Consider the following 72089-nt stretch of genomic DNA (forward strand, 5'->3'; position numbering starts at 1 on the left):
CAATCTGTCATCCATATCCAAATGCTGTTCCCAGGGTCCAACCTTGCTTCTCACTTCCTTGTACCTGTTGTCCCCCACACGCTATGATGCTCCTTCCCCTCTGACACAGTGTTTGTCTCTTCACAGTCCACCCTCTCATTTTCTACTATTCGGTCTCCCATCCTTCTCTCAGGCATTCTTATGTGTATTTATTTTTGTGTTTTGAAACTCCAATTGTGTTGATTTGCTGTTGTGCTCAAATTACAGTTCCCCAAAATAGGAGTCCTCTGACAGAGGCAAATTGTAGTATGCCACAAACAAATGATACAGCTTTTCAAGAGCCAAACATGATCTGGCTTCAGATAAGCATTGAAGGCTGAGAGCTACTACGTAAATCTTCTCCTGTCTTCCTTGGATAGAAACTCATATCCTCAGAAAGTCTCTACCTACACACTCCTTATATACAACCCAACTCCTTTTTCTTATTTTTATTTTAACTTCCCCCAAAGGATAGGAAATACACACACAAGATGTAATAGTAATAGTGAGCAGTATAACGATTTGAAGTGTAATTCAGAGCTGGGTAAACAGAAGTAGTTAAAATTTTTCAACTTTTTTAGACACTTTTTCAGACACTTTTTCTGGGGGAGGATAAAATCTTGGGATCTGGAGCATTATCCATACTCTGTTCACCTTTCTATAACAATTCAAACAAGCATTTTGATTTTGGTGTATTTAGTAGAAAGAAGTTCTCAGTCTCCACTATTGTTAAAGGTTAGAATTGTCTTTGTTTGCCTAAGATCACTAGTCATGTGACAACCACAATTTTTGAGGGCAGGAATTATTTCAGCACAGGTCAAACCCAGAACAATTACTTATCATTTTTAAACAATTTGAAGTTGTTATAATATGGATTAGATCACTAACCAACTTTCACATGGTATTCTAATGTTGTAGAGTGGTTACAATCAGCATGGTAAGCTTCCCCCTAATTGCTCATTTCGGGCTGCTGTAAATGGTGAATTGTTTAACTCTTAATGGAGTTACAGTATCTTATATATAAACATATAAGGTTCCTCAGTTGTGTCAGTTATGTGTTTAAGCATAAGGCTGAGGTGAGAAATGGGTAAGATTCTTCCCCATAACCCTTTCTGCTAGTATTGGCACTTGTTCTGGTGTCCTTGCCAATTAACTGTGTTAACACTGGGAAATAAAATGAGCCAAGGACTTTACAAAGTGGCACAGATTGCATTCATATGGCTAAACTCTCTTTTCCAAATGCCCTATCCCCAAAAAGAAAAGTCTCATCCATGATAACTGCTGGGAAAAAATCCCTGTCCCTTTCTATTTTGCAAACTGTGCTTGGGCACTGGCTGGAAAAGCACTAATTGGCACAGGCTAAAACCATGCTGGTGTGGTAGCAATTTTTAGTTTACATCACTGAAGCATAAACACAGGGATTTTCGCCAGTAGATCCATGGGTACAGAAACATTCATTTGGAAAAACAGGCATTAAAGAGATTTTGCTGGAAAAATTAGCATCTCATCTGTCAATCAGATCTCAGTCAGGGGCACTGCCCTCGCTTGGTATCAGTGGGGCTTCACAGTTTTTAAAACGTTTAGCAGTTTCAGGTAATGTTAACCAGACCTGGGTGAGCCACTCATCCCTCTTCTTCCCACTCTTAACAGAGATTGTCATCCTGAGAGTTATACATTTAAATACCCTTTATCTGACACAGAGGGTGTTTTCCTTTCTTCCTGTTTAATTTGAGCATCCTTGAAAGGTAATTTGAAAAGCTGCTTGAATACCTTCAGTGTTGTGGAGAGTTCATATTTTCCAGTTTTCCTAAGCAGCTGAACTCCAGCAAGTCCCATAGTTTTGGTCACTTATCCATTTTTCTTAGCCTGCTTTTACATTTCCAGATCCTTTCATATTACTATGATTTGACAATATGCAATTATTTTATTTGTTTTGCATGCATATACCTGCAGGCAGCAGCTTTGCATCTAATAAATGATTCTGTCAAAGAAAGACTTGGACAAAACAGACTTTTCTGGTGATATTCATTGCCTGTAAAAAAGAATTACTCAACAAACAGACATTTATTCCAGATCTAACTGCCTATTCATACAGTTCAACAGACTGTCAGATTAACTGTAATGGTGCCTTCTGGTGACTTTGAATAATACAACAGTCTGTGCCCTCTCAGATTTTTTTGCCTGTTTCTGTTTAAGTGGCAGGATCGAATGTCAATGTTCAGGTTTTGGAAGTAAGAGGCTGCAGGGGTGGCCTCTGTGAGAAGAAGTTGAGGTTTCTCCCTACCCAAATCTATTTTAATTGGCAATAAATTAAATTAATTTTCCCCAAGTAGAGTCTGTTTTGCCTGTGACGGTAAGTGGTAAGTAGTCTCCCTGCCTTTATCTTGACCCATGAGCTTTCTTATTCTATCTCCCCCCACCCCGTCCCACTGAGGAGAGGGAGTGAGTGAGCGGTTGGGTGGGCTTCTGGCTGTTTGCCAAGGCTAATTCACCACAGTGGAGTTAAGACATAGCACTTGGAAGGAGAATGGATGCCTTTCCTTGATACAGAGATGTAAATTTAGTTCAATTCAGTTTAAATTTAAGCTCCTCCAGGTAAGCTTTAAGACTCCTTGAAACTCAAATCCCCTGACTATTCAAGTGGAAAAGCAAGCAAAGTACCTTGTTTAAAGATACATATAGCTGTACACTATGTACACACTTGAATAATACATATGCATTTTATATATGATGCTTTTTAAGCTCAAGAGAACTTACCTTCATATAACTTTTAGACAGAAAAGACAATTTTGACTCTGTCATTAAACGATTTAAAAGCAAAAATTAGCAGTCTCTACAGACAAAGAAAAGGCTATACAACCCTCTACCGAATAACAGGAAAGAATAAAGCAGCCAAGTGAACAAATCCAACCAACCCAACTGTTCCCTAGATTGTTCCACTGTGAACAACTTGCCCTCAGGCAATTACATTGCATATAATTTGGCAAGTGGCATTTCTTCTTTAACTGAAAGCCAGAGAAAGCAAGTGCAAAGTCCTGTACACCACACAATCTCTGAGAGTAAGTGGTTAATAGAACAAGGAAATCTTATCTTCTGTACATAATCAAAATGAGAATATGTTATTAGCTTGACAGGATACAAGTTTCAGAAGAACACAAATGATTTAGGAGCTGAAGCTCCTATAGGCTTTAAATGAGATTTAATTTCTAAGTAAAGCTGTGTCTTGTTTATCAGCCGAAACATGTCTTATCAACCTGTACATTCAGATTAGCTGAAACAATTTGTGAATTCAAGACAATTTCAGCTAATTGTCTGAACTGGAGGAAAAAAAAAAAGAATAGTTCTTCACTGACATTTCCCAATGGAAAAACAATAATCTTTTTCAACTTAGAATACTGTATAATTACTAATGTAACTCATACTTAAAATAAGAAAATTCCCAAACATTTTTAGGGTAGTTCTAATAATTTTCCTACTGTGCATGTTTGGGCTTGTGCGCTTGCGTTCTTTTTCTAATTGAGGAGTGCGGGAAAACCTGTATTTGATTGCAAAAGTTTTTTCCAGATGTTTTATTTCCTTTTCACTTTTCATACTATTTATATAAAAAAGTGAAAGATATATACTGTATAGTATATAAACATTTATTTTCTATATATTTATACATATGAATATGTGCATGTACATGAATATCCATAATATAGGATATTAATATGTGTATCTGTGTGCATATAAAATAGTTAACAAATTCTGATGTTTTTACTTTTTTTAACAGCCCAGTGGCTCTGCCTGCCTCCTTCCCAATGCACCCCAATTTCTACAGTCCTTCAGAGAGATAGTTTGGAAACATATTTTAAAAACTATTTTGGCTAATGGCTTATTATTACTTTGGGTGGGAAGAAGAAGAAAGTCTAATCAGTCAGTTCTGCTGTGTTCCAAGTAGTTCAATAAGACACGTGATTTGGGCTTTCCTGCGCGCAGGCAGCACATGTTTCAACTCTACATATTTCACACGTCTTTGAGGAAAAAAGAAAAAAACATCATCAGCGAACAACTGTTGGTGCATTGCTAAAATCCATTCTGCATTTAATTTCTGGAAAATAAAACTGGAGAGAAATGTAGAATTAAGGAAAGAAAACAAAAAATTTTGTACAAAAGATTGATTTGACAAGGTGGAAGAGAGGCAATTATAATTAAATAACACAATATGAGATCATTCCCTAATGATTTCTTGCAAGAAAGAACCTAAAGTTCTACTAACTTGTTGACTAAGAGGGTTGGGTATTTTTTTTAATATGTTAGACATTGTTTGATACATTTCTTTTAAAATGGCATAAGCTGTAAAATGTGCAGAATATGGGAAACTCAGTTGTCCTACACCTTTAATACAAAAGAAGAGTCACACAAACTACATTTCCCACTGTGCATTTCTCCATCTTTCATGCCTGGTCAGGCATAACCTTTTTCTTTCTATCCTCTCAATACCAGCACTTTTGTCCCTACATCCATCCCTAAGCTATTTACATGAAATAACCCTTCTTTGCTGACTCCAGCGCTCACACACATACACATCAGAGAGCAGCCTAAAGCACAGGAATGCTCAGTCTTAAATTTTAGAGAAGTAGCATTGTTTGGTAGTAATGAGTTTAAGGTAACAGTTTTTTGTTACTAAATATTAAAGAAAAGTATGTTTTCCCAAACGTTTGTCTGTCTGCCTGCCCATCATTTCTTTAACTTCTCTCCAAAATCTATGCATCTTTAATGTCTTGAATATATCCACTTGTCAATTTTCCTGGACAACATCCTCATCTGTGCCCTGGTTTCGGCTGGGATAGAGTTAATTTTCTTCCTAGTAGCTGGTATAGGGCTGTGTTTTGGATTTAGGATGAGAATAATGTTGATAACACACTGATGTTTTGGTTGTTGCTGAGTAGTGCTTACACTAGTCAAGGACTTTTCAGCTTCTCATGCTCTACGGACTGAGAAGGTTGGAAATGCACAAGAAGCTGGGAGAGGGCACAGCCAGGACAGCTGACCCAGACTGGCCAAAGGGCTATTCCATAACATATGACGTCATGCTCAGTATATATAGGGGAAAGCTGGCCGGGGAGCCACTGCTCAGAGACTGGCTGGGCATCGGTCGGCAGGTGATGAGCAATTGCATTGTGCATCACTTATTTTATTATTATTATTATTATTATTATTATTATTATTATCTTCCTTTTCTGTCCTATTAAACTGTCTTTATCTCAACCCACAAACCTTAATTCCCCCCCCCAGTTCTCTCCCCCATCCCACTAGGGACAATCTGTCACAGCACTGCTTTACCACCAAAATCAGCAGAGCTGCATCTTGACTGAAGCATGGTCTTTTCCTTTCTCTCCTCCTTCTGTGAGTCATTAAATTATGGGACAAATCTTGTTCTGGTTTATATCCTATACAGAGGCTCAGAAGACCTCAGCTTTGTGGTGGCCACTCAATGCACAGTGACACTGAGAATTGTCCCCCTCCTACAGGGAGAAGAACCCCACTACTGATGTGGATGCCATCACATAGATGGGCCCTTTAGACTGTATGATTTTTTCTTCTGAGTGATGTTGCAAGGGTCACTTCAGCTTCTCTCTTCATTCCCCCATAGGAGTGGAAAACAGTGCGCTCAGACTAAGAATAGTTTCATTTATATTTCCTTTGAAAAAGCAGAACAACAATAAAAACAAAGAACTTTGGTTTCAGCAGGAACAGTACACATTTTGAGTCAGACTAATATTTTTTCTTAGCTCTGACTGCAAGTCAGTGCCAGTCTGAGTCATGATTCCTTACCTGTTTCCATGTTGTTTATTGGTGGACGTAATCCTATGCTGCTCCTTGCTTTCTCTGCACTCCTACCCAAATTAATAATAAGTTTCTGCTTTTCCTTTCTACCTGCTTGCCTACAAAGCAAAGTAATATAGAATAACAGCTTCTCAAAGCCTGACCTCTGAGCCAGTGTTAAGGGAGATTAAGAAGGATGATTAGTAAAACCAGCATAGGTGGCAGCATGTCTTAATGTGTAGGAGAGAGAAGAAATACCCATGTCTAAGCCTTATCCCTGGGTTTTGGCTAGTTTTAACACCCACTTCAAACCCTTGCCTAGACTCTCAGGATAATTCTTGTGTGATGAAAATTCTTATATGATGAGTGGTTCTGTATAATGCAGACTCATAATGGTTGGAAGCTAGACTGTCCTTGAAAGACAGAGCAGATTTTTATAAAGTACTTCTTAGCATTTGTAGAAAAACACACCATTTATTATCTTGGTTCTAATGTTTTTTTAACCTGTGGTCCATGAATCCTTGAGGTCTACTTCTAAGAGCTGCTCAAAAGAGAGCAAGAACAGCCCACTTTTTGTCAAGAAGCTATTCACTGTTAAGGGGTCTGTGCCTCCCTAAGAATATTTTGAGGATCAACAAACCCTCACAAAAAGTTGATAGCCACTTCTTTAATGTATTAGTTTCTAGCCAATATAGATGAATCATATCTGTATTCAATGATTTGAAACTTTCTGGTTCCATGACATTTTCAAAAAAATATGGCTTTTTTTTCAGGTTATTCACTGGTGAGAGGCAATGAAATCCTGTGAATCATAGGAAATTTAACTATGATGCAAGTGCTTCATTTGAGAGGTTCTCTTTGGTTTCAGTAAGTGCAGAATTAAACCCTTGTCTCTTAAAAATATTTGCAACTCTTATTTTGCAGTATTTGGCAAGATTCACTTAAAAGTTCATATTCGGCATTTACCAGTACAACTTTCTACTTGAATTCCCTGACTTTGAGACTTGAATACCAATATATAATTCAAATTTTAGCATTCACAAGACAGAGCATGCATGAAAACAGAGAAGTCCTTAGGAATAATTTTCTGATTCTGATTACATTAAGAAAACAGCTGACCAGCCATACTCCTGTGCAGCATCTGTTCCACACATAGATGTATAAACCTAGCAGGACTTACTTATAAAATGACAGACAGCTTCCAAAGGGTTGTTTAGAAACCAAAATCTGAATTTATACGTTCCAAGGAATCAATCAGTGAAGCATTGCTTTGGTTCCAAAGGAGACTCTGAATAAGGGCTAAGCTATGAAATTATTCCTGCCACCAGATGCTGTTTGTCTGCTTCTGTGCTCTAATTGCTATCAATAATTAAACACAGGTCTCTGATTCATATGGACAGAGGCAGAGATTCTTAAATTAAACATTTTAAAGTCATTATAGTACATGTTCAGCTAAACACTGCACTCAGGCTGATTATGATTAAATATACTGTTACTAAATTACATATTGATTCCATAAATATCAATGGATACCCAGAACAAATAAGAAGATTCCTGGTAAATAGAAGGAACATTTTAATTTCAGATGACTAACAGAAAACGGCTTATATTTATTTATATATGTTACATTATGTTGCACATTGTGCAAAGAGATGGCATTTCCCAGTTGACTTGCAGAAAACAGAAAATAATTTCTATCTGTTTGGAAAACAACAGGCACTGACAATGTGATATACTCAAGTTTGTGTGACAGCCACTTGAAAAGTCAAGTTTGAATGCAAGTGAATCTTGCACTTGTTAATCAGTCTGACAGGCATGACCTTTTCCAAAACTATGTCCCCAAGGTGATTCTCACTTTCTTTAATAGAATACAGTCTGCAGTATGTCTGGAGAAAAAAAATTTACACTCTTTGAAACTGCCCATGTTTACCCTTTGGCAGGCTGTACAATTTGATGACATACTTTTCTTATGATGATTGCTATTAGTCATACTACTGTCCTGCACAGAGGTTTGGCAGACTTTCAAACAGAGGTGTAATGATGAGCCATCTCTGGTGATTCACTCTTTCCACTATAGCCAGAGAGGTCAGTGCAGCATGCAAAGTACAGATTCTCTGGAGTCTGATGCCACTGTTCAGACATTCTTCATTTGCTCATCCCAGACCGTTGGGACTGTTGTCCTCTGTTTCCAGAATCCCATGAGTTGCTTTCTGTGACTTCTGCTCAATATGAGAAAAGTTCAAACCACTCAGATACCCCTTGGCTAGGGTGGATTGGAGATACAAGTTACTATCCAAGGCAAATTCTCATTCGCAATCTGCAGCTAAAAGTGCGTCCTATTCAAAGTTGTATTAACTCCCTTTGTTTCCTTTGATAAGTTGCCACTGAACAACTCTGGGAAGATACAAATCAGGGGAACAGAGAATCCGTTGGAAAAAGGTTACTGAAAGGCAATGAGTTCAGTTAGACTTTGAAAGGCCCCATTCTTTTTGCAAAAAAGTTCCTGATTTTATAGAGGCTTCGCCATTGTACACTGTGGGATGGAGATCAGTAGGTGACTCTCATTCTGAGACACTGGCAAAAAATCTTTATAAAAATGATATCATTTAAAGTTCTCTTCCTTAACTTACACTCCCAATCATTTAGGCTCTCTTCCATAGATTTTGTTATCAGAAGGGAAAAATTAGTTCAGAACCTAAGACGACCAATGCAAATCAGCAGTTGTTTCTACAGTTAACTACATTCTGAAAGGAGCTGTTATTGTTAAGGATATGAGATAATTTAACTTTATTGCTTAACATGATATGGGTACTTAAACATAATTGTCTAATGTAATTTGTCATTTTAGATGCACTAGGGTTTTATGTACATGCCTCCAGTTGCACTCCAAAAGGGTATAGGTATCTCCTAGGTCCTGTGTCATACTGACAAGCCCAACTGAACGTCTCAAATTTCTAGGATATTGCAAATGGCATTTATGTTTAAGCAAGCTGACTCATCAGCACGTCACTTTTAGTTTATCTGTTGCTAGTAGAGTCCCATAAGCGTTAATGTTCATCAAATATTTGGAACAATAATGTGCCCAAAGTGTAGCATGTGTAATGACATAGTTAATAAAACTAGAAATCTTCAATTAGCTGTTGTGCATTTTTGTATGACAAAAGTGTTAGACACTTATTAAGAGGAGGAACAAGCAAAATATGATTAAATATGGCTAAAATCCTAACACAGTCACAAGAACCCTTCTGAATGGCTTTAAAGTTGCAAACTTAAAGCACTATATATTGTCTTAAAACTAAGATATATTAAATGCTGGAATGTTTCCTAATAACAAACCCAGTGTAGTACTCTATTACTTTGCAGTAGTTTTGCCATACAAAAAAAAATTGCCAAAAAAATTGCCAGATTTTCTGACAAGCTGATATTATTGGTCAGAACAGCTTAGTTACCTGCTATAAAGTTCAAATGACATTACTCATTTTAAGACCTTATTTACAGCTGCTCACAACTTTACAAGCCCATAACTCTGTGGACTGAAAAACTTTGTGTACATATAGTGCTTTGTGCATGAACTGTACACGTAATCAAATCATACTAAAATTTTGTTGAAACATTCTGGCCAAAACAGCTCAAATATACCCCCTATATTAGGCAAGTTAGAGAAACAGATATTGTTTTGTTTGCAGAAACCTCATAGTTAAAACCATAAAAATGTAAGCATTTTCTTTTCACAGCTGTGTGTTCTAATACAGACAGTGCATTTGGCAGGAATATGGCCTTAGCATCTTAATTCAGTCCCTCCCTGGGAATTACATAATGATGGGATTATGTACCATGGGTTCCTTATCTGTTGCAGAAAACTGATGCCTCCAGCTGCGCTCCTAGGGATCAGGCTCATAGAATAATGCAGACTGCTGTTTGTAGGACTCCATCTTATTTATTGAAAAAGTTGAAAGGTGAATAGCAACCAAAATTGGAGACTGAAAAGAGAAAAAATATAATCTGAGAACTTAATGAAGTCCTGTTTGCAGTGGATTGATGATTAATGACCTTTTAAACAGAATTAACTGAAGGTTGCAAAGTAAGCTCATCCCTTTGTAGACCTCTAAAAAATCACAGAAGGAAGAGATACCATGAAGGCTTCAATTGACAGATTTCAAGCATATTGGACATACTCTTAGTTGTCAAAAATCCACTTACAAGACAAATCCTGCTTGAGGTGTAAATCCTCTGATGTGTAACAAGGCACAAAATCTGTTCCCTTCCTCCTCCTGTGTTTAGGACATCCATAGCAGTAGTAGACAGGTGAATTTTGTAATTTCTGAAAGAAGATGAGTTTACCATCCAGCTTTTTTCCTCAATGAGATCTTCCATCTGTCCTATTACCTCTGTCTGGCCACTCATTCTAGAACTATGTTCTTATGAGTTAAAAGGTATGACCTGCTACTAAAAACTTCTTGCCAAGGTGAGGCCGGACTTTCATCTCCCCCACAAGACCTTCCTCCTTTCTGCCCCACACTTCCTACCTGCCAAAGACCATCTACTTCCTCCCCCCACCCTTCCCTACAATTTTCCATGTTCCTATTTCTTTTTGGCCTGCCTATTAGGTGAGACGTGCCACAGGTAGTGCTGTGAATGTGGTGACTGGTCACCTGCCTCTCAGCAGCTGAATTGGCCAGGCAGAACGTGTTAATTTTTAGCAGGCACATGTAACCTTTAGGCTGTAATTTTGTACAGCTCAGTTGTGAGTACTTTAATATCTTTAAGATTTCTACTCCTCTGTCTTGTTTGGCTGATATTAGCCAAAGGGATCAAAAGTTATTGTGAGAAAGAAGGCTGACAAAAAGACTCAGTCACAGAGATAGAAGTGATGCCATCACATCAGGTTTGTCCCCTTAGGAAATCAGACTAAAATGTGGGATGCTTTCAGTATTAAGAAATTTGATTGCTGCCCTGGAGAATTTCCTCACTGAATCTGCCATAGCTTTCTTACATGATGTTGGGCACATCACTTCAATCATCTAAGTATGACTTCAAATATGAAATGCGGTGGAGCTGAGCTATGGCAACTAGAGCTGCAGTAACTAGGGGTTGTGCTTTAAGAACACATAAACTACTATATAATGCTAACAACTCTGAAAACATGGGTCCTGTGGGACTGGTTCAGGACACTGAATGAGGGCAGACTCATGGCCTGAATTTTTCTGGCAAGCATTTAAGAAAACATTTGGGTTCTTGAAGTGACATTTGGGTGAAATTTAGAAGCTGAAGTTTAGGAAGACAGTTATGAAAAACTATGCTTGCTTTTTACTACTTGCTACCTGAGTGAAACTGGGGTCATTACTAAGATATTAAGAATTTGGGGATTCTGATCACATTTTTTTCTTTTCAATTTCCAGTGATTTCTCAAGGCAAAATACACAATCAGTCCTTGAAGAAAACCTAGAACAAGGGCTGTCCAGCATAGTTTGGTGATGGGACTGGAACTGGTGGCAGTAGTGTCAAGGTCAGTCACAACGGTAGCAGCAGGAGGTCGTGGCTATCTGCTGGTCTAAACCTCATAATTATATCCTCCCAGTTCTTACCACAGCCTACAGCCAATCAAATTATAAACACAGTCACAGTCCTCTGTCTTCCTCATGCTCCTGTCATACTTTCACTCCCATGAGCTACATAGAGTTCGTTCTGTCCTGTTACTGTTGATCAGCTGACTAGGGGTAACAGTCCCTGGGCACATGCTTGCGCTGAAATTATTCTAAGAATAATTCTTTTTACAAGTTTCCTGTAGATGCTCATACAGTACATGCTGTTGTCTCATCTCTCTTTGAAAGCAGAATGTACATTAGACAATCGTAGGTCTTGAGAATCTTACTATATTCATGCTGTCTTTTTTCATTTATTTAATCTTTCTTGATTGCCATTGGAAAGAGGAGAGAAGATAGCTAAGGGAAAGGCAGCAATTATCAGCAGCAAGAAATACATGTTTTGTGCCACCTTGTTTTCCAGAAAGATAGAGATGATCCAGTTTCTATTGGATTTCCTTAAGGAAACCATGCCAAGCTAAAGTCGTGTACATAAAAGAGGCAAACAAATGAGTCTGGATGGCCAAGGTAGATCTGTACTGATGCGTAATCCTCAATACATGTGTAATATGCTTACTACAGCTTTTGATGACTATGTTATGTATCATCATATTTTGTGCCTGTAATCAAAATGTCTGTTGTGCTTTCTCAAATAAGTCATTCTACTGAAATATTACTCTTTTCTTTAAGAGTAGGTTTGTGGGACACCTTGCAACATCCATCAGATAATGCTAGAAACTCTTGTTAGGCAAAACATGCTTACCTTTTTAGGGCATGGACATATACTACAGCTTAAAAACAAATGATTCAGATATTTAAACTCAGATTTGGATTCTGGTTTCAGAAAGGCATGATTAACACCTAAATATGTGATAATCTGAAACCTTGCCCCTTTTTGGTAGTGACTGATTTTTTTACCATTACATCTGTGATGAACCCAATGAAATCTTGAGTATCATAGCATGGAGCATCTTAATGTGTAAGTCCTTTCGCTAAGTCCCTCTATGCCTCTCCTTTGCACCTGAATATCCAAAGAAGTCTGTCTTAGAGGAGTATTGAGAAAATAATTAATGTTAGAGAAGTAGCAGGGTAATAATGAGCACCTGAGCAAAATTTCCAAGAAAATTAATCATTTTATTTCCAGAACAAGGTTTGATTAGCACCTGGTAAGACAGACCTGGGGCTAAATATGGAACAATGAGCATTAAATGAGCACTGCCCATTCTGAATGAGCCAAAGGTCCTGTGGATTGATGTAATTTTATATAGTATTGTAAGGTGAATAAACATGCACAAGACAAGTAAATTCAGGTATACAGATAACCTGGACTCTAATATGTCTGAATATTGAGTGCTGAAGTGTGCAAGATTTGCTAAGAGTCTTTTGTGTAGCTATTATTTGAATTCCAAGATGGGTATTAAGAGTTTTCCTCATTAGCTTCCATGAACATCTCATTCTAAGAATCCAGTTGAAAAATGATTCAGGGAACCTGGGTAAACTAATGGATATTTCCAATTCTTACTAACTAATGAGAAAATTCAAAAGTATTATTTGGACTGGTGTCTTTAACACTGCAAAGTTTAAGAGAACTCAAATCTCCCTATTCAGGAGGTTAATAAGTGTCAGAGATGTAATGTAGATGGCACACTCAAGTATTGGGCATCATTTGAAAACATAATAGTGGAGGATATTTTCTGTCTGCTGCTCATGAAAATGGAAAACAAAAAAATGAGTAAACTTATTTTCTGCTATTTCTTATTGAATTAAATAAAATTTATTGTTCCCCTTTTCTAACAATATGTCTCTGCATCAGAGACTATTACCTTCTTACTTCAAAATCTTGTGAGAGAACACAGAAAAACTTTGTTTATCCTTTTCAGCAATTCAAATATTGTCTTGACTTCAACATAAAAGGTCTAGATGGTTATTTTCTTTTTTACTTTTTTTTTCTTTTTTTTTTTTTTTATATTACAGCAGTTGGCTCCTTTAAGCTTATCTGCATGAAGCAAAAGCTGTATCAATCATTCTTCATGTACTGAAGAATCTCTAACAAACTAACTTCCTGAGAAGTGATGCATACCATATTAAACAGAAATTCAGTTGAGCAGAACTGTAGTTGTAGTTTCTCCTTTTGGCTTGTCAGCCACTGTTTCCATCACTACATTATTAATTTTTTCGTCCTGGCTGTCCTACAGAGCAGAGCAACCTCTTTTCCTCCCTTCTTTCACTCTCTTTCCCTCCTTGTGCTCTGCTTTTGAATTAGGTTGCAATAAAATTTGTCCAAATTCAGGCTTCATTTTTTATCCAAACCACATTTCAGAAAATTTTACAGATGTAATGAAGAGTAAATCTTCATTTCCACCTATTGCTGGTTAGTATGTGAATCATTTGGATGCATCAATGTACAGTAGGTTCATTAACACATTATAGTGGGAAGAAATAGTCATAGAAATAAGGGGGGAAAAGTATCCACTTTCTGACAGTACTGAAGAATGGAACTCTTCACCATTTGACAGATTCATATGGAATAAAAAAAAAGGGCTCCAGACTGATCTCTTAAAGGCATCTACTTTACTCTTCATAGTACTGATGTAGAAATAATTTAGCTCAGAATTCCTAATACTATATTTAGTTAAATGAAACCACTTCTCATAAATGCTTTTATCTGGATGGAGTGCTTGTTTCTCATCTACAGTTTCCATTTACTTCTCTGGTGGCTCCAGAAGCTCCACCCCACCTTAAAAAAAATTTAGATTTTACTGACGCTGTATTTCAATTTCTTACTTGGTGTGTTTCTCTTCCCCAAAGAGCACATGCTGTGTTGGGGAAACATCACTCAGAATAGAGCACAATATGTAACAGTACGATATCAAATTTTCAATGAATTTTGGGAGTACTTGATCTTTAAAAACTACGCTCCACACATTGTAGTATTAATTTACATGCTTAAATTGAGGCATGTTAGCCTTAAGAACTTCAGTCAGAGCTTTCACATGTGATGAAGACACCCACTAAGCGCAGAATATTTGGGATCAAGTAGTTACCTCTAGATCTGGATTTTTACAGTTTTTTTTTTTCTTAAAATAATCCTCTTCAGAATCTCTCTCCTTTCCTTCCACTCTTATTTACTGTGACTCCAGTTTCCTAAGTCTGATGTGTGTCTCAGTGCATGTGCGTGCATAACAGTAAATGTTGCAGCATTTCTACAATTAAACTCTACAAATGTTAACAGTAATACCTTTGCTTAATTGTACCGTGTAATTCTTGAAGTCCGAAGAGCAGCCTTAAGAAAGAATGTGATATATAACACATTAGTTGCCTTGGTACATCCCTCTATAGTGCAGAGTCTTTAGTCTGAGCTTTAGAGAATTTCTCCACTGTTTGAGCCTCAAAATATTGAACGTCCCACTGGTGTGAAGCACTTGTACTTGTAATATTCAGCTGCCATAGATACTATACTAAAACACTGCTTGGAAGGAAGATGAGAAAGTAGGCCTTCATCCTTAGTGGATTACTCTAAGCACTGCACTCAGGTTGCATATTTGTTTTCTGACTTAGTACATCATTACATCGGAAAAATGTCAATAGGTTCATTTCTTCCTTTAAAGAATGATGCTTAGGATATTCCTGCAAGAAATAAGAGCACAGGAAAGACTTGAATCTGGTTATGAACTTTCTGGTGGAATGCTCTAATCCCTGGTGTCCTAGAAGGAAACAAGACTTTCTAGATACTTTTGTCTGGCACCTGCTCTGTCAGGCATGTCTGGAGAATGGATACAAAACAGGTGAAGAAGGTGAAGAAATGAACTAGGTATTTGATGTCTTCACATACCAGGGCAAGTTTTCTTGAGTATGGCCAGAAAAGAAAACATTTTACAGGAAGTCCTTCCTATTGTTCTAAGGTTTCTTAAGATGTTCCCAATCTATCTTAAACATAAGTTCAGCAGGGATTTTAAGGTTTGAATTTTAGATTAAATCTCATAAAACTGGAGTTAAGTGTGGCTTAAGCACCTAAATCCCTGTTTTGGCATAGTCCTTAGTCCTTATATTTATTAATTAAATAAAAACCATAAAAGGTCTGTCTGTTAATTAAGGCTGAGGTTTCTAAAGAAGTCTGAATGAATTAGGTAAGAAATTCAAATTAATTTGAGCCTTCTAATACCATAATACTGCTCTAAAATCTCAGCCTAATTCCCTAATGGTACCTTTTTTCTTTATTTGAGTTACACTTTAACTGCTAATGCTAAGTAAAAGGCAAAAGAGATTCCTGACATAAATAAGGTTCTTATTCTATTTCCTATTTTCAGCATTGTTAGTATCAAAACCTATACTTGAAGAGGAAATAAAATTGTCTTCCTCAACAGGCAGAGGCTACCAAGATGAGAGAGTATTCTATCTCCTGAGGTATCTATAGCCCTGGCTGAAAGCGTAAGAGTTGTTCTGACTCACCTGGATTGCAGAGCCTGTAAAACATATACAGACACAGTAATTTCACCAGCTCACACACTACCATTCATGAACCTTAGCACATTAAAACCAGTAGAATCTAGCTGTTATCGAGATAAAACTGTCACCTGAAGTGATATATTGCCTGGAAAAATTTGTCTTAAAAATAAAGAAAAAAGGTAAGAAATGTCATAGGAATTATTAATAGCTGCTGCCTCCAAAACCAACGTCTGCTTCTTGATACCTTATTACATAAATGTACGTGTAACCCCCAGAAAGCTGATCTGCAGACACTTTGGAAAGACCGTGTATGCATGCCAGTACATACAGACTGAAATCACCCTGGAGCCTTTGCTGCAAAAATTTAATTGCAACAGTGAGGGCTTTTCTTTTTCCCTTTCTTCATCCACCATGTGAAACTGCAGGGAGGTCTTACAATGAAAAAAATGGAAAACAAAATACATGTCATTCATTGTGTACTTAGCAAAACATTGTGCAAGCCACCCCAAATTCTGAACGGACAGCGATATTTCTCATTCTTGGAAGAACCTTGTCATCAGTCAAGCAACCAATGATACTTCCTTAATATAAACATCACCATGAAACTACTGAAATTATATCCTTCACCCAATCTTACAATCTCATCAAAACACTGATCTACACAGTGTGACTATAGAGAAGAAAAATACTTGGGTTTAATATTTTTTTTTTTTAATGAGTAAATGCAACAGTAACTTTAGACACCTCACCTAACCTTAGGAATGGAGGTCAGCCCTAAAACTAGCGTACCAAACTTCGTGTCTGTATGTGCAACAGGTATTCTAAATTCCCACTACAGAAAACAAACGTCTGGTCAATACAGCCAGTGGAGTCAAGAGAAAGGTTCTGCTCAGCCTAAAGCTGATCCCTGGGGCATGACTCAATTTCATGTTTAAAACATTAATTTAGATTTCTACACATCTGTAGGTGAGCTAGGGAATTTATTCAGTTGCTTAAATGACATTGTATAATGACATTTGAGGCAGCTTATGTAGACCAACTACTCTAGCAGGCACCTCTACCTCACCTTCAGCTGCGCGCTCCAGGTTTGTACAGATCTCCTGTTCATCCTGTCTTGTATCCACTAGTTCTGTATGGAAGTTTAGGGCTTTTCAGTGACCCTAGACATATGTTGAGAGGCAATTCAACCAAGCCCCAGAGCAAGAGGAATTAATCTCTAGATTTGTAGGCCTGAAATTAGATGCCTAGATGTGGTGTGTGAGCTAGAGGATGATTCAGTTACCTGAAATCTATATATCTTGTGCCTTTTCAGGAACTCTGTAGTATCCGATGTATCCACATGGGACTGGTAAATACGGTCCAGAAAACATACACTATTCTGCAGCAGAAACTGGAGGTCATGCTAAAGTATTTCACATAGCATGGGACATTAAAATGCATGCAGCTGAATTCAGTCTCAACCCAGGGAGGAACAATAAGTCTGTAAGGCCAAATAGGCAGCAAGCTGAGTCTTCAGGTACAAGTCCAGGCTTGTGGGTTTGTGTGGCTCCCAAAGACATGCTTTAAGGCAGCTGAAAAGTGTCAAAGGCTGAGAGATGAGACAGGGAAGGATGCTAGCCCTTTTCCACTGTCTAATTGCAGAGCTACATGAAGTGGAAATTAAGCAGAGTGTACTACCTAAATTCCTTTGTAGATCCCTTTGACTTTCAGAAGCGTTGAATGCTCTGCACTTCCCAAAATCAGGGACTTATACCTGTGTTCTCATTGAGGTTTTATTTTGTAAGCATGGCTGGAGGGCTTGATTTTCATAGGTGCTGAATAGTATTAATTAATGTCTGTAGTTTGGCACCTGGCAACTGCAGAACTCAAAATTAGATGCTATTTTTGAAAATGTGAAACTCTGTCTTTAAGCTCCAGGGAAACATTTCACAGAGATGGAAAGGAGCTGTTTCACCAGCTTCACCTCATACATGTAAATCAGAGTTTTATTTTTAAATGTTGTTTGACTTTTGGGGCAGGGGGGATCTTGTTTAGAATAACTTTGTTTTTTCTTTTTTAAAGGGAGAAGATTAGGTTTTCTTCACACATGGGCTTTAGTATCTGAAGAACAATGACAGTTCATTTGCAGGTGGACGACCACCTTTTCCAGTCCCATATGCTTACTTGTGGACTGTCTGCTTTGGGAAGTGTATGGACTCTGTCGCTTAGCAACCACCCTCCCTCTTCTCGGAGTGGCAGAAGGATGCTCTGCGCATGCATGTGTACCGGTAATCTGTTTTTCAGACCACAGAAGGCCTTGTTGTGATAGTCAGCCAGATCATATACAGAGGTATTTTGCAGATGATCAGTCCATTTCAACTCAGCGCAGGCAAAATTTGAACCAACTCCTTTTAACCTTCTGTCTCTGAGCTGGAAGTATTTGAGATCATTGTATCTTGTTTGCTGGGAAAATTAAGGGAATATTACCTGGTCAGTGAGTTCCTAGTCCAAGTTTTTACTGAAGAGTCTGTTGCAAACTGTGTGAAGTCTTGCTAAAGTATCCAGGATGTTTTCTGAGAACAGAGGGAAATGTGAAGAACATATAGCCACAAAAATAGAGAGTCATTACTGTTGCATGGGACTGAACTGAAAGATAGTCACTTAATTAGTTAAGAAACACACAGGGTTCACATGATGATTTTTTCACTCTGGTCACTTGTCAGAAGTGTAATGAAGCAGCAGTGAGTTGGTTATGCATCTTTGTGTTTGTACTACCTACATGGGTGTACGCTAGTCATCCAGTGCTGATGGGTCTAAGATGTACACTAGATGGTGCTTGCACAACACAGGGAGCAAAAAGTGTGTCTGTCTCAAGATGTGTCAGCAACTCAATGCTCCTCCTCCTCCTCGAGTATTTTCTGTGATGTGCACTCTGCTCTATTAAGTGGAGTCACGTAATTAAATATAGAAGGTTCATGAGTGATGTAAAAAAATGATTATTTGTTATTTCACCGACCAATGCAACAAAGAGATAAGAGCATTCATTTGCATATCTGTATATATGTTTACACATGCTTATGTATATACACAGTCTTGGCAGCTCCAAGTTTCTAAAGACAGAGAGCTGGTATCACAAAACCTTTTCTATATTGCTTTAAACAGCTACACATGCACAGAATTGAGATGAAAGGAAGGGCTCTTTATGATATGTTTGTACAGCACCCAGCACCATACAGGTCTTAACTAGTGTCTAAAATCCAACATGAACTACCAGGAATTTTAGAAAAGGAGAAAAAAAAAATAAAAAGGACACGTATCTTCCCCATTTCATCAGCATTGTCACAGAAAAGAAAAAGAAAAAAAGAAAAACCTGAATGCTGAAGGAAATGATCTCTGTGCACTATATAAAGACATATAAATTGTGTAAAAGCTTTTTATATATCCTTGGGACATCTGAAAAACTAAAAGGGAAAAAACTAAAGGGGAAAAAACCCTGAATCAATCATTGTTATATTTCCACATGCTCCATAAATTTTGTATATATCAACAAAGGATGTCTTGGATTTCATTCAAAAACAAAAATAAAAAGCTTCAAAAATTATTGACAATAATTCAAGTGTCAACATAATATATATGCTCACCATATCCCAGCTCAAATAGGATAAAAACACTACCAAGTTATACCATATATTGATTCTTGGTCCATTGTTTTGAAAGTCCAGACACAGTAACAGCTTACAATAGTTTAACATCCCAGTTAAACATGTTTAACTCTAAATTTGTTTAAGGATCTTGCTTATTTCAGTCATGTCTGGAGACTTGTATACCTGGAATGTGACCTAAAATCAAATGTAATTACTTTCAATGGATGCACATTTTGAGCAAGGCTGGATTTTGGACAGAGAAAAGGAAGTGGATAGCAGGGCTGGGGGGAAGGAGGACTGCCAGAAAGAAGAGAGAAGTTGAGCCAGATTTGCTTGGATTGATGCCAACATGTGAACCCAAACATCCCAAATCAAATTGTGCTGCCAAAACACAAACAAGAGCTAAACAACAGTTTCTGCAGTCTTCTAATACCTAAGTTCATTGTAGTCTAGGTGTTTGTAAGAGGAACAGTGGTGGCAAGCTATTCTCTGTGTTTTATTAAATGGGATGGGATGTAATGAAGATTGGGGTACTGGATATGGCTGTTCCTGGAAGAGTTGTGCAAGTGCATACCAAGGCCAAGTTGCTGAAGGTGTAACAGAAGCAGATAAGCATAAACAATATTAACCAATATATTTTCAACTCTCAGGGTAAGCCAGCTGTGTTTTTCATTCAGCTGTGTTTTGACACTAGCTTGCCATGATTCTGTGGCCTTCCTATTTTAATTTTTCTGAAATCCAAGGAGCTTCACTGGCTTTACTGTGAAGCAAGAACATGCTTTAAAGTGGGCCAAGACATATTAGCTTCCAAGTGGCCCATCATGGAGCAGGGTCATGCCAGACTATGACTGCATCTGGATTTTGTTATTTAGAAGAGCAACAACACCTGTTTCCTATTTATGCAGCAGAATTAGCAGTTGGGCTCCAAACTTGGCTGCTATGATTCCTTCTGAATCCAGGAGGAGTCAGGTGCCAGGTGCTGGCTTTTGCAGCCCTGTTGCACCAGGATTTAGCTTCGGTTATTATACGCTGTATCAGTTCTAATTACAGGCAGCCCTGCTTTCTTGTTCTGTTTCCCTCCATTCCTCCTGCCTGCCAGCCTCCCCCTGCCTCCTGCTCATGTTCAGTCCAGACTGGGAGACAGACATCTAAAGCTGGTAAAATCCAGAAGTATCTAGGTAGATCCAGCTCTTTCCTAGACCTACAGGAAGGTCAAGAGGTTTTCCAAAGTGGGGGCTGAGTGTTTTTGTGGGGGTGGATGGTGGGAAGAATCAGGGAGGAGGGACAGGGAGAAGGCACATGAGGACTTTTCATGATTCAAATCCAGTAAGTGTATCATGTCAGTCATAGGAGAAATGCATGCCTTGCAGTTGGAGCCAAGGTGTCTGGACCATCTCAGTTGGCATCTCCTTCACGTTGTTGTAGCCTGTCCAGCTGATAGATAAATAAGCAAATAAATAAATCTTACCCCAGCAAAATAGACACACCCGTGTATTACATAGGGTGCACTGAATCACAGACATTAGCATTTCACTGTCTGTGTCCGATGGAGGATGGGAGCTCATATCCTGCAGTTAAAATAATTGATGAGTGTGTGTTCAATCCTCAGAAAGAGGATGGGAGAGGGAGGGAGGGTGTGGTAGTTGGGGACGGGGGATGGGAGGTGGGAAAGGTGCTGATTTCAGCCCTGTAGCGTCAGGATTGCGTCAATTTGGGTTTCAACCACGTCTTCAGTCTCGGAGCAGAGATACTCAGAAGAGCCAAAACAGGAAGGGGGTTGCAAATCAGTGTGCAAAGGGGAGGACCGAAGCTTCCCCTCCCCCCTCTCCTCCAGCCCCCTCGCAGCCTCCTCCTCCACCTTCCCCACCGCTCGTAGACCGCTCGGGTTTTGTTTTTTTTGTTGTTGTTTTCTTTAAAAAAAAAAAAAACACGCTGGAAAAGACGGTTGCCCGGGCGCTGTGAGAGCGGAGAGCCGGGGCACAGAAGGGCAGCGCGTTCGGCGCTCCGGGCAGGTCGCTCGGTACCCGGGGAGGCGGCTCCCGCACCCCGGACGCCGTCTCCAGAATCGCGGACAGCGGCTCCAGCACCGCGGACAGCGCACGCCGCCAACATGGCTCCGATCGCGGCCAGCCGGCAGCAGTTCGGTAAGCGCGTCCCGGCCCCAACTCCCTGCCCGCGGGGCTGGGGGCTTCTCCCCTCCCCAGGAGAAGTGCACGCAGGCAGCCTCTGCTGAGCCACCCTGCGCCTCCCAGAACGCAGCTTGTTGGGAGGAACCTAATTTCCCCCAGTTCTCTTTCATCTCAGAAGTTGTGTGAATTTGCTTTCTTTTCCTTCTCTCTCTCCCTCTTCCTTCCTCCCTAACCCGTTCCCCCCGATAAAGCATCAGGAGAGATTAAGAGGTTTATGTAGGTGAGTTTTCAGATGAGAGAGGTTTGGGGTTTTCTCTGTCTTAGTTAAAGTAGCGTGGCTTCAGAGTTAAAGGATGTAAATGCATCCCATGCCACAGAGAAAATCTTTGTTCAAGCCATTCTTGGAATAATTGTCATTCCTTTTTTCTTGTTGTAGAGAAAGACTTGTCAACCATTAGTTAAAGTGAAAGGTAGTCTTGTAAAGGACATTGCTAGGAAGATGAAAATACAGGATCCCAGTGTTTTTAGCTAAACAGCTGCATCTTGATCAATCTGGGTTCATTGAGAATAAGAAATGATAACAATGAACTTTTCAGTTTTGCCATTTCTACACACTGGATGTAGGGTGATTAACTGTGACACCAGAAGTTTCAGACACAGTCATATATGTGCATTTATAAAATAGATACATAAATAGCTTTACTCATAAAAGCAGTAAGTAGAAATGTTTCTGAACTCTGCTTTACAAATATTGACTCTAGCCTAGATTATATTTGCTTTAGCAGTGGTTTGATTCAAGGATCATTCCATTGACTAAAGTGAAGTGACTCCAGATTTATATCATGTAACTGAAATAATAACTTCTCCCAGAATCAATAGGTGATGTTTCCTATTAATACACTGCCTTGAATGTTAATCAATTGATTTACATTATGACAACAGCAAGAAATTCAGGTTGCAAGATAATTAGTTGTAAATATAAAACCATTTTAGTTACCATTTCATCTTCTTTCCTACCTCACCCACTTGATGTTTCTAACCACACTTGTGACATCATGCTTATCTAATTACTTATTTAAGAAAGATAATTAATATTTTAAACACTAAATTGATTCTACCACTGCTTTCAGTAGTTGTAGAATTAAAATATAGCATAATAGCCATTGCTATAAGAAGTCTGTCATCTCATGAAAAAGTATTGTAAATGTGCAAATCATTCTTAAAAGCTATTAAAGTATTCTGATTAGGTTTCAGTTACTTCTTGCTTTCTACCTTTATACCACGTATATTTAAATTTATGCAGCCCAGAGAATTCTTGAAACTCAGAGCCATGTGCTTAACTTAGAGAAAATACTTTTTGGTTATGTATGTAATTTTCAGTCATTTCATTAAGTTCTTACAATGAAATATGTAGACTGATACAGCTTGTAGGTGAAGGGAAAGTGACATGAATATTGTCAGAAGAAATTAATAGCCAGGCCTGATCCTTTCTGTGCTGGAACATTATGTCCTACTTTGCTCTGATAGCATTGTTGTGGATTTTTTTGAATCATCCCACTAAAAAGCAAAGGTATAGTGGCAGCACATCTATCTGCCCAGCTTTTACCTGAATGAAGCTGATTTAGTAATATATAGAGGGGGATAGTTTTGCCTTTCTCATCCAGAATGATCTGCTAATCATTTGCGAGAGAACCAGAACTGTTACACAATTGCTTTTATGCATAAACAATGTCATTCCATTAATATTGTACTGGTCTTCCACTGTTGCAGGGAATAAAGATTAAGCTCTGATTGTTACATTGTGGGAGGTTTAAACACACTTAGTAATGTTACTTATGGGCAAAATTGGATTTCCAATTAGTTGTGCTCATTTACCCCTTCGATGCATGCTTTGAAGGGCTAATGATACTCTATATGTAACTAATGTATCCACATGACAGTTGAGGTTGTAACACTTGCTCAGTTTTTCTCTTTATTTAATTTAAGTATAGGATTCGTATTAAGGCAGAAGAGAATTATGTTTTTCTTATATATTCCTAAAAAGTAGTGACCCGTCCTGTAAACTCCCCATAGCTTTGATTCATAGTGTCTTAAATGCAAAGCTTAGTGGTTATCAATGATACACTTAATAGTTTTTTCAGCTTTAGACTCACATGTGACTACCCAATGTCACATCCATCTGGAAAAAAAACACTTGGTATATAATTATTCCAAATTTTCTTGATAGACTTCCTCCTGCAAAGTATTGAAAATCCCATTGAAACTTTGAGTGTTATAACCTCCAATTAAACTCAGTTCTTTCAAGAGATACCTCCAGGCAATTATGGGATCAGACCATAAAAAATGAGTTAATTGAGTGTTCAAAGTATTCTAGGAAACAGTGTGAAAAGCAGATGATGTATCTATAAGTAATGTATATTTCAGAATCTGTTTTATCTAACCAACAAAGCTCCATGATCTCAAAGCTGAAACCTTCTGAGAGCTGGTATTACTCACAGACATATAAACCCAGAAACTACACACAGAGGGATGAGATAGTCAAACAATTACTAATGGTTATTACTATTAGGATGCGAATAGTATTTTCCTCCCACTCTGTGTATGGAAAAATGCTAACATAACAAGCATGCCTTAGCATGGGACTACACATTCAAGCCTGAAGGTGGCGAGCAATATGTACAATGCAAAACACTTTAAGTCTGTCGATCTTGCTGCTATTACCATCTCGTATCAGTTTGTTTTATTAAATTATTACTTTATTAAATATCACACAGAGTCCAAGGCATTGCTGCTTATGTGCTTGTTGCTATTTATTTGATTTTCAGATGAAATTCCTACAGTGGTTGGGATCTTTAGTGCATTTGGCCTTGTCTTCTCTGTCTCCCTTTTTGCTTGGATCTGCTGCCAACGTAAATCTTCCAAATCCAATAAGACCCCTCCATATAAGTTTGTCCATGTTCTGAAGGGGGTTGATATTTACCCTGAGAATCTCAACAGTAAGAAGAAGTTTGGAGCAGATGATAAAAGTGAAGCAAAGAACAAATCAGCGATGCCAAAGAATTCTCTCCATCTTGACCTGGAGAAGAGAGATCTAAATGGCAACTTCCCCAAAACAACCCCTAAAATCCAGAGCTCTCCAGATCTTGAAAATTTGTCTCCTAAGCACTTTGCAGAAAGGAAGAAAGATTCAATATCCCTTGATAGTTTAAAATCCATCACTTCCCTGTCATCTGAAGATAAACAAGACAAGCTAGGAACTCTCTTTTTCTCCTTCGAGTACAACTTTGAGAAAAAGGCATTTGTAGTGAACATCAAAGAAGCACGTGGGCTGCCAGCAATGGATGAACAGTCAATGACTTCTGATCCCTACATCAAAATGACAATCCTGCCTGAGAAAAAGCACAAGGTGAAAACCAGAGTGCTGAGAAAAACCTTAGATCCAGCTTTCGATGAGACCTTCACGTTTTATGGGATCCCCTATAGCCAAATTCAAGACTTAACACTTCACTTTATGATCTTGAGCTTTGACAAGTTTTCCAGAGATGATGTCATTGGAGAAGTCCTCATTCCCCTCACAGGAATTGAACTGTCAGAAGGAAGGCTGCTAATGGACAGAGAGATCATCAAAAGAAATGTTAGGGTAATATAGTTTTTATTTAAACTTTAGAAGTGTTGTGCTAGTGTTAGCTATGTTTCTTGTGTAACGCTGCTAGCATCTTGGAAAGAAAAGGGAACAAGCTCATCATGCAAGTCATTGAGATGCTTTCATAATGGCAGTAAGAGGAAGCAATTACACAAATGTAATAAAAGAACACTACAATGAGCATGTTGCAAAAAATTGCTAATATGTCCTAAACTCTACTTGCTTATCCAGCTGGTCCAGCAGGTTTGAGTGGACCCATTTACCCATGGGCAGGGCCTGGGATATACGAGCTGCAACCTCTCCTTAGGGAGCTCATTCTGCTCCTGGGCTTCTCTGGTGTCAGTGCTCTGCTGTTCCTTCAGTCGATTGCAGCTTTTGAGCTGTCTAAGCTATTTGGGTAGGCGTGTTTTGACATTTAGAGAAGCAGAGGTGTCTGTTTGAGGTAAGGGCTTCCGGACCAGTCAAGGTTCAGCAGCATATATAGTAGAAAGTACACTTGTATTCAGCAGGTCAAGTGGTCTAAATCCACATTAATTTACTTTACAAGGAAAGAATGCAAAGATTTATATATTATCCCCCTTCTCCTCCCTCCCCTTTTCTGTTTGAAATCATTCTTTCTTAAAGTTTATTGAAGTCAATGTAAATCACTTCAACTACATGGGTTTTATAGCAGATTCTTAAAGTATGCAGGTAGTCTTTAGTTAAGGAATTGGAAGCTGTTTGAGACCGTGTCATTGATGCAGTAGTATGTTCTTGCACTTCAGTTCTGTTACTACCTTCTACTACTCAAGAATTGTGACACAGGCTGCAGCTCTACTAAGGATAGTAAGACACGAGGGAGAAGCCAAAGCCTTACCGAAGTCAATGACAAAACATACTGACTTCACTGGGCTAAAAATATTTCATATCATTTTGTCTCATTTCAGAATGTAAAGATCATTTACAACCATCACAGATGAACCACAGAAATGCACATGCATCACACGTCTCTTAATCTCTACTAAGGAAGTGGAATGTGTATTGACTTTCAATTTGATTGTTTTCAAAGAGCAAGCATGCTGCCAAATCAAATAAATGTCTGCCAGACAACATATCTATAACTAATACTGTTATTTTGCAATTCTATTGCTATATTACAACAACTATAACTGTGTCACTGATATTTTGTTGATAACTTATTGGGTTTTCTGGTATATAAGGTATTATTTTTGCTTGTTTCCCTTGCCTTCCTCCTTTCTGTGAAACAAAATACTCCTGCAAATTCAAATCTAATAATCATAGAGAAAGTCTTTGATCTCATCTTTATTTCTGTATTTCATGTGTATTATACTACTTCAGAAAGTGTCAGGGATGAGATTTCACTAACTGCTTGAATCCTTCCTGTTTAAAAACATTTTACTGAAGATTTTTTTTTATTTACCTTTATTCACATTTTTTTCAGTATATCTTTGTGGAATTTTGTTTTGCTTAAGATATTTTTTGTTCACTGAGATTTTTTTCTCAGGATGTAGGATTTCATTTCTAAATTCTGAAGCTAATGATGTCATGTCAACCTATATTTTCACTTATTATTTATTTTTGTTCAGTCTAATAACCAACCATAAGAAGAGTTATATAACTACAGCAGAGGGAAATTATATTTGCTATGTAAAGCAGCATAGCTCCATAAGTTATATCCTTTTACACCATTTCAGAACATACAGTTATGTGACATTTCATAAATCTTCTTAATTCTGGTTTAAAGCTTGGTTGATATAATTGGTTAAAATAATAGTCTTATTTCTTTTTTTATTTCATTTCCTCAGAAATCATCTGGGCATGGAGAATTGCTGATCTCTCTCTGTTATCAGTCTACAACAAGCACGCTCACTGTGGTTGTTTTAAAAGCCAGGCATCTACCTAAATCTGATGTGTCAGGGTTATCAGGTAATGGTTTTACTAATGAATATGGCCTAGGAATATAAAACAAACAGACAGAAGACAGCTGAAAGTGACTACATCAGTGGATGAGGGAAGAGCTACGGATGTCATCTATCTGGACTTCTGTAAGGCCTTTGACACAGTCCCCCACAACATCCTTCTCTCTAAATTGGAGAGATATGGATTTGATGGATGGACTGTTCGGTGGATGAGGAATTGGTTGTATGGTCACATCCAGACAGTAGTGGTCAACAGCTCAATGTCCAGATGGAGATCAGCGATGAGTGGTGTCCCTCAGGGGTCCGTTCTGGGGCCAGTGCTGTTCAATATCTTCATCAATGACATAGCGGGATCGAGTGCACCCTCAGCAAGTTTGCAGATGACAGCAAGCTGAGTGGTACAGTTGACACGCCTGAGGTACAGGATGCCATCCAGAGGGACCTGGACAGGCTAGAGAAATGGGCCTGTGTGAACCTCATGAGGTTCAATAAGGCCAAGTACAAGGTCCTACACTTGAGTCGGGGCAATCCCCGGTATCAATACAGGCTGGGGGATGAAGGGATTGAGAGCAGCCCTGCCGAGAAGGGCTTGAGAGTACTGGTGGATGAAAAGCTGGACATGAGCCGGCAATGTGCGCTTGCAGCCCAGAAAGCCAACTGTATCCTGGGCTGCATCAAAAGAAGCATGGCCAGCAGGTCGAGGGAGGTGATTCTGCCCCTCCGCTCTGGTCTTGTGAGACCCCACCTAGAGTACTGCATCCAGCTCTGGAGTCCTCAGCACAGGAAGGACATGGACCTGTTGGAGCGGGTCCAGAGGAGGGACACAAAAATGATCAGAGGGATGGAGCACCTCTGCTATGAGGAAAGGCTGAAAGAGCTGGGGTTGTTCAGCCTGGAGAAGAGAAGGCTGCGGGAAGACCTTATTGCGGTCTTTCAGTACTTAAAGGGGGCCTACAAGAAAGATGGGGACAAACCTTTTAGTAGGGTCTGTTGTGATAGGACAAGGGGTAATGGTTTTAAACTAAAAGAGGGTAGATTTAGACTAGATAGAAGGAAGACTTTTTTTACAATAAGTGTGGTGAAACACTGGAACAGATTGCCCAGAGAGGTGGTAGATGCCCCATCCCTGGAAACATTCAAGGTCAGGCTGGATGGGGCTCTGAGCAACCTGATCTAGTTGTAGATGTCCCTGCCCATTGCAGGGAGGGTGGAACTCGATGACCTTTAAAGGTCCCTTCCAACCTAAACTATTCTATGATTCTAAGACCATCTTTTCTAGTATTCTTATTAACCTAGTGAGGAAGGTTTTAAACCAGGTTCATTGGAGGATGGAGACCAAAGTGCACAGAAAAGTAGGAGAATGAAGGATAAGGCAGAAATATGTACAGGGCAAGCAACAGGGGACCTTTCACGTTCCCCTTGAGAATCAGGGTGACACAGGCCTATCTCGTGTGCCTGTCACAAATAAATGCAGCTGGCAAAGCACAAAAAAAAAGTAAACCAAAAAGTATGGAAATGAAAGTTTTTGTGTAGTCACTGAGCTGTGGAAATACAGAGATGATGTGGGATAGCTTACATTATGGAAATGCTACTGAAGTGATGGATATAGGCTCTGTTACGAAAGACAGGCAAGGAACATGAGCCGAGGGGGATGCACTTTGCCAAGAAACAGCTGGGATACAATTGCGCTCTATTGTGGAAGGGATGATAGGCATGTTTGAGAGATTATGAGTTAAGATCCGAGATGAGGTCAACCAAAGGACAACAGACTCTCTGGTCAAGAAGTTGCATGAAGGCTTCTTCCTACAGGTGTCAGAAGTTTCCTGGTTGCAGTCCCTGGTTCTCATGGGTGACTTCAACTACCTCAGCCTCTGCTGAAAGGGTCATATGATGGGGAGACTGGATGACCTGGAGATTTCTGAATTGTCAGGGGCATTGCCAGTAATGCAGGAGTTGGAAGGGCTGGCAAGAGGAGGTGCTCTGCTGGATTTGCTATTCATAAATAAGGACCAAGTGACTGAGGAAGAGAAGAGTTTAAGAACCTGAGGGAAGTGAGGAAGACAAGTACTTGACTAAAGACCCAGGAATTGAGGGAAGTAAACTTTGGCTTGCTAAGCAAATGGGTAGACAGGTTCCTTAGGGAAGCTGCTCTGAAGGACAGCAGGACCCAGAAGATTCCTGATTGTCAGGGGCAACTACTTCAAAGCCCAAGAACTACCTATCTTGATTTGCAGGCAAACAGGCATGACAAGAACCCAGCTCGTTTGAACAGGGAATTCCAGACTGATGTCAAACACAAAAAAGGAAGCATATAGGAAGTGGAAGTAGGGAAAGACAACCAAAGGGGAATACAGAAGTGTCACCCAGACATGTTGGGATGGAATTAAGGAAGATCAAAGCTATGTGGGAGTTGACATGGGAGAATGGTATGGAGGACAAAAATAAAAGGGCTTCTACATGTAAATGACATGGTTGAAGTACTCGGTGACTTTTTTGCCTAAGTCTTTATTAGACCAGGTCTGCTGTTGGGCCTCCCTGGTCTCTCTGTATAGTTGCAAATTTTGGGGGAAAGACATACTACCCGCAGTAGAGGAGAATCAAGTAAGGCATGACTTAGTTAACCTGGATATACAGAAGTCCTTGAGACCAGATAGAATGAGTTGAAGGAGCTGCCTTCAGCCAGATAGAATAGGTTGAAGGAGCTGCATTGTGAGGCTGTTCTGTGTCATTTGAAGAGTTAAGGTAACCCTGGAGACAGAAAAAGGCAAATGTTTCAGCCATATCCCAAAAAGGCAAAGAACGATTCAGGGAACTAGAGGTTGGTCAGTCTCATCTCTGTCCATGGGAACAAGTTTCCAGGCACATGAAGGACAGGAAAGTGACCGAGAAGAGTCAGCATGGATTTGCCAAGGTTAAATTATGCTAGACCAACCTGATTGCCTTTTTATTTTGAAGTGACTAGCTCTGTGGACAAGAGGAAGGCAGAGAAAGTGGCTTCCCTTGTCACTAGCAAGGCTTCTGACAATCTGACACTATCCAGTCAGAGTGAGGAGATAGGGACTGCATTGGTGAATTAGGAGGTGGGTGAAAAACTGGCAGGACTGTTGGGCTTAAAGGGCAGGTGTCACTGATTGAAAGTCTAACTGGCTGTCAGGTGTGAGTAACATTCCTCAGGGCTGCTGGTCAGAGGGAGTTCAACAGACTGGAGGAGGGGGCTGATTGATAGCAAACTTAGGAATTTCAACAGTCAAATGTGAAGTCCTGTGCTGGGGACAGAAATAGCCCCATGCCTTAAGACATGCTAGGGACTGACTGGCTAGATGGTAGCCTCATATCTCCTTGTATCTTGATGCAGGTTTTGACAAGACGTTCTTGTTAAGAGAGGTGAGGAGGAGGGAAGAAGAGATAGCTAATCTTTCTGTAATATAAAAAAAAATAAAACCAAAGCAGAGGATCAATATTTGAGACTATTTTTTTTGAGAAAAAGACAGGCTGAGTTCTCTTACGTTCACTGATGTTTATAAGGCTGCAGAGTATTGGATGGCAGGGGCTTCTGAAATCCTTGACTCTTAGCTACTGCTATTCTAAGCAAAAATACAATGCATTTCCAAATTATTATTTGTCATCCACAAGCATATAGGTGACAAAGTGATTCCTGAAAAAGAGCGGGTCAGAGGAGGGACACAAAAATGATCAGAGGGCTGGAGCGCCTCTGCTATGAGGAAAGGCTGAAAGAGCTGGGGTTGTTCAGCCTGGAGAAGAGAAGGCTGAGGGGAGACCTTATTGCAGCCTTTCAATACTTAAAGGGGGCTTATAAGAAAGATGGGGACAGACTTTTTAGCAGGGCCAGTAGCGATAGGACAAGGGGTAATGGTTTTAAACTAAAAGAGGGTAGATTCAGACTAGATAGAAGGAAGAAATTTTTTACAATGAGAGTGGTGAAACACTGGAACGGGTTGCCCAGAGTGGTGGTAGATGCCCCATCCCTGGAAACATTCAAGGCCAGGCTAGATGGGGCTCTGAGCAACCTGATCTAGTTGTAGATGTCCCTGCCAATTGCAGGGGGGATGGACTAGATGACCTTTAAAGGTCCCTTCCATCCCAAAGCATTCTATGATTCTATGAAATGTAGCATTTCAAAGACTAAGCCCATAAATGCAGAAACGGTATCTCTATTATTTGCAGCCTATTAATTTTATTAATATCTAGGTCAATACTTTATTTTCCAGGGTATGTATTTTACAAATTTGTTCTTCAATCACATGTTAAAAAAACATGACATCTGTTAGCAGTGGAAACCAATGAGTTTTGTGATTGTCTTGAACAGAACCCATCTGCCATAAGTATGGGATGTTGTTTGCAGGTACTAAAAGCTTTTATTTATGACAAAAAAAACCAGTTTATTTATAGAAGATCAGTATTGAGTGAGATCATCATATGGTTTATTTCAGCTTAGCACCAAGAAAAGAAACCAGTTACATCTGAATTTGGCCCACTGAGCACTAACATTTATTTGGCAAGGTGAAAAGGTGAACTATGCCAGTGCTGGAAGCAGGTTGTAACATAACACCCATGCTTTATCATGCGCTGTACTTGGGGTGCACTAAGAAGGAGCAGTTTTTGCACTCCCTTCTCCTGGTCTTGTTGTGCCATTTTGCATTTAGTGGAACCTCCTTTGAAGCCAATACTAGAACTGCACTTAGATGCACATTAATGCTAGATAACATAATAACAGAATAAAATTTAATGTACAATATACTTAGGATAAGAGAACCATACAAAAAGAACAGTACACAACAAAGGACTATACCAACAGTAGCACATCTGCTGATGATTCTGTATAGGACTGATACTCTTTCACAGGATTTTTTTGAAAAGAACTAGTTTTGGGAACCACTGAATCATAATTACTACAGCCAATAATACAGTCTTTCTACTTCTCATTACCTAGAAATTTAATCCATCCTGGTTCCAATACAACAAAGTTATAGATAACTCCCATTTACATAGTGGAGTTCCATTGAAATCCTACTTCTGATCTCAATTTTATTCACATATCATAAGGAGAAAGGATATAAATGGAGCCTAACAGTTTACTCCACTATAAGAGAGCATACATACTTTTTTCATAATCAATCCCAAAGTCACAGCAGACAGTGGAGGTTTCATGAAGACAGCATGACAGCAAACTGATCTCAACAGACCAAGTCTGGCTGAGGTTCACCCAGGTGGGAAAATAACTTGAAAACAAAAGCCCTCCTAGTCTCAGCAGTCACCTGGACCCTATAGCGCATCCAAACTACACATTTGTTTACTATACCTCTTTGGAGTAAAGCTATAAATTTTGTTTGCTCTTTCTGCTTCCCTCAGTACAACCTTGCTAACTATAATAGGAATATAATATTTCTAAGAGATACAGGCAGCCATACTACACCTGGACACGTAGTTCATTTAGACAGTTCTTCATTATTTGCTGTTCATCAGCAAGGCCAGGTTCAACAGATATTTGGGTGTCAGTAACATACTGCACTCACAACAGTCCTTATTTCCTCTGTGACTTTCCCCTCAGCCCGACATAAATCTTGGACAAGGAGGAGGGTGAAATGGTGTTTCTATGGGGTCAGCTAAACAATTGGATAACTCAGTCTCCTTAGGAAGATGGGAACTTTTTTACTCAGAAGCTGTTCCATACCCACAACTTCCTTGGTTTCCTTGATCACTGGTGTTGAGGTCTCCTAATAGACCTAATAAAATAAAGAGGAACATTCTAGCCTTATCTAGTAGCTGGCCAGAAATAACAGTCAGAAAATGTCCTTTAAACAAAAATGAACAACAGCGTGAATCCACTGATGGATATTGATTCTGATATTTTTAATGCTTGTGTGGCATATATTCATTTTAAAGCCAATGAACATTTTAATTACATTAAACCCTATTTTAAAAATGTTTGTTATGTTGATAGAGTATGAAAGTGAAGATATATTCTGTCATACCTTACTCCTGTTAAACTATTGTCAGTTCAAGGAAAAAAAAAACTTTTCATCATCTGACCATTTCAGTCTGATAACTTTGGCATAGCATTTCTAAATACAGTTCAGTTTTAATTTTACTTTTTTTAAAAAAGTATTCAACTATTCTTGATGTTTATTAGCTGACTGTTTACATATAGACTATTTTGTTTGGCTGGGATCAGTAGAAAGGATTTTGTACTGCATCTTTGCACCATGAGAATTTGGAAACAGGCCCACATTTGCACTGAAATAAATGCCAAAGTACTTGAAAGGGATGATTTTTAAAGCGTTCTCTAGAATTCCTCTGAAGGAAGAAATATAGCCATTGTTGAAGACAATAGCAAAGGAATCTTGCAACAGTTGAATAATTATGAGGAATGCAAACACTTAAAGTTGGTTGACAGCTAAAAATATGGACATTTTCCCTTCCCTTCTTCAATAGTAGCACAGCACAGACATAAAGTCAAGTACATATCCTAACAACAAACGTACCCTTACATTTAAAGTTTAGTGTTAAATTTGTTCAATAAAAATTGATGAGAGCAATTTAATCAAGCTAATTGACTTTCGTTGAACCACAACAGAAATTAATCACTTCCATTCATCCATTCTCTCAGCATGAACTTATTCTCTCCTTTCTGAGGCTTTTCTTTGCATGAGTCTTATGACTCACGACTTATTAACTAGATCAAGGAATTTCTAAACAACACTGTTCAATAGCTGATCTGTGCTCTTTCTTTTCATTGCAGACCCTTATGTCAAAGTGAACCTGTACCATGCTAAGAAGAGAATTTCTAAAAAGAAAACCCATGTGAAGAAATGCACACCCAATGCAGTGTTCAATGAACTGTTTGTCTTTGACATTCCTTGTGAGGGCCTTGATGATATCAGCATTGAATTTTTGGTTTTAGATTCAGATAGGGGGGCAAGGAATGAGGTCATTGGCTGGTTAACCTTGGGATCTTCAGCAGAAGGAACAGGTGGAGAGCACTGGAAAGAAATTTGTGAATATCCTAGGAGACAAATTGCCAAATGGCATATGTTGTGTGATGGTTAACAACGTAGAGAGGGGTTGGAACTTGAAAAACTATATATATTTCCATAGGCAAGGAACAGCTCGCTTTCTTTGCTATGTATAATTACAGGCTTGTAACTACAAGACTTTTTTGGGGGGGGGATGGGGGAATAAAAACTGGATTGAATTATCAGAACAGAAGGTAACTACATTTTCACAGTAAATAAAGGAATTTCTATTTAATTAGAATTTAACATAGTTGGATCAGATTCATATTCTTCTGGAGTTTAAACAGCCTGAAACTTCTGAAGCACTATAAACTTCAATAAGAAGAGACTACGTTTTATGAAAAAGTCACTGGAGACCTTATTAGTACTGTTATACAGAAGATGATAACCTCATTAAAATATATCACTAGATCTAAAAAAACACCTATGGTTTATCGGGGGAAGGGGCTGAGTCTGTAAAAGCCATAGGGAATGAGGGTGATGAATTCCTTCTTCCCCTCCATCAAAAACCTTCTTTTATGAAAATTCAATCATTTTTTGCAAGTTTTGGTTATTTATACTTTGATCATCCCAAAGACTGAAGTAATTTTCAGCAATTTGCTTTACATATCACATCATTTGCAACTTGTTGCTTTATGTGTGGAAATACTGTATAATTATTTGCACTGGGATTTTTTAGTAGGTATATATATAACTTGTTTTATTATAGTGACTGAAATAGATACAATCTACAAATCGTTGTGCAAGTTAACATACATTGTTTTGTTAAAAGGGCTCCTTTACAGATGACTGCACATGTTACAGTATAGCTAGAATTTGGGATTAGATATGGCTTGCTTTTTTCCTCTAGCAAAGATTACACTTTAAGCATTTCAAGCCATGAGAAAGCATTTCTATTGAGATGAGGTAACATACAGGACATTACAGTCAATGACCTTTCACCAATTATATTTTAAGCCATTCAGTAATACTTAAAGAAAATTTGTTTCTTCTTTTGTTTCATTAAAGAACAAACAAACTAGTGAGACAGAGAACAAAACCTTATTCTGCTGTTTAACTTCCTGAACTGTGAGTAATGTCATTACAGTCAGCAAGACTACTCCCAGTATTCAAAGTTTAATGCATTTTTAAACTTTTGCAGGATAGGAAACCAAGCTCACATTATAATTTATCCAATATTATGTTAGACAAAGTACTTGAAAAGTGCTTTTCACTTAGATTATATGCATTAATATCCATTACTGATTGTACTGAAAATTGGTGGTGGTAAGGGAAAATAACATCCTGATTTCATGTTAGTGTGACATACGTATGTTTAAACTTAAAGTGTGCCGGGCTGGGGGAGTATCAAGTGTAACATAAACAAGTATATAAATAAAGCATTTAGACCTGTGAAATTTACTCTTGGTCACACCAGATAGATAGATTTTTAGGCTGTCAGAACTATAGCACAACTATAAGCAGATTATTTCCTAAAGTTTGTACACTGATTTCTGATACAGAAGTGTTTGCAAATATTACTCTTACATCATTTTCAGTTACAATATATATAAAGAAAAATATAATGATGTTAGTTATTGACATAAGAAGGATTTAAAAAGTGGAAAACCATTTTCAGTATTTTTGCATATGTCATTTTGTCACGTGTAATCCCACTGAAGTGAATGAGACTATTTGGGAACTAAGGTATTGCTCAATGGGAGTAAAGGTAACAGAATGGGCATGCCAGGTAAAAAAAAAAACATACATTGGATGTCAAATTACTTTCATTAAACAACAGATCCAGGTCTTATTCAAAATTGTTGGAGATTTGTTGTTGACTTTACCTGTTCTCATATGGCCAAATTATGTTTGCAGTAAAGGACACTGAAATATGATATATGCAAGTAGATAAATAGTACTGGAAGAATTCTATTGAGGCTCTTCCAGGTTTTGTGTCGGTATTTTCTCCAGTTTTTGAGAATGTGTTCGATATAACAGTGTTTATAAAGTTCTGTAAAAATACATTTTCAAAATAACATAAACATACTTTTTATGATAATGCTCAATGTAAAAAAACTGCGTATTGTATGTATAAAGGAATCTTTTTTGCTTATTTCTTTAGAAAGCTGATTAACTGCTTAAGGGCTAGAGTTTGCCAGCTACATTCAAGCAGAGCTAACCCAAAGCCATGAAGTCAGAGGAAAGATGCCCACAGGCTTCAGTCGGGTTTGAAGTGCAATCACAGAGCAAAACTCTTCTTGTGAATCAACCCAGCAATATCAATGGGACCATGGATAAGGGGAGACACTGATCTGATGGAGGCTGAGAGAGTTTAAGTCAGTACCACACAACCAGAGTTGTTACGATTTCTAGTAAGGAAAGAACTTTATACTGAAAGTGATTGCATGAAAGAGAGTGGGACAGCTTGTAGTTAAAAAAAATGCGAGTTTTGTATATTGGCCCATAAGTAGTACATTATCTCTAAAAATCAGATGACAGGAGTCATCTGTCTCCAATGGACACAAATTCTGACATTAGGAGAAAAAAATCCATCTCTTTTTGAATTAATGATGGGCTGTGACCATCTTTCATTTTGTATCCAACAAGTCGTCATCTTTTTTTTTTTCAAGTTTCTATAGCAGCTTGAGGGTTAATATTTCTACCAGCTAAATGGCAGTTGTTGGTAGGGGTAGGGGGTAGGAATGGGAAAGGGAAGCAAAGATGCTTTTATTAAATCTAAAAAAAACCCTGTAAATAGAATTCTGTTTTTCATTTAAAGCAATGTTTAGCTTGGAAAGTTGAGTAAAGATGACTTGTAACACATCTGTAAACAAAACAAGGCAGAAGCGAATGTAGACCTGTACCAAGATGAGAAATTCTGCTGTTTTATAAAGTATTCAATTCTCATTGTGACCATCTTGAACTCTGTTAAGGATACTGTACTGTATTAAACATGTAAAAAAATGATGTTTGTCTAAGTAGCTTACAAAAATAATAACTCCTTGAATGGGAGACTATCCATGTCTGGAGATCTGTCATAACTAAATACCTGATTTGTTATGGTGTTGTACCTTAATAGAAGCTATTTGAGAGGAAGCATGGTGTATGAGATTTTGTAAGTTATTTGTGCTGGTTTTGTATGTTGTGCCATGTGTGTAAGACAAGAATAAACTGCTGCTTTTGTTCATCCCATCCCAAAACAATTATCCCACCAATGTATCTTTTCAAGAGATTTCTGCTATTGTTTGTATTCATGGTCTACTCTCTCATGCTTCTATCAAAAAACATTTGCCTTACAAAGTCTTCCTCTTCTCACAGAGGTGGATTAGACTTGTTCTGCCAAATACTACCATATCGCATATCACGTGTTCTTTATTCGTAGCTTGTTGCATACCTACATTTGTCTTGAATTGTACTCTACACTCAGGCTAGAACCTGAGACATGGCCCATGACAGAAAATCTGAGCCCTACATAGGCCCTACAGGTACTGATATACAGACGTAAACAAGAATGAATTCTAGTATATTAGGTGGAAGAAGTAAAATGCAAGTCACATTACTATTGGAATCCTGGTGACATTCCATTTGTTTTCCAGAAGCAAAAATTATCCCTTGGACAATCATACTGTACCACTCTTACTTTCTTTGATGTAAGGAAGTCATGTTGGGCACCAGCTTGTCAGGTGAGTCTGGAAGTTAAGGTAGAGAAAGCATTCCTTCAAATGCTATACACTAATACAAACTTTGCTGCTGTGGTCTCTAAGGTTATTAGAGTATTTTACTAGCATAGAACCTAAAGCTAGGGAAGGAAGAAGGTAGTTGCAGCTGGGATACACACCGCCATTTAATAACTCCCATTGTGAGCCTACAACCAATTACCTGAAAGGGATCCCTGATCCTTGTCACAGAAATTGATGTATAAAAACTATGACAGGATCCACTAGCCAAATGAATGACATGGAACATCTTCCATGGATACAAGCTGGTATATTCTCCATGGCAAATCTGTCCCCAAGAGACAGGTATCAAGTGTGAAAGACTGCTCTTTTCCATCCTATGAAGTCACTTCTTTTTTCTTCCCTGCATTGTACGGTTCTCCTCAAACAATGGTGATTCACACGGGTCACATTTCAGACCTTCTTCAGGACAGAGATCAAGAATGTCTGTAGGTTTTCCAACTATAATGCAGCTGAGCCTCAGGGGAAGTCTCAAGGCTACTGTCCTGATTGCTATTTGTATCTCAAAGTCCTGTGAGGCCTCAAGGAAGCCCTTACAGATATTCTCCTGTTTGCAGGAGATGTGATTCCTGAGGTGTAACGCTAGTCTGTAAGCCCCTTGTATTTATACAACATCACAGATAGCAACATGCTGCACACAGAGTAATAATGCCTAACCACAGATAATCGTGAACAATATTTCTTTTCCTCAAATAAGATTCAAATACGTTCCATGTAAGCTTCTACCTTCTTATCTGTGCTCTCTGCTTCATGAGGTCTCATGAAGCTGCTGAACAACTCATGGCACTCTTACAGCTGCTATGACTGGTACTGGCACTTACTTGCTTTGCTCTGCTGATGACTCCTGAGCAATTACCTTCATTCAAAAAGTTCTACCTCGTTCTCACAGGCTTCTCCATAATATCTTTTACATTTCATCACTAAAAAGCTGTTGCAACATGGCTTTGGGTCTAGAGGCTTTGAGGCAGCTTTGGAGCACTGATTACAGTTGCAGCATGGCAGCACCTTTTAGTTCAGAAGAAAGAATCAAAGTCAATAAGAAGAGAAAAGGGAGGAGTTCATTTCTTTGTCATGCTATTGTCATCTTTTTATTGTTATGCTAGTTTTGCTATTGTGTGTCTGAAGTACTTTGTGTATGACCAGAGAATGTCCTGTGGTTACAGAAGCGAATGCTCTGATTACACCATCAGCAACACAATCAGGTGTTGTCCTGTCAGATAAGTTGACTTCTGCTTGGGTCCTTCAGCCTCAGTAGCAGGACTTAGGAGACACCATCTAGGCCCCAATGCCCCCAGAGCTCTGCAGTCACTCTTGACATGCCTTGGGTTACCCAGCAGTACTGTTGATGCCCACATGGAAGAGCTGTAATAGTCCGAGGGCTGAACAAGCCTTGGCAACATCCTGAATCCTGGCCTCATGGCAAGCACCAGACCTCCCAAGATGTCATCAGGGCAGGTCAGAAGATTGGGCCTCCATCCCCAAGCGGAGGGGGTCTCCAGTAACTATCACACTCCTTTTCTCCTCTGTGAAGACACAAAGTTTGAACTCAGCTGGCTCTGATAAATCCCTGTTTGTTCTTCTCAGTGACCAGGGCAAGGTACTTGTTCTGAAGTTGCAGGTGGGGCCATCTGCTATTGTGGCTGTTACCAGAAGTCACAAGCTTCCAGCTTTCCCCACTCTGAAAGCCACCCTCCAACAAATGCCAGAGCCCTCCCCAGCTCTGTCTGGATCTAGGCCAAGACCATTGGTGTTGCACCATTTGGTGTTGCAAAACACGCTCCTTGGCATGCCGAGACCATTGCTGCATAACCTCCCAGCAGCCCTACTCAGTCCTGTGGGGAAGGGCCGGGCCTCAGCACACCGTGCTGTGCTATGCTAGCTGCTGCTGTGACTCTCATGTCCCCTTCTGCTGCTGTGTGCTTGACCCTCCCCTGTAAGGTACCAAACTTCCCCAGCAGCAGCCCAAACCTAAAGGAAACTTCCAGCGTTGGCAGCAGAGCCCAGAGCTACTGCTGCATGCTTGGAGAACACCGGCTGTTGGCAGCCACCCACCTATTTGAACGGTACCACTGACAGCCTCACCTCTGTTCGCAGTCCCCGGGCCGCGGGGCACCCTGAGGAGCCCCTCCAGAGGAGCCCCTCCACAGACGCCCCTCCACAGACTCCCCCAAGTGCTCCAGGGCGAGGCTTCCTGCCCCCCTCAGCCCATCCATGTCCCATCTCGGGAGTCTGCAAACCTGACCAGGCGTTGGCGTGCACCACTGCGTGCCCTTGCTGCACCTGAAGCTGCAGCAGCCCCAGCCGTGGAGCTCCCAGGTATTGTAAAGTTTCTGGAACCGTTAACCTGTTTCTCTTTAGGGAGCAGGATGTCACTCACCCTACAGATCCAGTGGGATCTCTCATTATGAATCTTTCTGACAGTAAGATGCTCTTAGGCCATTAAAGAACAGGTTGGGCCTGACTGGAAAATGCTCAGCTTCCTCTTGTCCTGACAAAGGAGGTTTCATTCATTATTGAATCTTATTCTTCCTCTTTGGGCAGTCTCTCAAGGGGTTTTTTTAGGTGACTGAGCTGTAAGAAGACATGTGGGTTTGTATTTTTTTAAGTGGACAATGTGGCATGGAGTTTGGGTTTAAGTAAAACATGCAGGAATTTAAGGTCCCACTGGGTGACAGATAAGTGCTGTATTATCGCAAGCAGCTTCACTAGGGCTGTGGTTGCACATAGGGCTGAGGTAGTAGTCGTGTAGCAATTCTGAGTCATAGCATTCTAGATTATGAGTTAATCGGCAAATATAGATTAGAGTGTTTGCAATATAAGTTAATGTTGCAAAAAGATCCCTGTCTTTCCTCCACATAAGAAATACTGCATTATGAAAGGCTCTAGTTCTAACAAAAAAAGAATACAGAAAAAAAGTAGAAAATCCAAGATGCAGAATGTCAAAATGCACAAAGAAGCATGTTAAGACTATTTTCTTTTGAAATTGCTGGAAAATAAGCGTCATTTTAAAACAAAATCATTGCTGTTACAGTTCTTTTTTCTAACCAGCCAAGGGTGCTGTATGCTGACTGCAAGATTTAATTTAGTCTTGAAGACAATCACAGAGATAACCATGAATTTTCTCTGACAGATGCTGTAAATATTTTGCATGGCTCTGAAAACACAACTGGTTTTATGGAAACAAGTAAGAAGTATTGCACAGTATCACTAGCAATATTGATTACATTTCAGTAACACCCTCCAAATGAGATTGCCTTTAGGATTGTGTGAATAAAAGTTTCTAGTTGGACACTAAGAGATGGACAGGGAAATCTCTGTATGTCTGCATCTGAGGTGCCTACGTACATTGATCTCTAGGGCAAATAAACAGTATTCTAAACTCAATTTTCCTTTCAGTAGCATGGGATAAAGCTTAACAACATCAATAGTAGCTACTAACTTTTGTTATGAATTGTTATTTTCACCATTCTCCAGGGAAATGGGAGACCTAGTTACCTGGGATATCGAGAAGGCTGAGGTACTCAATGACTTTTTTGCCTCAGTCTTCACTGGCAAGTGCTCAAGCCACACCAGCCAAATCACAGAAGGCAAAGGCAGGGACTGGGAGAATGAAGAACCGCCCACTGTAGGAGAAGATCAGGTTTGAGACCATGGGTCGGGGCAATCAGGTTTGAGACCATCTAAGGAACCTGAAGGTGCACAACTCCATGGGACCTGATGAGAGGCATCCGCGGGTCCTGAGGGAACTGACAGATGAAGTTGCTAAGCCACTATCCATCATATTTGAGAAGTCATGGCAGTCCGGTGAAATTTCCGCTCACTGGAAAAGGGGAAACATAACCCCCATTTTTAAAAAGGGAAAAAAGGAAGACCCGGGGAACTACAGGCCAGTCAGCCTCACCTCTGTGCCCAGCAAGATCATGGAGCAGATCCTCCTGGAAACTGTGCTAAGGCACGTGGAAAATAAGGAGGTGATTGGTGACAGCCAGCATGGCTTCACTAAGGGCAAATTGTGCCTGACAAATTTGGTGGCCTTCTACGACAGGGTTACAGCATTGGTGGATAAGGGAAGAGCAACAGATGTCATCTACCTGGACTTGTGCAAAGCATTTGACACTGTCCCGCACGACATCCTTGTCTTTAAATTGGAGAGACATGGATTCGACGGATGGACCACTTGGTGGATAAGGAATTGGCTGGATGGTCGCACTCAGAGAGTTGTGGTCAACGGCTCGATGTCCAAGTGGAGACCAGTGACGAGTGGCGTTCCTCAGGGGGAGGAACCCAGAGGGACCTTGACAAGCTGGAGAGGTGGGCCCATGGGAACCTCATGAAGTTCAACAAGGCCAAGTGCAAGGTCCTGCACATGGGTCGGGGCAATCCCAAGCACAAATACAGGCTAGGCAGAGAATGGATAGAGAGCAGCCCTGAGGAGAAGGACTTGGGGGTGTTGGTTGATGAAAAACTCAACATGGCCTGGCAACGTGCGCTAGCAGCCCAGAAAGCCAACTGTATCCTGGACTGCATCAAAAGAAGTGTGGCCAGCAGGTCGAGGGAGGTGATTCTGCCCCTCTACTCTGCTCTGGTGAGACCCTACCTGGAGTACTGCGTTCAGCTCTGGGGCCCCCAACATAAGAAGGACATGGACCTGTTGGAGCAAGTCCAGAGGAGGTCCACGAAGATGATCAGAGGGCTGGCGCACCTCTCCTATGAAGACGGGCTGAGAGAGTTGCATTTGTTCAGCCTGGAGAAGAGAAGGCTACGAGGAGACCTTATACCAGCCTTCCAGTACCTGAAGGGGGCCTACCAGAAAGCTGGAGAGGGACTTTTTACAGGGGCATGTAGTGATAGGACAAGGGGTAATGGCTTTAAACTGAAAGAGGGTCGATTTAGATGAGATACAAGGAAGAAGTTCTTTACTGTGAGGGTGGTGAGGCACTGGAACAGGTTGCCCAGAGAGGTTGGAGATGCCCCCTCCCTGGAAGTGTTCAAGGTCAGGTTGGATGGGGCTTTGAGCAACCTGGTCTAGTGGAAGGTGTCTCTGCCCATGGCAAGGGGGTTGGAACTAGATGATCTTTAAGGTCCCTTCCAACCCAAACCACTCTATGATTCTATAGTGATTTGAATCACAAGAATAAGAAACAATAAAAGTTTGGTAGAGCTTTTCTGAGAGGTGGTAATTAATACAGCTTTAAACAGTTTTTCACTCTGGCTTGCTGTAGAGCTACTCAGCAAAGAAATGCTTATCAGAATTTTATGCATAGGATTATAATGTGGAAGGCATAAGGCTGTAAGGGTCTTATGGGAACTGTATGGAACTCATAGCATCAGATAACTAAATGCATGCTAATATTATAATTGGACATGGGAGATTATTTTCATGCAGAATGTTTTTGCCTTCGGCTGGGGCTGCACGGCTAGAAGGCGCGTCCCCTGGGTGGTGGATAGGGGATCCCTCTCTGGAGGGTGCACCGGAGAAAATTGAAGAAGGTGCCGCGAACCAACGCAGCCTAAGGGAAGGCCACCCTGACAGAAAAACCACTGGCCCTCCGAGTCATGGGGGTTGGGCAGGAGGCCAACTACCTCCTCCCGGAAAAAAAATAAAAAGTTGCAGAAATGACGAGCATCAACTCGGAGATGGAGAAAATCAGCAATGAAGTGAGGAGGAGGAGATGGAACTGGATCGGTCATGTCTTGAGGAAAAAACCAACAGAAGACTGCGCTGTGGCCCTTGGGTGACTCCAGAGCACGCAGTCGCAGACCGATCGAAGTGGAAGAACGATGTTCGCGCCTTGTGTGCCTCCTGGCACTGAGAGAATTCAGATCAGATCAGAATGTTTTTGACAAATTTTCCTTTTTTAATGAAATAAGTTTTTAATCCTTTTTTTATTTAACAATTGAAAATTAACAGATCCCCCCCCCCCCCTTCTTGTGGCATTTTCTTATGTTTTAGTATTTGCCAGGAAAAAAAACCCCAAACCAACTGATCTCTTTTGGCTTGATAAGCATAAAGCAAAGCAGAAAGCATTAATGCTTATAATAAACTGTAGTTTTCTACCATATGCTTTCAAATCATACAAATTATTCATTGTACAATTAATAGAATAGGTAACCATTATCATTAGATAGAACAGGTAATCATTATCACTTGGTTTTCTATTATTCCACCTTTTTTCCTGCTTCTCCCAAATAGTCTTCAAAAAACCTCTAGTGCACTTCTGGCTCTTTCATCCAAATTAACTCTATTGTAGGAACAGAATTCTATATAAATTCTTTTAAGGTCCTCATTTTGACAATTCAACAGCATTAAATGACTTAAGTGAGCATAGTTACACTATCATGTCAATATATGTGTGATATTGAGACTTAATGCCTCAGGTAGTCATATAACAAACACCAAATGATTCTGGGCTGGATTAAAGTCAAATAAACATTTGAAAAAAGCCATAATTTTTGTTTTGTGAATGTGACATCTGAGGGAGCTGGGGTGCTTTAGTCTGGAGAAGAGGAGGCTGAGGGGAGATCTTATCACTCTCTACAACTACCTGAAAGGAGGCTGTAGCGAGGTGGGGGTTGGTCTCTTCTCTCAGGCAGCAAGCAACAGGATGAGAGGAAATGGCCTTAAGTTGTGCCAGGGGAGATTTAGATTAGATATTAGGAAAAATTTCTTCACTGAGAGAGTGGTTAGGCATTGGAACGGACTGCCCAGGGAAGTGGTACAATCACAGTCCCTGGAAGTATTCAAAAAACGTGTGGATGTGGTGCTTGGGGACATGGTTTAGAGGTGGACCTGGCAGTTAGGTTAATGGTTGGACTCGATGATCTCAGAGGTCCTTTCCAACCTTAATGATTCTATGATTCTATGAATAGTGCTACATTTACTGTTGGAGAGAAGAAGCAGTGATGTTAAGATGCTATGCAGGAAGTCTGTGACAGTACCACAGATTCTGAGTGTCAGATCAGTACTTCAAACATTCTTAAGTACCATAAATGCTGTTCATTTGTGCTGATATTGAAGGTTCACAGGTCTCTCAACTTTAGTTGGACATTTCTGATTTTAAATACTCACAAGGACTGTTAAAGTACAAAACTCTTTCCTTTTAATGTAATTTTATTGTGTTTTACACTTAAGTTATACAATAGTATTGTTATCATAGTTATCCTTAAGGGATGATATAAAATGGAAGAGTTAAAATTATAAAAAAGACACAGTTATCAGGCATGGTAGAAATTTATACAGAGAAGATGATCTTTCTCATAAATGCCTAAAGCAGGCCAAGTCAGAAAAAAAAATAATAGTGGAAGAGCAATGACACAAGATGATTACTCAACATCCATATTGTCACAGAAACTCTACTTTACCTTTGAAAGCAAAGGGAAAATAGGAAAAATAGGAAAATCCTTCAGTATGTTGACTAACAAACTGGGAAACCAGTATAGAAAAATGATTTCTGTGATATTTAATAATTCCCCCTCCACCTTCCTTTTCTCTTTTTTGGATAGATTTGTCACCTCAGACTTAAGAATGTTCAGTTTTTGAACTACTTTCTTTAAATATTGAAGTCTATTTGGGAGAGAGATCTCTTTCCCTTTTAAAAAAAAAGTCACTTGTTTAAAAGCCAATTTTTATTTGAAAAAAAAGACAAAACCTAAAGCAAAAGCTCTACAAGTTTTGAAGGAAAGTTAATCCTCAGTTTGGACTATGTGTTTTTGTACCCAGGCTGTAAGTTGCAATAAATGTCATTGTTTGCTAAGGTGTTACTCCTTTTTAAGGTATGAAAATATACATCTTCCCAAACACTTGTATTGCTTAGGCACAAATCATTTTTAAGATGCAGATAGATCAGTGTTGCATTAACTAGATACATGAAACTGGCTTAATATATAGGGAACATTTTCAGAATTAAGTTTGCAATAGGAAAGGAACCATGCAAAAAAATAGCTGGGTGTCAGTAGACAACAACAACTGCTGCAATAAAACATGAGTTTAATTTCATCTTGCACCTTGGCAAGGGTAGTTCATTAGTGTTTACACAGTTTTATTAAAAAACGATACAAAATAGTTGTGTGCATGCATATAATTTAGAATGGCCAGTAAAAGTGGAGGGCTAAGTAGGAGAGAAATAAACATAAGAACAAAATAAACCAAATCAAATTTGGCTAATTGAAATTTAAGTTTTAGAAAAGTTATATGACAATGAAATAATGTGGAATCATGTCAGGGCTCCAGGCTTAATTCCCAGTGGAAAATCAATGAATCCTCTGGAGAAATTCAAATTCAGATTCAACTCCAAATTGGCAGTATTGTACAGAACTCAAGATAAAACTGATAAAGGGCAGTTTGAAAGCTTCAGTCGTATTCCAGGACTTAAATGTAAGGTATAAGCTTTTTTGTGGTTACTTTTAAAACTTGTGTTCAGGATCTGATTGACATGATACATAGAAGACGTAAGTTGAATAGTTAAATGAACAGAAGATATTTTTAAAAAAAGGCTGTATGAGAATTATTTCAAAAATGCAATTGTCATTGCTTCTTATCAAAATACAGTAAGACCCCTGCTTTCTTAACTTAGTCTTTTTTAAAATAAATGGCAAAACAATCCACCAATATCCTATTTGGTGAAAAATTTTAGCACAAAACACAGTAGAATAAAATTAGGAGATAGTTATTAGAGTTCAGCAAAGATAGACTGAGTTTACCACCACAGAGATTAATCTGTGTTTAAGAGAAAAACCTGACAAATAAAGGGAGTAGCATTTTCAGTGTAAAGAAAGGTAGACATTCTATGATTTGCTATGAGCCACTGAACAGCAGATTAATCTATGTCCATCTATCAGGAAGACTGATGGTGTTCTGCTGCTTGTTAATACCAGGTCCTTTTTCATCCAGAGAGTTGTCTTTGTGATGTGTGTTTTATGGCTCTACAACTTTCCAAGGTTACTGTATTTATGATAGATAATAATTTGCCAATTCTGCTTCTGTTACTTTAAGTAATGGTCATTCTACCTTAAAATTACAAATGAATTAAGATTTTCATTAAGCTCATCTATTTTCCTAGGTAGAAAGATTTTAAGATCATCTGAATGAAATGTCTTGACAGCAATGTTGGTCAAAGTTTATGGTTGCCTTTCTCTGTTTCTGGGGATCAACTTTACATAATCCATGGAAGATCAAGGGCTTTGAAGATTGGAAGACAGCCATCTTCATGAGTTGTGGAACTCTAGCTTTCTGCTCTATAGCTACCCAGTTAGACTTGTTTTCCCCAGAATTCTTTTATCTTTTGATTTATTTCCAGCGATGCTATGCCAGAACCCATCACACAGTTTTCCAACTGCAGTGTAAAATACTGTAAATTAATTCAGCATCCAAGTTATTTTTTTATTTTTAGCCAAATGATGATAATTGTATTTTGGGTTCAATTAGTGCCAGTGGCTTTTGAGCATCTCAGTACGAGTGGTTTTTGAGCCTAGGGCAAAATTATTTTATGGCTCGGACTCTTATTTACAAGATTTAAATGCAGAGGTTGCTTTCTCTCTCCAATTTTAAATATTGCAGTTATTAAAAAAACCTCTTAAAGTACTAATTTCATATAGGATATTAAGAAATTATGTTCTGTAAATGTTCCACTTGCCAAAATAGTATCTTTTTATATAAGTCTTAAGAACAGATTGAAAATACTAGCTGGCTTCTGAACCAGAATATTTTTTTGGAAGGGGAGAGGAGTTTGATTATCTGTGTTCAATCAATATAATGTATTTTTTAATTGTGAAGTATAGCACAAAAATGCTAGGTGCTTGCATCAATATAAAAGTTCATACAGTTACATTTTTCATCAGTGATTCCCTAAAGTAAAATAGAACCCTTTTTCCCCAATTTGTACCAGTAGTATCATTCAGGTTTTGATACCCAATTCATTGTGAATTGATGCTTTAAGTCCTTTTTTTGCAAATCTCAGTGAAACTTGAAAAAAACCCACAAAAGTTTGGAATAAACATATACTTGTTAGAGTTTACATTATTTATAGTGGCTTGATGAAAAATGAATGAATACAAGGAAAATAATAGAAGGCTAAAATCACTGCTTTTGGCACTTATTCTTTTCATAATCTTCCTTTTTTTTGATTTTTTATACTTTTTTTAAGAAACTGAAAACACTCCATGACCTGTTATTTGTCCACCCTGTTATGCTTAGAATATCTTTATACATGAATCGTGTTTGTCAATCTTATCGGTGATACATTCAGCATTTTGTAAGGATTTTGCTTCCATCTCCAGCAGATACCAAAAGCAATCTATATTTCAGCTTTGCCAAACGTGTATTTTAAAGCAAAGCTAAATGATGACCTCAGTAACAAAAATCTAAAAAAATAAAATCAAATCCATAATACCAGTTGCACTGATTATGGGATGAAGTCATATAAGGTTATCATAAAGGTGTTAACTAAAGCTGAATGCATGGCTTTGGGACATATTTTGCTTCTGGTTGGCTAATAATGTTCATGGCTGTGTCATTTATTGTAGAAAAAATTAGTTTCAGCCAGTCTGAAAATGTTTACAGTTTTAAACAAAATTAAACTATTCTTACATAAGTCCATGTGATTTGTAGATTTAGCCACCAAACTAAGAAATAAACTATTCGTGCAGACCTGTTTTTTGATTGCTGAGAGATAGATGTGTTAACCTAAGAAAGTGCTGGAATCCTGTATAGTCTTTTCTAAATTTGTTTTTCAGTTACCAGTAGCTTCGTATTTAATATAAATTTGTCTGTGATTGATTGAACACAGCTTTCCCTTGGTGGCACAGTTTTTAATGTTGTAATGTTTGGGATGGATGTACTATGTTTCCTTTGCAGCATTCACTGCTGTTAGACTAAGTTGCTTCTTTGTTATTCATGTATGGGATTACTCTCCTGTCAGTTTACATCATTATTAGCATCTCTGTGAAGAACATACCTGTGCAATAAGGATCCTTCCCCAGAATATCAGACTCAAATATGGCAATCATTCTTAATTCAAAATATCCCAGATTTCAGAGTTTTTAATGAACTGAACATAGGTGAAATTGGGGCTTTTTTGTCATACCATAGATTATCTAGAGAAACAGATAAAAAAACCCCAAACTATTGTTCATTTCAAACTATAATAATTCTTACACAGTTGAGAGGAAATAGAATGTTTTCTGTCTGCTGTCCAGAACAAACTAAAAGCACTTGGGGTTTCCTAAGTGCAGTTTACAGACGATTCTGGACTGAGGTTCAGCAAATACAGGTGCTTTGTCCGTGCAAAGGTTATCTTGCTAAGCTCAGCTCTTCAGAGCAAAGGAGGTTGTCGACATTTTTAAGAAAATCTATATCAAGCTAAAGTCCATGAGGGAATCATAGCTTTAATTTGAAGCAGCTGGGTAGCCTGAAAAATCTATTTGATTTAACAAAGGACAGAAAAATATGCTAATACTAAGTCATAAAGCTTGACATGAGGTGCCGAAACCCTACAGCAGTTTATAAACCAAGCCTGCAAAACAATCAGACAGCCCTAAGTGTTCAAATCAGTGTATATGGGTCTTAGTCATATGAATACTAACAGTCAATAGGATTTCCATATATCCCAAACCATGCTTTGAAAATGCACTTCTTATCCAGAGCTGTCTGAAGCTGATGGGGAAAAAAATTCCTCTTGATTTCACTGTGCAGTGAATAGGCCACTTATGAAGAGCATATCTTTTCCAGGCAGCATCCCTAAAAAATCCATTATAGGACAGCCACACAGATATTTTAGTAGGGAAAGAAAGATTAGAGAGTTCAAAAGCAAAAGTGACAGGTGCTTTTCCTTGACGTACAAGTCATTCATTTCCTTGACATACGAGTCAATAATGAGTATTTAAGAGTAACAAGTATGGTACATACGGCAACTAAATCATAGAGATTAATTGCTAGGTTATAAGAAACTTTTCTGTTTTCCATTAGACAACAAGAAAGGGAACTAATGATACCCATTAATGAGGGTGCAGAATTCCTTTATGAGAAAGAGAAATTCTGTTCTCTGTTCTGACAATTTATATCCTGCCAATGTTGTTTATTATTGCTGTTATTCTAGGGTAAAAAAAATGAAAAACATTTCTTTTTTTGTTTTTTAACTTGAGTTTTCTGTAAAAAAACCCCACAAACTTACATGGAAATGCTCTGTTCTTGCAGATGTTTAATGGATTTTGATTCTTATTACAGTATGCCAGTTCTTTCACAGTTCATGGGAGAATTCCTTGGGAGAGTTAATAGGAAGGTAGTGGGAAGGATGTATCTGTAAACATTGTTCAGAGAAGCTCACATGGCGAGAGACTTGCCATGCTTCTGTGCTTGTCCTGTGTATATAATGATTGCATCCAACCCCAATTCTGTAGCTTTGTAATTTGTAAGTCAGTGTTCAAAAAAAATCAGCTGCCCCATCACTAAACACCTGAACATGTAATTTAGCACATCTGGCTGATATATTTTTCATTGATCAGTTATTGCCCTGCTAAATGACACTAGGTTTGTTTGACAAATTGAATGTAACATCATCACTATATAGTTTATAGTTTTCTCCCCTAGCTTTTGTAATCCTTGCATATTTATTCCTTCTGACTAAAACAGCTACAGGCTCAACTAAAATAGCAAAAATTAATTTGAAAGTTAGGGACATTCCCAGTGAGTGCCTGTGGTTAACATTGAATGAATTCTCAGATAAGATTAAGAATTAGCTACTATAGATGTATTGGGAAAAGTTGCATTCACAGTCACTGGGAAAACAAAAATGACTGAGAAACTTAAAATAAGACATAGGGACATGTTTTCTTTTATTAACTGTAAATATCTACACATGAGTTACTCTCCTGATCTCCTTTTATAATCTGAAATTAAGTAAGAGGAATCCTGCCTCGTGTTCCTGTTTCTAAAATTGTGTTTCAGAACACTACCATCCATGTGGCAACCAACCATGCAACAACTGAAAACACTAGATACCACCTTAAAACCATCTCTGGGACTGGAAGAGAGCACAGCCCTCTTTCTCTTGATGTGTCTTAACCAACTGCTTTCTCTCTCCACCCATCATGTATATTGCAGAATTGCACATGTATATGACAGAGGGGGCTCCTTCTTCCCAGCTCTTCTGTACTAGTCTATAGTTTGGGGGATCGGATTCAAACTGCAGCTTCCTAGTTCCTACAGGAGTTCTAGATTCTGTTGCAGAGTCTAGTACAAAAATGTAAGTAGCTGCAGTGTCCTCTGTCACTTCTCACCTTTGCTTCATCTGCTTCATCTCTTCTGGAAGGAAAGGCCATGAAACTCTCACCTCCAAATGAAATTAGGCCTCTAAATCTGTGCAATTATTGTTTATAATGGAAGCTGCCGTAAAGAAAATAAGCTTCTTTGTCAGGGACTGAAGGATGTTGCCACAATGGTTTACAAGTGCAAACTCAAGATTCTGCTAGGCTTTTAGTTTGTATTAATTAGGGATACAGATTTACAGGAGAAAATAAAGATCCATTCCCACTAACATTTAGTACCAGTTGCCTCTCTTGGGCAATAACAGCCATTACTTGCTTTATGTACATATTGTTCTGCTTTGTTATGTAACATTTTTCTTCATTTATACATTTTGAATCTAATTCTCTCTACAATTCCCATAGTAAACTCTCAGCTTTCCACCATACAAGGAAAAGTATTTTATTCTTATCTTTTAAGCGGTTGTATTCTTTTTACATTCCACATTTCCTGTAGATGTACTTCTCCAAGGAAATTAGTCAAGTGTATATTAGAAGTAACAATAATAGTGAGTACCCTCTTATAGATCCTGCAAAGCATTTTCTTGTCCATTTCTGTTATTTAGATTTTTAGGTGAATAATCTGAAGATACTAGAATACCTTGTGTAGCACTGAACTGAGTATTTTGTAGCGATCATTTCCCTGTGTGCATTCCTTACCATTTGCAATTCTTTAAACATAATGATACAGCTAAAATGAGATTTGCGCTTTGAAGGATGGGGGGGGGGAATATATATATCTGCAACCTTAATAGAGTTTTATAGGCTATTTGCATCTTAGTTTATGACACAATTGAATGAACATGCATAGAATAAGCATAAAAGGGCATGGTAAGAGCATGCAAGTGGTACTAGGAAGACAAAGATGGGAGTTACCCCTCCTGTAAGCCTTTCTGCGTGTTCTAGTTTAGATTGTGATGATTGTGTTGCACGGACACCCAGGCAAGAATCTGATATACTGAAATACTAATTCACTAGCAGAGTGAATTTGGATCTGAGCAGGAGATGGGAGAACACATCATGTTACTGATTCTGTTATTTGCTCAGAGCCGTAGTAAGAATTTACTGCCTAAGTATCTGCTGAACTGCATGTTGTCTTGTTGTCCTGTTGTTGCTTCACGCTACTAAAAATGATACATAGGGAGAACTGGAAGGCACAAGGGTGAACACTGACCCAGACTTCAGTGGCTACTAATAATTTGGGATGTCATGATTTTTGATATTTTTAGCCTGAGCTGAGACCTGAGTTTCTGAAAAGCTTCCTGTACCAAAACCACAAACTGTTAGATGAGGAATAGCTAGCCACTGAATATTAACCTATTGTTTGTCATTATGCTTAATGAAAGGAAGGAAGGAATGCAACTTTCTGGGAACTACAGAGATTCAAGAATCATTTGATGCCTGTTTCCTTCATGGTGGGAGGGAATGCTTGCTTTCAGCTGGTTAAGGGCTATCCATTTATTCTGCTTGAATGCCAATCACTGAAGGATTTTTGCTACAAGTGTACATTGCATTTTGCACCTTCTATCATCATGTTATTTAATGCATGTTCTCTACACAAGGAAATGATGCTGAATGAGATGTCCAGCTTATCACATCAGTATCATCCATATCCATGTCACCAGTGATAATAAAAATCTAGACTTCCTGACAACTCTATGCTATCTCAGGAAAATGGGGAATGAGGAGAGGGAGCCTAGTACACAGAGCATTTAAGAAGTGCAGTATCATTATGATTATCTGAAATAGTTATAGTGAGTGTAAATGTTCTTTTTGATGCAATGCAGGTGGAAAGGCATGAGTCTGTAGCTAGAGCTATGTAAACCCAGTAGAATATTGTGTCAGGAGTGGTGATTATTTCTACAAAAGTTAAGGAAATATCCTGTGTAAATGGAGTATAATTGCTGGCTGAAGTTTTGGAGGTTTGCTGAAATGAGGATGAATTTACATGCTGCCAAGGTTAGGTGGCAGCTGGCTGAAGTATTATCACATTCTGAAAGCAGACACACTCTCTTTCTGGCTCTGCCAGTTCACTGTAAGATACTGCTACTTCTAATATTACTAACAATACATGAATTCTTCAGAAACCATCAGCTGGAATCCAGGGCTCATCCTTAGCTGACTGACCCAACAACTAGGTTGGAGCTGTGTTCTTACAATACTATCCTATCATCAATCCTATTTGTCTGCATAGTGGTAAAGTTGCAGTAGGGCAAATGGAATCTGTCCTAGCAGCCAATATTCAGTGGTTTAATATGTTCCCCTGCAAGATGTGATTTACGTGATTAAGTTCCTAAATTCTTTAAAGAGAACTGTGGAGCTGGAATGACACTTCTGGGTTTTTTTCTCTTGCATTTTTGATGGTGTAGAGTGCTGGCACCATAAGTGGAAGTGCACTCTTTTCCCTGAATTGCTTATGGACTGAAAGTAAAGAGCTTCTTCTATGGTATAGGAAATGTGATTTTAAAAAGATTCAGAGCTGTAATGGAAAAAAGGCTCTTTGAACAAAATGAGTTGTAGTTATAATGACATTTTTAAAATAAATCACTTTTTCTGGTGTGTTATAGGCCCACTTTAAGCGTACTGATTGGATGGAGAAACTGAAGAGAAATACCTGGAGTGAAACAAAAATGTGGAGTTTTCAGATTGCCTTGTTGTCCAGACCACAGAGTTTCTGGGCATGATAAGCACCATGGGAAACTTCTGAACAAGCCACGGAAGCAACTACTTTTCAGTTGCCCTGGGAATAGGTAGTCTTGGGTACTGATTTTCTGGCATATATGCAACTATGGCATTTAAACAATCTGGATTTTTAGCTATGAAGGATCTAAATCAACCGTCTCTCCCTCCTCCTCTCTGTCTTTTTCTGTTTTTCTGTTTTCCTGTCCTTCTTTCTCTTTTTTTTCCTTTCTCCTTTGCTCCCTTTCTTCCTCTCTCTTACTTTCTTCTGTCTCTATCTATGTCTTTTCCTTAATAAGCCAAACTGCCTATTCTTTCATCTAAAGTTGGAATTGTGGTATTTCTGAAATATTATTTGGAGGGATTGTTGCCATTCACACTGCAGCAAGCTAAGAAACACAGTACTAACTCTAATATTACTTTACCATAGTGTTTCTTCTGCAAGTAGCTCCCAAATTCCTTTGCAAATTCTATTTATTATTGCTACTACTGTTGTGTTGATTACTAGACATAAACATAGACTTGTATGCCCAACCAGAGTGGCAGTGAAACATTATAGGAGTGTTGCTATAGGGCACTCTTTTCAGCCCTTGAAGGATGTTATTTAAAATCAGGGCTTATCATACATTATGTTAGGCCATGTGCTCTGACTGCTCTGTGGATGCTGTTCAGCACTGGTGCATAGCCTCCAGTGTCAGATGTTAAATGAAACTCCAGTTTGAAATCTATATCTGTCACATGCTCATGTTTTTGGGTCCCTGAGCACTTCAGGTAATTCCAGAGACACCTGTTTTCTAGAAATCCTTAAAAACAGTTTCAGACTTTGAAAGTACTATATAGGCTTATGATTTATGGACGTGTCTGACTCTTGTCTTTATTAGGAGTTTTTAATTACTTGAAGTAAACATGCTGTAAATTTGGAACTAACTGTTTGTGGACAGAGATGTATTTTCTTAAGAAGAATATGATTGCAAAGTGTTAATACTTTCCTCTTGTAATAGTCAGTGTCTTGTATTGGTTTGGCTGGTCTTATCCCAGAACAAGATTAAAGGAAAATGAGGGTAAAAGCAGTTTCACGCTAGCTTAAAAGCCATCCAGATTTCTCAGAGCTTTTCTGACTGGCTTCCTGAAGTAGATTTCTCCAGTCTGAGGGTTTTACTAAAATACAGTACTTCTCAAAGACTCCTGACACAATGTCAGGCAGCCATGAATCAAGGAGAGTTAAGAAAAACCTACATGATTTTTCCTCTCCTAGAAACCAAAATACTGTAGGTATTACTACAGGACTCACTACCAATTTCTTCCCATTGGTAAAAGATTTTCCACTGGGTTTATTTACTGAGGTTTGGGCAGCTTTCGATGAGCTATCCAGATCTAAAAGCTGCGTAACAGGTTTAGTCTTAAAGCACACCACAAATGCTGTTACTGAAATAGGCCGTGCGATATTTTCGTGAAGTGGAAAGGGTCTCTCCCTTTGCACTCAACAAGGAATATGGGAAACCTGGTGCTAAAGCTTTAACTGGATGTAAGATGTAAACAAAAATGTTTTTATTTTGCATTTGATAGCATCAGACACCTTGCAGCTCTCTGCCCCTCTTCTTTCAGGAAGAATTTTTTTTTTTTTAAACTTGATGTTTTAAGCCAATATTACATAAAGAATTTTTGCAATTACTGTATTTTTCCTTTTTCTGAAGAATATTAAAATCTTCTTTTTCTGGAGATGGAATTATACCCTTATCAACACTTCATAAAGCACTGGTAAAGCTACCCAAACTGCCATCCCTACACATAGATCCGGTTCTATCCTATTACTTTTTCCAGCTTTGTTGAATATTTACATCTGCTAGTTCTTTGAAATTTATGAAATTGGATAATCCAAAGGTTGTGGTGAGAGGAAAAAAAAAACCACAACCAATTATTAATTATCTCCAGAAAACGCATTATGCTTTCCTGTCCTTCCCCGGTCTCTTTGTTTCTTAGCTCTTAGAAGTAACACTAGACAGAAACATTACTAGTGAGCATGTAGCCCAAAAGAGTGGATCTGTAGAGTGAATCACCTTGTGCTATGGACCAAACATCCTCACTAAACACATTACTGAGGGCAGTCAACTAATTTTCTTCAAAAGCACACTCCTAGTCCAAACTAACATGCTAGTCTGGATTCACCTTTAAAGACTTTCATTATTGGACTCCATTAAGTCTATGATAAAAAACAAAGCAAAACACTAATGCAGTTCAGATGGGATCAGAATCAATAGAGTACCATTTTTATCATGAACTTCACGGTAAGCAAGGTAAGACCAGACTATAAAAATCCCAAATGTTTCTTCCTAGTCTGTCTGCTGTGTTCCAGTATGGTGAATAAGATAGAAACAACTAAACTGGGTGACAAGGACAACAAGAGCAGAAGACAAAGTTGTTATAAAATACAGAGGAACTGATTGCAAGGGAAGAATAAAAGCACAAGACAAACACTTTACAATGCTAAAAAAAGTAAGCTAAAACAGAAAAATCATGTAACTGATCTGTGGTAAATTCAGATCATAGAATCACAGAATCATAGAATTGTTAAGGTTGGAAAAGACCTTTAAGATCATCAAGTCCAACCGTTAACCTAACACTGCCAAGTCCACCACTAAACCATGTCCCTAAGCACTGCGTCCACCCGTCTTTGGTGGATGGAGACTCAACCACTTCCCTGGGCAGCCTGTTCCAGTGCCTGACTACCCTTTCAGTGAAGAAGTTTTTCCTAATATCCAACCTAAACCTCCCCTGGCACAGCTTGAGGCCGTTTCCTCTCATCCTATCCCTTGTTACTAGGGAGAAGAGACCGACCCCCACCTCCCTACAGCCTCCTTTCAGGTAGTTGTAGAGAGTGATAAGGTCTCCCCTCAGCCTCCTCTTCTCCAGACTAAACAACCCCAGCTCCCTCAGCTGCTCCTCATAAGACTTGTGCTCTAGACCCTTCACCAGCCTTGTTGCCCTTCTTTGGACAGTCTTTCTTGCAGTGAGGGGCCCAAAACTGAACACAGTACTCGAGGTGTGGCCTCACCAATGCCGAGTACAGGGGCACTATCACCTCCCTGGTCCTGCTGGCCACACTATTCCTGATACAAGCCAGGATGCCATTGGCCCTCTTGGCCACCTGAGCACACTGCTGGCTCATGTTGAGCCAGCTGTTGACCAACACCCCCAGGTCCTTTTCCACCAGGCAGCTCTCCAGCCACTCCTCCCCAAGCCTGTAGCATTGCATGGGGTTGTTGTGACCCAAGGGCAGGACCCGGCACTTAGCCTTGTTGAATCTCATGCAGTTGGCCTCAGCCCATCGATCCAGCCTGTCCAGATCCCTCTGTAGGGCCTTCCTATCCTCCAGCAGATCAACACTTCCACCCACCTTGGTGTCGTCTGCAAACTTGCTGAGTATGCACTCAATACCCTCAGCCAGATCATCGATAAAGATATTGAACAGGACCGGCCCCAGTACTGAGCCCTGGGGAACACCACTCGTGACTGGCCGCCAACTGGTTTTGACTCCATTCACCACCACTCTCTGGGCCTGGCCATCCAGCCAGTTTTTTACCCAGCAAAGAGTATACTTGTCCAAGCCATGAGCAGCCAGCTTCTCCAGGAGAATGCTGTGGGAGACAGTGCCAAAGGCCTTGCTAAAGTCCAGGTAGACAACATCCACAGCTTTCCCCTCATCCACTAAGCGGGTCACCTTGTCATAGAAGGAGACCAGGTTAGTGAAGCAGGACCTCTCTTTCATAAACCCATGCTGGCTGGGCCCGATCCCCCGATTGTCCCGCACTTGCTGCATAACGGCACTCAGGATGATCTGCTCCATGACCTTTCCCTGGCACCGAGGTCAGGCTGACAGGCCTGTAGTTCCCCGGATCCTCCTTCCGACCCTTCTTGTAGATGGCTGTCACATTAGCTAACTTCCAGTCATCCGGGACCTCCCCGGTTGACCAGGACTGCTGATAAATGATGGAGAGTGGCTTGGCAAGCTCCTCTGCCAGCTCCCTCAGTATCCTCGGGTATCATGTCCATTTTTTTTAATAGTTGCCAATGGAAAATCTGTCAGCTTCATGGCATTTGGTTGTCAAAACTGGATGGTGTAATGTTTATGAAAGCATAATATCTGTATTTGAGTTAGGGATTGGCTCTCATCAAAACCTGTCTCTCATGCGGGTCTCAGCTGTTGTTGGTTCTGCACAATAAATTGCACAGATCTGTGACCTTACTAGCCTACAGAGGGTCATCCTGCCTCTCTGTCTTCAGTCTTCTATCACTTAGGATGACTTATGAAATGAATACTTTTTTAATAAGGAATTTTGTAAGGCCCTCATCCTAGAAACACCTACACCAACAATTAGCATTATATCTCACTGTTAATAAATGAATCATGCTAATGAAGGTATGCAGAATCATATCAGATGGAGGCCTGGCATTTCATTTCCTCAAACATTTCAACTTAGCAAGTAAAATAGTTCTTCCTTGTTCTCCTGCAAAGTCCTCTCTAAGCATTTTGTTGGAATATGAGATCAGGAAATGCTTTTGCCTTGGGTTAATGAAGCCCTGAATGCTGATCTGAAGCACATCACCTTTCAGACTGCTCCAAAATCTGGGATTCTGAAAGTCTAGGGGTGTAGTGATACACTGCACCTGCAAGGAGTCATGATGATGTGAAACTTCAAAGTGAACAAAGTTTGTGCCCCATTTGACAGCAAAATGGGAAAGTAGAGTGGGGGCTCAAGTGGAAGGTTTCCTAGACTTATAAATTACTTTTGTAGTTTGAAAGGAGTTTTTTGGACTGAGCCTTTGAGCCCCTTTACCCTTCTCTTGTGCCAAAGGGAAAAATAACAGAAATCCAGAGCAGCATGATTCTCATAAGGTCTCATTCAAACCTGACCATTGTAGGTACAGACTTACTTTAGTTTGAATAAAAATAAAAATAAACATTCTGAGAAATTATCATAGATGTACGATGCCTTCTCAGAAAACCTCTGTCTAGCTTCAGTAAATACCTTGAGGACCCACAATCATCTTTTTCTGCACTAAGGATATGTACATGCGCACACACGCGCAAGCACACACACACATCTCACATAATACTTCTGTTGAAGAGTACATTGAGACAACATCAGTGCAAAAGTCTCCTGTGATTATGAATGATTTTTGAGGAAGCAATGTGATGCCAGTGATTGTTCTGGAGGATATTAATTCATCAGACAGATCTCCATTGCTATTCATCAATTTGAAGAAAAGTAGGTAGACAGGAGAAGCCCAGACAGTTTGAAGAACTGCACGACTCGGACTCCACTTCCAGTTTTCCCAGTTTACAATTATTCTTACTTCACATAAACCAAATCCAAAGTCCAGGAAAAAGAAAGAAAACCTTGATTTTTTGTTACTGAAATCTAGGTGACTGACTAATCCTGCCCAAAGATTGGGGGAAGTAACAAGCAACAGGCAAATTAGATATCCTTCTACTACATGCTTCAGTGAATTCTGTGCAAACAAATAACAGGGTACTAGATGAAATAAAGATGTAATTTCAGTCATGAACTGGATAAGATTCTGTGGATAGAACATTAGAAAGATTTGTGAAAGAAATTTTATAATGATTATATGTTATCCACATAAAATAAAAGTATATTAAAAAAAGAAAATATTAATAGCTGAAGCTTTGCACATGAATGAAAAAGAACAGCAAGTCATAAGGAAATCTCATATTGCCAGTGGTTTAGGAAAGAAAATGAAAGTCCATCTAAAAAATAAAATGCAGTAAGAAAACATCTATTTGACATTATTGTCTTAGGTACAACAGGATGTGAGGCAATCACCGTCTTGTAAAGTGCATTGGTAAACAAATTGTGATTAATTGGACAGTCTTTGACAGTATCAGTCTTAATTGCCTGCCTTTAATTTGACGTTTCCAAAGATTCAGAACTCTAGAAAATCAAATTTCCTTAAGTTCCAGTGGGCTGTCAATTAAATTTGACTGATTACAGTCACCGTTATCCTATAAAGATAATCCACAATTAATTGCTATACTGTGCAAATTGCAGCAGGACAAGAATAGTTTACAGGCTTAGGGAAATATATGGTAATGTGCACCCACGCTCTCCAGACACCTGAATCTCAATTTTAATATTCCCAATGTCCTTCCAATGTCAGACAGTGATTTTTATGGGACTCATTATAGTGCATTTCGGCTGCAATTGGAAGATTCTTTAGCCTGGTTCATGGCTCATACCTGCCAGATGAATCACTATTACATATACGTGAGAGGAAAAGAAATGCAGGCTGGTAAATTCAGTATTCCAGATTTGCTTTGGGAATGTTTTCTTCAGGATTCTGAGGGCTCAGGGAAAGAACTTCCTCCAGAGGGCTTTCTCAACCCTGTCTGTATGTGAGCTTGGCCATTAAAACTGCCTTTATTTAGAATAAAATTGTGTAACACCTGGTTGTATGAATAGGATTGATAGGAAGATTTAAATGAGATAATCCTGTCATTTTTTCATATAAATGAATGCTGACATTGAGCATGAATAGAAAAACATAGCTGGAAAGGTGAACATTCAGCATTCAGCAGGTGTAAGTGACGTGCTGCAGTAGTAGTGTTAGACAAAGATCCACTGGAGGTAGCTACAGATTCTAGAGGAATGGGTCAGAGAACTCTTCTTTTTTTTTTTAGAAATCATTGAGAAACATGAAAAAGCTGGGAGAGGGAAGATATTGTTAAAAAATAAGACCAAAATTGTGGTGATTCTGTTTTGCAAAATAAAAAGACAAAGTTTGTGTTGAGAAAATTTTAGTGATGCTTCTGCATTACTGTGAGTGGAGATGAATACAATATAAAAATAGTAATCAAACTTATTTTGACTCATTAGTGTGTTTATGTAATACAGCTATTGTCAGGTACACTTTCTACATGATCAAATAAATTTGTTACTAAGAGCCAAATGAAAAAGATGTCAAACACAATTAAGGAATTACTAAGCTATGTCACTAGTTATGTAGCAATTACCATAACTGCAAAAGAATAATATCTTTCTTACTTACCTATAAGTGTATTTACAGTATCTCAAATCCATCTTTACAGTCAATGAATTCTTATTATGGTATTTTGCTTTCCCTTTCTATTTCTTTTTTGCTAACTCGTAACATTTTTCTGAGTCAGTATTTCACAAAGAAATATCACTTAATTCATGGGAGAATTTAACTGTATTTAATGAGGTGCATAATAAATCTAGACACAATTTGCTTCAGGCAAACTTGGAACCAGACTGCCTTCTATAAGAGCAGAACCTCTATTCCTTTATGTAAAAAAAATAAGACATAGCTATGGTCTTTATCTTAAAAGAGAAGCTGATGTAATAAAGAATGTGAGAATGTTCTCTTCAGGGTAGAAGATAATCTGTTTTTGGGGTAATCAAAAGGAGTGATGTGTTGTGAAAGAGGTTGCCTTTTCCACTTCTCTGTAAAAAAAAAAAAAAAAAAAAAAAGGAAAGAGAAGTAAACCTTCCATTTTAAATTTACAAAATTTTACAGATTGTCTTAGTAAAGCCAATGTATCTCATAATCTTTCTGGAGCATGAGGGGCTTAAATGCTGTAGACAATATTGATGGCTGACAGGCAACAGTTATATCAAAGCCATAGTCTGCTTCTCATCTGGTGGTTAAGATGCTGAGAGAGATTTTTTTGGCAATACTAATCTAAGAGTGGGCCTTCACATGACAGCATGAGTTACTGTACTGTTATTGAGATGTATATGCTTTACTAAAACCTTAAACAATGTGATTATAAAAATAGTTGATGCTCAAGGAAAAAGAAAATATCAGTATGCTTTTGAGGAACTTACAGAAAAATGGAAGGCATGTTACAACACAGAAAGAGAATGACCTTTCTGGGTATGGTAGGAGAGAGGAGTCAGTTCATTCTAGTACCATTAGAATGTGCAAGTCTTTAAAGTCATTTGTGTGTGAAGGAAAATACAAAATTGAGGAGCTGAAAGATATTTCCATAGGAAAAAAGATGTTTGGATTGATTTGAAATAGACCTTAAATTCTAATTAAAACCACATGGAAGTAAAGGACGCCTTGAAAAATAGCCTAAGTAAGAATTAAGGTTTGGTTTTCAAATTAAATCTTGTAAACCTCTTGTCCCAAAGGCTGAAGGATATGCATACAAAATAGAAATGCAACACAGACTAGCCAACTCAACATTTGTAAAATGAAGATATTATAAGGACTGTCCTGAGATGGTACTCAGCTAATAAAGGATTCCTGAAATCCAGCCAAGGTCTTGGAAGGGGTACATTTTTCATCTGACATGTATGAGGGGCTTGGCTGGTTGCCAGTATTCAAGAATCCTTTGTGGTCTATAGTTAATAGGAAGAACAGAAATTCCTCAGATCTCTTTGTTGGCCTCTGTCTAACATGATATTTGTGTACTCCTTCCTATTAAAGATCCATTATTGTCCAAGCCTTTTCCTTTTGTTATATTGTCAAGGTTCCTCTACAGCAAACAGCTACAGCAAAACTAAGGAGGATAAATTTTTCTCTAGCCTTCTTCATGAATAACTGTGGGTATGTCTTCCAGGCACATTAGTATCCACAGACAGCAAAAAGTACCAAAAACTGTCTCATGGGCACATACAAAATTCTCTGTTTCTCTCCAAACTTCAGTCTAACACAGGTGTTCTGATCCTCAGGGCTTTTGTGTCAGAACTCTGAACCTGATCTTATGGAAGGAAAAAGTATCTGGGACTTGAGACCTGATCAGATGTGACTCCCATTCAAGTTTCTTTCATGAGAAAATTGGGAAGGACATTTGTTTTTACTACTTTGTTCTCACAGGCAGCAATTTAAATGGCTTCTCAATAATACCATTCTCACCTCTTGGAGCCCTAGAACAACATTGCCAGTAAGAAAACGGTAAAACTTTACAACGATTAAATGCATGCTTGGAAATAATGTTGTAGGGTAGCTTTTTAAATCTTGTTTTAAAATACTCTGTTTAAGTTATATTGTCCATATGTGTTATTATGTATGAGTTTGTATATATATGTATGTATACATTTGATTCCAAATTTAAAAAACATCAGAAGGAAAATGTCTTAGAGGTTTTTGGACATAATGGGGTGGAATTTGGGAGGTGGATATATTTGTTAGCATTTGAATTTCACTTGTCATCAAGATTAATACATAAGATGATATATTTATTTTGGACAGAGACATATGGTTCTTCATCTCAAAACTCTGAGCTCAGTTGCGTAAAGGAATTGGGGTATGGGCTTAGCCATGAGACAGTTCTCCATCACTGAGTAAAGATGAATCAGGGAAAGCACTACCACCAAGATTTTTTTTTTTCTTTCACAAAGTGATTGTATTTCCAGATAGCTATAGCTGAAAGTACTAACAGCTTCTGCGAAGTTCCAGACTGTTTAGAGTCAGACTGGGTACTTCTGGAAAAGAAATTTAAATTAACTTTGGTAAACACAGAGAAATAGTGGGACTTAATTTGAATGTAAAATTATCTTGTGTCAGCAGCGTGCCTACATGGAGACTTGTTGATTATATGGTTTCAAAAACCAGTTTAGCTAACTTCTTAAACTTCACAGGACTTGGCCCATTTATGAGCTTTCTAAGTTGAAGTAAGACAAACATAAGGGGATTCAGCTTTCCTTAAACCCTCTAAGTCCCATCTACAGGCTTTATTAACTGTAGCCTTTTGAGATGACCCTCAATACAGAATTTCAAAAATATGTTTTCCTTGTCAAGAGAAATCTGTCCTCCTAAGAGAAGAAAATATTTGATTATGCAGTCTTTGTTGAAAGCACTTCACAGAAATATGAAAGTTTTTATCTAGCTAACTACTCTTTTATCTCTTTTTTTTAATATTTTAGTCACAAATAACAGATTTAGGCTTTTCTTTGTCATTTCCCAGAGCTTTGGTAATGAAAACATGTCACTGAAGCAGGGCTAATTTGGGCTTTTTGCCTCCCTTCAGGCTATATTTTTACTGATTTCATAGGAATTCAAGTGAATACTTAATTGAAATATTGTCTTTGCTGAACAGACAGAAGGATCTCCGTTTGTGGGTATCTGAAGAGTCTACTTTTGGTGATTTCAGTATGCTGCTGATAGCTGCAAGAAAGTCATCACCTGGTGAATTTAACCCCTCAATCAGTTCAGTATTTTAATTTTCAGAGCCGTCCCATTTCTTTATCCTTCTTCCTCCGGATTTCAAAGAGTTTTATTTTATTTACACAGCGATGAAAACCACACCTGATATGAAAACTGACATTAAAGCTTGGAAACAGAAGATTAATAGGTCACTTCATGCACAATAATGTCTTGGATGATTCTTTAACAAATTTGACTCCAGTAAGTGGTGTTAAGCATTTCCAATGCAAAGAACTGGAGTTCTGATTTTGCACCAGTTTTCTGAATGAATTTTTTTTTTGCTAAAGCTGAGCTTTTAAAAGTTAAACAGTTACTGATACAATGAAGCCTACAGTGATGGATTTTTTCACTCATGGTTAATTAACAACATTATAAAATTACTGCACTGTTTTGCTTTTCATGCCATACAGAGGTTAGATAAGCTCTTTTCCTAACATGTAAGCCTATTGATCCTACAATATTTTGTAAGAAAGAATAACATCTTTAAACTGATTCACAGACTAACTATTGACAGACTGCAGTGTCTGGTGTCTTTGGTAGAAGCAGATCTTGAAATGCAGTGGAAGTCACAAGTGGAATATTTGTAATCTTTTACAACACAACTCTGTAAGAACTTTCCAAATAAATGAGTTTACATACTTATCTAGCTCATAGTCCACTTGCTAGAGCTTAATTGCAGGAGTTTATCTCATATTTTTAAAACATAGTGATATCTTTCATGCAGGATTACTAGTGTTTTCAGTGCTATTTTTACATATGAAACTGGTCCCTTTAAACAGATTGGAAGCTATCAAAATAGGTAGGTTCATCAGAATTCATGCACAGGTATGAACAGAATGACAACAGAAACTTTCAGTCAAGAAGAGATTGCACTACTACTTCTGAAAACAACAGTATATATATTATTTTTTGTGTAATTTCTTGTAATCCATTATTCAGCCCATTAGTTTGCTGAGTCCAAGCTTCCGTTACTCTAAACTCGTTAAATGTTCCTCTGTTCAACATAGGAAACAGTATGTCCAGTGGGAGATTTAGCTAACCAAAAGTCTGAATTTTCTTGAAGAAACCTTTCGCTGATGATTTTAAAGGAACTGACTCTGTTTTTCTTATTGTTGGTACAGTTGTTCAGCTTAATTATGCACTTAGAAGATTATTGTTAATTGCAACAGGTTTAAGAACTGCAAAAGTACTCACTTCTGTTCAACCAACAGAATACCAATAAACAATTTGATTTCTAGAATAAAACTATCTCAACATGGAAAATAATCCATGATACTAGGAAATTCTAGGTCAGAAAAATTCAGATTTATCCTGTTTGGTGTTTCCCTGATGAAGCTGAAGCTAGTCTCTGTAGGTTTATGTGTTATGGACAGCGAAGTGGAAAGCATCTGAATGACTGATAGCAGATCAAATTCAAGAGTCTCTCTACTGCATTTTTTTTTTTTTTTTTTTTTACTGATACACCATTTGACATGGTTCAGTGTTAAAATTCACATGCTTGAAGTGGAGTTCAGGAAACTGTTTTGAAGTGCAAGGACTTTTGGGATGCAGGCATATCATCAGCTATAAACACCTTCAAGGTAACAGTCAAAATGAGAGAATCTTCTTTTTTGTAACAATCAAAATTGAAAGAATCTTCTTTTTCCAGAAACTAATATGACAAAGACCACTTGAAAAAGAAGAGAGTAGCAAAAAGCTAAAAGTCGGAAACTGACACAATCCCAGTAGATTGTGATTTGTCACTGAAAGCATTCAAATACAGATTAGAAAATACCAGAAATTTTGCATCTGTTACTGTTGATTGCCTGTGTTTACTGTAACTATTCTAAGCTTGAAATGCACTGGTAGTAGGTGCAAATCCATATTATGTGAAGTCTTGAAACAATAATGTGGCCAGATTTGGGAAGCACACTTCAAAACAGGCAGTGGAGAGTCTTTGGGAACACAAGGCTTATATGCCTTTTTATGAAGGATGCTTTTTACATTTCCTCTCTCTGCTGTGCCTAATATGTAAACATGAGGGACAAAAGAGTGGTCAGTGTTTCCATAATAGCATGGCCCCCAGTGGGCTCATGCATATTTGCTTTATTATTAAATGGTTCACATGCCTTTAAACCCATCACTTACTGGAGCACAAATCAGTCAAGATTTGCATTTTGCTTGCTATTCAAGTTTTTAAACTCATGAGCTCTCTGCCTAATGACAAGAATATTTATCCAGGTTAATTGATAAAATCTGCTCAACATAAAGTGCTCTAGGAAACAATTTCAGAACATTTACGTGTTGTATTAGCATCTTATTATTTTATTCAACACCCCCAGAGCAAGTGGGGATGTAGGATGAATGGAATGTGTTTTCTAATGGCATTTTCTCTAGAAAAGGCTCATCTACTTCTCTTCTAACATACCTATCTGTATGTTGTCTTTTCCTTAAGACCTAAGGATCCTTAAAGATCTAAGCATACAGCTATTTCAATATTAACTGTCAAAATATAAATTCAAACAAAGCAGTTGCTAGATTTTGAATACTGAACGCTTTCAGTTGATTGCTGTATTTTAAAGTGAGTTTGAATAGCAAATTAAAAAAAAACAGAAAAAAAAATCAGCAGATTTGCTGTATGGTCATAAGCAATATGTAAACAACAATAAAGTCTGAATTTGTTAAATAAATCATTTATTATAGGCTAGTACCCCAAGCTTTTTTCCCACCTTTTCTGCTGCTCTTGTTTCCTGAGGACAGTTTTTTATGAATTTATATAATGATAAATGTGTCCTTAAAGCAGGGAAACAAGGAGATAAAACAGAGGGTTGGAACTTCTTATGGAATAAGTCACTCATTGTGAAAACTCTAGTATCTCAGGTTCAATTGTTGTATTTTGTACCATTTCTTCCTGTTGTCCATAAAGCATTTACACTAGTGGTTTTTTTCCTATATTATTAACTGTTTCAAGCTGAGTCATTTCAAATCATCTCAGTATTAATTTTGTTGGCAGGAGACTGAAAGCAAAACATTGTACTCTTCTGTTCAGGTGGGAGAAGGAAGACTAACTGATGTTATCATAAATGGGAGTGAAGCTAAATACTTGTCCTCCAATACTGAATTGAATGAAATTAGGGTGGAGTAGAGTGTTTGTCAATAGGAAGTTATGAGGAAAAACAATTAGAACAGAAGTCCTGCATTATAAATGGGAATGCAGTATCACCTTTTTAGGCTCTGGACAAGTCGCTGTGAAAGTTAGGATATGTTTCTCCAAGTGTTTATATAATGTAATAATACTTATTAAACTGTTGAAGTTTAATAAACTTGAATCTTTGTCTTTAAAGCAGGCATTTTAAATGGTTAATCCTCAATCAATAGATAAAAATATTTAATTCCACTCTTTCAGACATAAAAATGCTGTCTTCATTTTTCTAGATTTTCTTAAAAGATGAGGAACTGGTTTTCCATTTAGTTCTGTCTTATTCTGCTTCCTGCACTAATGTAATTCCCTTTTGTAGCCTCTTCCATTTCTTATATTCCTTCCCCACTTTCCAGCTCCAAGCAAAAGAAAAAAATGGCTTGCCACTTCTCTCTGACAAACGCCAACAGCAGGAAAAAAATCTGACTTATCTATTATGTATACATAATTTTCACTAATATTTTTTGGAATATTTTGCTTAGCTTGTCTTTTGAGTCATGCCCACAACCACTCACTTTCTTGACATTTTAATGTCAAATGTTACTGCCAGCTATGGGGTTAAAAGCTCCTGAGGAGGAGGTTGCTGTGTTGATGGGAGATTACCAGGAAAACCCAGCTGTTCTAAGCAGTGGTTTTGGTATCATTATTAGTTTTATCTAATATGTCAATACTGAACACTTGAGGATGATTTTAGTGAAAATGGAATTCTAATCACAAAAGGGATTTACTGACCTACCTGTCTCTTTCTGCTGAAGTTCAATATTTAGACATCACATTATTACATTCAGAATTTCCTGGTTAAATCCTATTTTATGCTCTGAAGACCAAATCCTTCTGAATTCTGAGGTTTGCATCCAGGCATCAATACAGCTACCCAGCCCTGGCAGTACAAAGTTGCTCGCAGCATGGTTATTACAGAAATCCTGTAGGACAACAGTAGCAGATCCTGATTCTGGAGGAGTTCTCAGAACACAGTGGCTCTCCTTCTGTTCTCTTTTTCTATGTAGGTGTAAACAGACCATCATACTTTCATTCTTCAGTGTTTTCCCAGGTTCTATTGGTGTGAATACTTCTTAAACGAGGTGGTGACTTCAATAGTCCACAGTGGATTTTGTATTACTCTGTATTTAAATTCTTTTTCATTACAACTTCATTTCTACTGCCCAAAACATCAAGTGACAAGAAGCTCTTTAAGTCAGCCATGACTCTTATAAGTACTTTGATTTTGAACCCAGCTACTGTCTGTTTCATCTGATCTTTCCTAATTTTTTTATTAGGAGGGAAAATGAGTATTCATGTTCTGTTCACGTTCTCTGTTCCAATTATAATTCTATTGTCATACCTATGTATCTCTTCTCTTTAATCATGTATTTTCTTAGTCCATTAAACTATCTTTCATATATGTGCTCTTCTATACCTTTTCCTCTCCTTCATAATTTTCTTTAAATCATGTCCTTAATCAGGCTATGATTTTTGGTTTGTTTTTTTTTTTCCTTTCCCTTTCAACTTTTAATTCTGTATTCCTGTGTAATGCCATATGTTTACTCTCTGTGAAATAATTGGAGGAATAGACAGATGAAGATGTCTGACTTCCAAGACTGATTACTTTACTAGTCACCTCTCCTGCTTCCATTTCCCTGTCTCCTTAATAGTTGCACATATAATGAAAGCCCAGCACTTTTCAAAGGAGAGCAAGTTTTTCTTTCCACCCCTTTTGCAGTAGATGCTTTTTGGTCCTCAAAAATATTGCATAACAGTTAAAGCTGGGCAAGTATCTTATTACTTATCACATTATTTAAATATACTAGATCTGTTAAGGACATCATCAGAAATCAATGAAGAGCTGCAGTCTTTTGTTGTAAGTTTTCACTGAATAATTCTAATGGGACATTTTCACACTGGATGTCATTCATAAACTTTTTGCTTTATTCTTTTCTTATTTATTTGGACTGACCAGATTGGTTAGATAAATCACTTGATATTAGTATGAAATACTTATAACAATTTGTTTTTCTTCTTTGCTTACATGGATATTTTATGCATGAATAGATCTTTCCCCCTCCCTTCAGTCCCAATCCCCTTCTGAAATTCTGTGTGGGGAAAAAAAAAACAACAAACAAACCATTTTTCAAAATACCTGGTTTATTTCTGCAAATAATTGATACAAACTGAACTAAAAGTGAATTGATCTGGGGGCAAACCTAACCTTAGAAAACTTCTCTGCTTTGCAATAAGCTTCATGAAGAACAAAGACTCTTAAAAGAAGTCGTTGCTTATTTCACTTCTAATAGTATTAAATGTAAATCTGGCAAACTTGATGAACATAGGATGAATATTTAACTCCAAGGTGGCAAGGAAGTTGTCTGGTCTGTTTTATTATTGTTTAAGATTCAAGCAAGTGCTACATGGAATAACAAGCATCATAATTAAGAAATTTGATCCATTTTCTTTTTCTGGAGGCTCTGCTCAATTTGATTCCAATGACACAGCAACACCCAGAGGTACCAGGGCTCTTGAGCCTCACAAAACTTCTTCTGTTCAGGAAGAGAAACACAGAGAATGATACAGAGCTGGGAGGGGGCAGAGAGAGATTTTTATTGGAAGCTGTTAAAGTAGTTGCTATGAGACCTTCTCCAGCTAACACAGGCGCAGCAGTGAGTGTGAGGCTGATAAATCATACCTCTTGTATTATACCTTTCTGCTTTTTTTTTTTCCTAACACAGCTTTTATAGTTGTTTAAGATCAGAGAAAGCACCTGCCAGTTGCTTTTTCTTCCCTTTTGCTCCCTTCTTCTGCCTCATGCAAGATGGAGCTAGAAAATGAAATGATCAGCTCCTCCAGCAATTCTTCAGCAGGCTCCAGAGAGTACAAGGTGGTGATGCTAGGAGCAGGGGGAGTTGGCAAAAGCGGTAAGTTTGAGCAACAGCATTTTTGGGGAGAAGGGGTGAATTGGGACTGTAAAGTTTACAGAACAAGAACGTTGTTTAATGAAGGGTTTAATTCCTCTTTCTCTTGCACATGGCTTGGATAAAAGACTATAATTCGTGATTGGGGCAATGAGTCAGCTTAATTTGTTACAGACTGAAATGTTATAAGCCTTTTTAATAGGATATTTTTGTAAAACTAACCTTGGCTCCATTGTATATGAGGAGAGAGTGGTTAGCTTGCTGCTGTAAGTGTAACAGCAAGTGGTCATATCACTCTAACACTTGGTGAGGGGTGATGGTTTGCTGGATAGTGTGGATATAACTTGTTGGCCTGCCAGTCCTTTTGCCCAAGCAGAAATGAAACTAACTGCAGAGTCAGCTGTACAGTGCAAAGTGTGGAGGATGCCTACAGTGACTCTGTTTTCTTCTCCACATCTTCTTTTGACTTTTTTGCTGAGTGTCATTATGGCTCAGCCAGTGTTAGTCTCCTCTCCTGTCTAGACAGTTACAGAATGCATGTCTGAGTCCCACTCCAGGTGATAAGGTAGATTTGCAGCATATTTTAATATCACTGTCCAGTGCTGACAAGATATGCTAGTGTCTGACAATGGTATCTCTTCAGAGGAGTCATTATTTTCTCCAGACAATGTTTTCTTTTTCACAGATATTATCACCTTTGATTTATTTTCACTGACACTAGTGTTCTCTGTTCTTAAAAAGACTTTGCTGAAAGTGCAGTGTTTGTCTCAGAAGCCAGTGTATTGAGCCGGCCACACAACAAGCATTTGATTACATCTTCTGGAAATTCAAAAGAAAAAGAGAAGAAAAAAAACAACAAAAAAAGGATAATATATCCAAGCTAGATTCCAAACAAATTTCAGGATAAATAAGCTGTGACACTAAACTGTAATAATTGTGTAGATCAAATAAGTTTTTTTTCCTATTCAAACAACAAGACAAGGTATAGATGCAAAAAATTAAATATTGGGAGTGGATATAATTTCCTCTCTGTATCCATAATCTTTGTTTTCTTGTTATGTTTGGCACATCTTTCAGTGAAAGCTATTTCCCATCACATCCCATGCACAGATGTTATGCTATGATCACTATATAAAATGGGAAAGAAGAAAATATTTGTTATCTCAAAGTAACTTTCTGCAATTTGAAATTATCTTTTCCATGGTAAAGCAGATATCCAGGATGTGTCAGCTGGAACTTTCAGCAAAATGTCACTTCTTTTTTTTTTTTCTTTTTTTCTTTTTTTTCTTTTCTCTTTTTTTTTCTTTTTTCTTTTTTTTTTTCTGTGCATCCAAAAGATGGCAGCAATTTTTCCCAAACTTTTGAAATTTTCCAAATTCCAAATTTTTCCCAAATTCTTTCCTGTTGTAAGAATGATGTCATTTTGAAGAGTCATTCACCAAAACAAAAGATACTGCAAGCTATACCATATTCATAGTCTAACTGAATCACAACAGCCAAATTTTATATACACACTGAGGAAATCTTAGAGTTCCCATTTACTATTAGATAAGAGTTTTAAAGCACAAATGAAGTTTATTCAAATCTCCTTGTTCAGAAAAAATTAGCTGTTGATTTCATGAGAATAAAGCCTTCAAATCTGTGGATTACAAAAGGTAATGATATATCTCCAAAGCTGAGGACCACATAATTATTCAAGAAGAATTGGGTGTCTGTGTGGTCTAGAGAAATAAATATAAAATGAAGTGGATAGTTATGACGTTCAATGGGATTAATAAAAACCTTCTGTTCTTTTCACAAATGTGAAACTTCTAGGGGGAGAAACAGCAACTGAGAATTAAGAGTCTAGAAGAAAGGAGGTGGGCAGTTCATCATTTACTGGCTATGAACTTCTAATGTGGAATAGGCGTGAAAT

The 72089-nt window shown here is 38.4% G+C and overlaps 1 protein-coding gene across 1 annotated transcript; it reads left to right on the forward strand.

The window, feature by feature from the left end:
- Positions 1–21587: 21587 nt before the first annotated feature.
- On the forward strand, positions 21588–34236 carry LOC309601563 (synaptotagmin-4-like; the record flags this gene model as incomplete). The annotated part of the gene is made up of 4 exons (XM_082334627.1): positions 21588–21621; positions 24432–25246; positions 27055–27175; positions 33929–34236. The coding sequence occupies 4 exons, from the start codon at positions 21588–21590 to the stop codon at positions 34234–34236; spliced, it is 1278 nt and encodes a 425-aa protein (XP_082190753.1).
- Between the last annotated feature and the right edge of the window lie 37853 nt (positions 34237–72089).

Source organism: Platalea leucorodia (assembly GCF_965183815.1).
Source record: "Platalea leucorodia genome assembly, chromosome: W".
NCBI classification, from domain to species: Eukaryota; Metazoa; Chordata; class Aves; order Pelecaniformes; family Threskiornithidae; genus Platalea; species Platalea leucorodia.